Raw genomic sequence first — 70,000 nt, 5'->3', positions numbered from 1 at the left:
CAGATTTTAGCGACAAGAAGACTTTACATTGATGATGTGTATATGGTGGTGTAGTGGTGTTATAATGTTGTTGTTAGGGTGAGGTGTGAGTGTGTGTGTGTGTGTGTACGTGTGTGCATGTAAGAGTGTGTGTGTGTGCATGTAAGAGTGTGCGTGTGTGTGGAGGGGGGGTCCGGGGGGGTGGGGGGGGATAGTTGGAAAGTTCCTTTGTGGTCAGATTTTAGAGATGACGTGCACAATAGCCGAATAGTTAAAGCGTTGGACTTTCAATCTGAGGGTCCCAGGATCAAATCTTGGTAACGGCGCCTGGTGGGTAAAGGGTGGAGATTTTTCTGATCTCCCAGGTCAACATATGTGCAGACCTGCTTGTGCCTGAACCCCCTTCATGTGTATACGCAAGCAGAAGATCAAATACGCATATTAAAGATCCTGTAATCTATGTCAGCATTTGGTGGGTTATGGAAACAAGAACATACCCTGCATGCACACCTCCGAAAATGGAGTATGGCTGCCTCCATGGTGGGATTAAAAACGGACATACATGTAAAAGCCCACTTGTATACATACGAGTGAACGTGGAAGTTGCACCCCACGAACGAAGAAGAAGAAGATTTTAGAGACGAGATTTTAGAGTCGTGTTCTAACGTTAGGGTGAGGTGTGTGTGTATATGTGTGCGTGTTTGTGTGTGTGGATGGGTGGAAAAAGTTAGGGTGAGGTGTGTGCATGTGTGTGTGGATGGCCATTGGGTGGGAAAAAGGTCCTTTGCTGTCGAATCCCTGTGACAAGGAGACTTTCCATTGATGCATTAATATGTATGTGGTGGTTTAGTGTTGTTGTAATGTTAGGTATTTGTATTTGTATTTCTTTTTATCACAACAGATTTCTCTGTGTGAAATTCGGGCTGCTCTCTCCAGGGAGAGCACGTCGCTATACTACAGCGCCACTCATTTTTTTTGTATTTTTTTCCTGCATGCACTTTTATTTGTTTTTCCTATCGAAGTGGATTTTCCTACAGAATTTTGCTAGGAACAACCCCTTTGTTGCCGTGGGTTCTTTTACATGCGCTAAGTGCATGCTGCACACAGGACCTCGGTTTATCGTCTCATCTGAATGACTAGCGTCCAGACCACCACTCAAGGTCTAGTGGAGGTCTAGGGCGGCTGAGCTGTGATTCGAACCAGCGCGCTCAAATTCTCTCGCTCCTAGGCGGACGCGTTACCTCTAGGCCATCACTGATTGTATGCACGTGTGGATGAGGATGGGTTGGTTGAGTGACTGTGGGTGGGTGGATGTTGCGGGTGTTTGTATATATACATGTATACATGCATGTGTGTGGATGGGTGGAAAGTCTTGGTTCTGTCGGATCCCAGTGAGGAGACTTTCCGTTGATACATGTATGTGGGTGGTTTAGTTGGGTTGGGTGCTAGGGTGGCATGTAGGTGATGGTTGGGTGAATGTGTGTGTGTGTGGGTGGGTGTTAGAGTGTGTGGGCAGGTGTGTGTGGATGGGTGGAAAGTACCTTTTTTTTTTTGTCAAAAATGCACATTTGTGCTTAAGTGTGTACATGTGTTTGTTCAGATTCTGTTTAACTCTCTCTGGACGAAGGTATGCTCACGCATTCCTACACAAAACGTATTCGGATTCGGACGAAGGAATGGAATAGCATTCTCCGAAAGTAAAATTCCATCACGCGCTGTACACGTGATTTTGTGGTTAGCCAAGCAGAGTGCGCTATTCTGGGTCACTCCACAATCAAACAGTATGATTGGTCAGTCTGGCATGTGTGGCCTGTCTTGCACACACGTTGACAAAGTCACTGACCGGTCGTCTGCTCACGTGCCAGCCTGTTAGCAAAGCGGGCTCTTCTCAGAATGTTGTGAAGCGAACAAGGCAGTGACGGCAACGTTTTAGGGTTGCCGAAGTACTTGAAATGCTATAAACTGAAGGGTCGGACATTGAAGAGGTGGATGATGACAAAGAAGAAAGCGAATTTAATGCAGAAAGCGAGCATGGGTATGGTGATTCGGGGTGAAAAATTGGCAGTATTTTCTACATATGGCAAAACCATAAAAATAAGATGAGAAACTTGATTTTTTTTCATATGTAATAGCTCAACAAGTAATAAACCAGTTCTGAAAGTTTCATTTTCTTACTCTGTATTTTGTATTTTTTGTAATTTTTTTCCAAACCCTTACAAATGGACCGTCTGTGGGGAAAAGCAAGGGAGAAAACTTGTAGTCCTGAGCGAGTTAACATCTACACTGGAAGTGATATGAGACACAAAAGTGAGATAATGTGTGTGACTGTTCAGTCAAAAACCTGTGAGTGTGTATGAGCAGAAGAAGTAAACATTTTGTGTATGTTAATGTAAGTGTGCATGTGCATGTGTGTTTGTTTATGTGTGCGGTGTGTGCACATGCTCTTGCATGTGGGTGTGTGGTTGAATATAATATGTATGCTGATACAGAGATTTCAGCATACTTTTTTTTTTGCAATTTTGCTTGCTTTGAGTATGTATCTAAATATTTGCTTTTCTGGAGCTTTGGGCCAACGGTTTGCATTCAAAGTCACTTGTGATCAATGTTTGTTGTGAATTATTATTCATTCCATGTATACTGTATATAATAAACAAGTATTGTGCTTGCTTAGTTGAAATGAATGGTGACAAAGCAGTGTCTTTAAGAATATGATGGTGTATTTGTTGCTCAGAATTTGTTGTTTTTTTGTGGTTTTTGTGTGTGTTAAACTATAATGGTCAGGTATGATCTTCAAAATATGGTATGGTATGGTGTGATGTTTGTGCCAGGATAATACCCAACCCACATTTTGATTGTTTACGGTTATTGAACAGCTCTTGATGATGATGATGATTGTTCGTTGTTGGCCGGGGCTGTGATTTGTACAGTTTGCGAACACGAGGAGAGACGTTTTACCTGTATATTAATGGTATGCAAAAAACACACACATATCATTTGTACACCCTCAAACTAAAGGTCAAATCTTAAGTTGTCATTGAAATGAACTGATGATAAAAGATGTTTTGTGAGCCATAGTGTGATTGTCTCAGGTGATCTGAACAGAAGAGGATTTTTTTTTGATGGTGAAGAACCCCCCGCCCGCCCCCCCCTCCCCCGCTCCCTCCCCCCTTAAAAAAAGCAGTTGTGCTGTTGCCTTGGATGGCTTTTGAAAGAAGAATGAAAGTTTTTGTTTTAGTATGCTAGTGTGTGATGTTTGTGCGTGTGTTATGGTATGTGGGTGTGTGTGGGTAGAACAGTGGGCGTTGGTGGTGAGTTATTCGTCAGTTGTGCAAGTCTTGAGAGTAGTGATGTTGTAAAAAAAAACCAACAAAACAAAAGCAGAATAAGATGTTTGTTGAATTGTTGGTGTTCTTTTTTTTTTTTTTTTAAAGAAAGAGGGGGGACGGGGCTGGCAGGTTTGGGGTTGGAAGGGTGGGGGTGGGGGTGACAAGGGAAGCAAATCCTAGCCCAGACTGATTGTCAGAAATGCTAATATGAATTTATCTAGTCTGAAATTGCAATATGACCAGGAGAAACAAGGGGTTTATATATATATATATATATATATGATATAGTCAGTGCGTTTGTACCCATGCTTTGTTGCTGTCAAAAGGTTATGATTTTATCAAAGAATGAATACATGAATGAACCATTTACTGTTCCATTCAGCATTGTGAAGTCTAATCTTCCCCCCCCCCCCTTTTTTTTTTTAGTGATTAATAATAATATTGCCAGTAACTTAAAAACAACAATGAAACAACACATTTATTTTGTTGAATTTTGTTTTTCATTTTTTTGTCTCAACAGATAGAACTGTGTGTGAAATTTGGACTGCTCTCCCTTGGGAGACCGCGCCACTACAGTGCAGTGACAACCATGTTTTTAAAAGATCTTTTGTGTCTGTCTGTGAGTGTAATTTTGCTTGACTATGATAGTGGATATTTGTGCAGAATTTTGCCTTGGGCAACCCTTTTCTAGCCGTGGATTCTTTCACATGCGCTAAGTGCATATCACACACGGGAACTTGGTTTTATCTTTTTATCCAAACGACTGGTACCTAGCTCACCGCTAAAGATATAGGGGAGGGAGTGGGGGAGTTAAAAAAAAATCCCAGTCCTTATATGGGATTTGATCCTCTGGACACTCATTTCCTAGTCAGACACATTACCACGAGGCAGAGAATTCATGTTCCTGGTAGATTTTTCCATGGATGATGACGTTCATTTTGTGTCCTGTTTTTACCTTGAAAAGAAAGAAAGAAAGAAGAAAGACAGCTAAAACCCCCCCAAACTTTTTATTAGATTGACTATAGATTTCCTGAATGCCTCAATTTCTTTATATGAACTGTCTTTTGTTGTTGCTTATTTTCTTTTGCCTCTGTTAATTAGTAAATTAATTTTTAAAAACAATGTGTGTCACACACGATATATAGGTATGGGATCAATGCTGAATCGACTCTGTTGATTGGGTCTGTCACACCCATGACGGACAGATAAGGTGAATTAAAAAGCAACGTAGGATTACTCGGAATAACTGAGTAACTCACATGGGTATGATGAAGATTCAGTGATATTCAGCATCACTAGACATGTTTGAGTTGAGTTGACAAAGCAGATTGTTGGGATGCACTCCCTCTTTGGCCAGTATGCGCCCCATTTTGTCAGCCACAGGGCAGAGACAAACAGGGAGGTGGCCTCATATTTAGCCCACACCTCCCAGGGGCTCCAGGGTTCTATGCCATTGAAGAGACCGGTCACCAGGGCCCCTCCATATACCATGCCACCTAAGTCAAAGCGGCGTGCGCAGAATCAGCAGAGCAAACCGATAAGCCTAGTTTGCATCAGTTTGACATGGTAAGTATATGTAACACCAAACATGGAGTATAATACAAACTCCTCCTTTTGGACAGATATAATTATTGTAAATGTCTTAATAAACAGCATGGTTGTGAAATTGGGAGTTGTTTGTAGGTGGGAGCGGGGAAGTTAAATACAGATCCATACATCAAATTCACTGTGTACCAGAAACAGACAAAATCGTTTCAGGTTGAAGGACTTCTTGGTAACGGTATTACGGTAGAAGCCTTGAGCATGCACACATATGCAAGCGCACACTTACACACACACACACACACACACACACACATGCATGCACGCACCCACACACACATGTATGGTGGATATTCCAGTGTATGGACAATGTTTTTAAGGGCATAGATTTGTTAACCATTGAACCTGAATGTTTTATGCTGGCATGTAGAAGAAATAACTTGGTAAAAAAAAAAAGTTTAAATTCACTGACGCAAGCACATTAAGGGAGGAATTTTGTGTTGATTGCAACACAAACCTTTCCTAACAATAGCACAGCTGAGTTTTTTTTTTTTTTTTTTTAAAGTGGAAACGCATTATTCTACTTTAGCATTCCCAAGGGGAGATATAAATAATGGTTGTCAGTAAAACAAAAATTGAGAGAGAGAAAGGAAGACTTGGAGAAGCAGACAGAGAAAGAAGGATCCAGGAAGGAAAGGGCCGAGACAGTACTGACAACCGTATGTCCGTCATGTCACGGTCGTTTTTCTCGCTCCTGAGGGAAATTATTTTTTGACTCACTTGTGTAAACAAAGTGAGTCTGTGTGTTAACCCTGTGTTCGGTTGTCTGTGTGTGTGTGTGTGTGTGTGTCCGTGGTAAACTTTAACATTGACATTTTCTCTGCAAATTAGGCATAAAAATAGGAAAAATTCAGTTCTTTCCAGTCATCTTGTTTAAAACAATATTGCACCTCTGGGATGGGCACAAAAAAAATAAAAAAAAAGACGCCTAATTATATGCAAACTGAGATTACTGTTATATTTATATTTTTTGTATTGTCAAAACCTGGCACTTTGACCTCATATTCTGACACAACAACAAGAGCAGTCATTATTATCATTTTTTGTTCAAACAGGAACTTCTTTTGCTAAGCATGGAATTTTTATTTATTTTGCAAACGTTTTGGTGCAGATAGTAAAAAAAGGGAAATTACTCTGTAATTAATGCTAGGGGACTTAATTTATCACAAGTGAGTCTTGTTTTTTAATGTGATTAAAAATTTTACCTTGACTATGGCCTTGGTGGTCAGTGAGGCTCTAAGCGCCATAATTTGATTTGATTTACCTGGACTGAAACAGGTGGGTAAATGTATGTATTTATTTTAATTTTATGTTTTTACATTGTTTTCAGTGTTTAAAACTTCTTTTTTTTTATGAGGACTGAGCAAAAGGTGGGTGTGTTAGTCTTTTTTTAAAATATTGTTTTAATTGATAGCAAAATGTTGGCGTGTTAGTCTTTTTTAAAAATATTGTTTTAATTGACCTTTTCACATTATTTTGGATTCTGTTCAGCTAGTTTTAATAACTGATGTGTGATCATCCCTGAAACGGCCCCTTACAGTATGTGTGATCATCCCTGAAACGGTCCCTTACAGTCTGCCGGGCTGTAAGTAACATTAATAATCATTCAAGCAACATGGTTTGGTGGTCCCAAACTTTTTGTGCCTCTTGTAGATCACTGACATGTTGCACTCATCTTGCACTCTTGACAGGGATTCTTGTGAAATATAATTTTCAGGATTAAAAAGATTACTTTTCACTGTCTTGAAGCAGTGAATGAATGTTTTGCAGGGCCGAGACTTTGTACCCATGGTCAAGAACATGGACTTAAGAAAAGTACTCTCTCTCTGAAGGCCCGATGAAGCGCGTTGGGTTACGCTGCTGGTCAGGCATCTGCTTGGCAGGTGTGGTGTAGCGTATATTGATTTGTCCGAACTTAGCGACGCCTCCTTCAGCTACTGATACTGATACTCTCTCTCTGTCATCTCATGTCATGAAGTAGAATTGCTGTGAAAAGTTCATGCTTTTTATGATTGGTTGTTTATTATTAATTTAAGATAATTTTCCTGAGAATTTGCGATAGGAGATAGGAGCTAACTCATACCCATTTCACTTGGTCTGTTTACGAAATGAGGATTTTTTTTTTTTTATAGATAATGGTGGTGTGTGTGTGTTTGCATGTGTTTGTGTGCATGTGTGTATATGTGCATATGTGTGTGTGTGTGTGTGTGTGTGTGTGTGTGTAGATGTGTGCACATTCACGAACGCTTACGTGCTTGGGGGAGGGAGGGAGAGAGAGCGGGAGTGTAGACATGCTCATGATACTGCTGACCACACTGTCAGCAACCAGTGTGTATGCGCATGGGCAGGTCTTCATGCATAGTTAGCCACATTCAGATCTAGCATCCATGACACTCACCTCAGGTGGTGATGAAACGCTTAGGATGGGCAGCAGAAAATGCCAGGTTTTATTATATTGGGAGGCTGCGATGGGAAACCACAACCTTCTGGACTGCGATCTCCTCACACTCAACCAGCAAGACAGCCAGGCACCTGAACCTGTGTGTGTTTTATATACATGTGTAAACTGCTTGTGTTAATTTTGAGTGACATTTTTTTCCCCCTCCTTTTTGAAAAGTTTTATTCAATAGTCAACATGCAGAGCATGCAGCGTTTTGACTGCCTCATGTGTCCAAACGACACGGGAGTATCTAGGTAATGCATGCTTGATGTATCAGAATTGTATTCCTTTTATTTTACCACATTATTTGGTCCGTTTAAGTGACTGTAAATAATTTTTATTCAAAGTGTGAGCTTGCTTCTCTGTTGTTTTTTTTTGTTTCCTTTATATACATGGTGTGTTGTGTTTGAGGAAAAGTGACAGGGTTTTGTCCTTGATGGTTTAAGGTTTGCATTCCACTGGGTGTCAGGAAATGTGAATTCTCTCCCCCCCCCCCCCCCCCCCCGCCCCCCAAAACCCCCACGTTTAAAGAAAAAAATTTTTTAATGTAAAATAATGGTTAATATATGTATTGTTTGGGTGAATATTTTCAGGAATAATCTGTAACGTTCTTTATTTGCGTGTTCTTATTTGGGTATATTTCATTTTGTTTTTGGCAAGTATATCAGCTAATTTTCTCATTTAAGAAATTATATGTAACACAGCTGAAGCTTAAAAAAAAAAGTGTTGGTATGTTGTAGCTATGCATGTTCATTTTCAGTGGTACAGACACACAGACAGTTGATGAGAATTGAAGCAATAAACAGTTGAAAGTGTCATCCTGCACAGCACAACCCATATTTTCAAGCTTTTGATGTTTTTACACACACACACACACACACACACATACACACGCACACACATACACATGAACACACACACACACACACACGAACACACACACACACACACACACACACACGAATACACACACACACACACACACACACACACACACACGAATACACACACACACATATATATACACCCACACGAATACACACACACACACACACACACAAGAATACACACACACACACACACACACACACACACGAACACACACACACACACACACACACACACACACGAACACACACATACACTAACATACACACACACACACACACACACACACACACACACACAGTCTGTGGGAATGGGTGACAGAAAGGTGCAAGAAAGAAGAAGGATTATTGTCGGGATACATGTAAGAGCTAATACTGATGTGTGTTCTTTCTAGTGTCCCCCATACCATCACGGTGTGTTAGTGTATAACTACAAACCTTCCCTTCACTTTGGTAGCTTTTAACCCTTTCACCGCCAAGCTCGCATTTATGCACAGGCGTAGTAGAGGACCCACGTCACGGAAAGGTGACCATTCATTGGTCTGTTATCCATGAACCTACCTGCTCTTAATGTTCGGTGGTTGGATCGGCCATATTTTCTGTACTCCGCAGGGGGGGATTCCCCAGCTATTCTTAGCCACTGTCTTTTCTGTGTTTATACCACAAGGGAATTTTGTACTCTAAATCGACTGGCGGTGAAAGGGTTAAAACCCCCCATCATTCAGATCAAACAGAATGGCACATTTAACGCTGAAGTGTAAACGCTGTGTATTCACCCACTTCCCTTTATATTCATTGGATGATATCATAAAATGCTTCTTGTAATTATATGGAAGAGATGATCTACAATTTTTTTTTTTCAATTTTATGATTTTTAAACTGTGGTATAAAACAGAGACTTTTTAAAAAATGTTATTTTTAATTCATATAATTTGGAAATCAAACTATCTTGCATGTACTGAGAGAGAATTGGCAGTTTAATATTTTGTTCAGCAGATAAGTTTCGGTAGGTGTCAGCGTTGGTTGATAGATCTGATCATTGTTTTAGTGTTGACACCGTGAAGAGAGCAGTCGATAAAAAACAAAAACAAAACAAAAAAACTTATGTTGCAACCGGTTCCACTTCCTTGTTTTTTTTCTGTTCGCGTTTCAGTTAGCAGCAGAATTCCATTGCTTATGCAGAACAAGACAAAGGCAAAACAAGATGATGAATGATATGTGGTTCGTCCGTCGGGATCGACGAGGACCATCTAGTCATCCTGGGGGTGGGTGGGTTGGGCTCTGTGGGTGCGCAGATAACTGGTCAGGCCAATTCGCGCCCAGAAGGTTCTGACGCAGTGTGGACAGGGGATGGTGGCGGCTGTCGGGGACTTGCTGGCCCTGCTTTTCCTGGCCTGTCTGCGTTGCTCTGTTGCAGCGATTCTGTTGGCCTCACAGGATTTGGCGCCTTTGTGGACAGCTGAACGCCACTTTGGTCTGTCCATTGCATTCAGCTCCCATGTGTCGTGGCTGATGTTGAAGGCCTTCAGAGAAGCTTTCAGAGTGTCTTTGAAGCGCTTCTTTTGGCCTCCATGGGAGCGCTTGCCATGTTGGAGTTCGCCGTGAATGATATATATAATATATATGTAATTTTTTTTTTTTTTTTTGATATGTATTTTTCGTTGCTGTATCTGACACATAGCTGGAAAAGCCAATGTAAACAGTATATTGTTCTCTGTTGTTGTTTTTTTTTTGTGTGTTTTTTCTCTCATAATTATGCACAGTTCTAATCTTTGTATACTTTGTCATTTATTCATTCATTCTTTTCAGTCGGATCCAATCTACAGTAACCACCACCCACCATTTGTGCGCCTTCTTGCTGCAAACACATTTGGCATAATAATATGGTAATGTGTGATTTTTGTAAAATTTCTGTTCAGAAAAAACAGCATCAACAACCCATAAACAAACCATGAAGCGCATTCTAAATAAGAAATATTTTATTTGAATTTGATTTTAAAAGCTTCACTTTTTTTCCCCGTTGTAGATGTATAAGGAAGTTTTTGGTTTAAAGACCAGTGATAAATTTGGTAGCGAAAAATTATGGAGTCTGTGAAGGTTATAACCAGGCAAAGAATGACAGGGATATCAAATTTAACCACACCTGAAAAAAAAAGTTCTGCCAGATATGACCTTTCTGTTAACAGGATAATTTGGATTTTCACAAAATTTGTATTTGTTTTTCTTTTTATCACACCAGATTTCTCTGTGTGCAATTCGGGCTGCTCTCCCCAGGGAGAGCGCGTCGCTACACTACAGTGCCCCCGATGTTTTTGTATTTTTTCCTGCGTGCAGTTTTATTTGTTTTTCCTATCGAAGTGGATTTTTCTACATAATTTTGCCAGGAACAACACTTTTGTTGCCGTGGGTTCTTTTACATGCGCTAAGTGCATGCTGCACACGAGACCTCGGTTTATCGTCTCATCCGAATGACTAGCGTCCAGACCACCGCTCAAGGTCTAGTGGAGGGGGAGAAAATATCGGCGGCTGAGCCGTGATTCGAACCAGCTCGCTCAGATTCTCTCGCTTCCCAGGCGGACGCGTTACCTCTAGGCCATCACTCCATATGTGGGAATGCACAATACATAAGCTGTGTTTATCCAAACTACGTTTCAGTTAAGGTGTTTTTTGGTGTTAATTTATTTTTGATAGGTTTATAAGACTGTGAGAGGAAAAGTGAGAAGGTCCTTCTTTTCCCAGTCCTTTATGAACCAGTTTTAATTGAAAGAACTAACAAAAATCTTTTATGGGATGATAAATTACTGGCAGTGATTTTTGAGAATTCCATGTTTGAAGGAAAGTCCTGAATGGATAGAGAAGAGCATCTTGTGAAGACATCACTATTTACACTGCTGTTCTTGACAACGATATTTGAATTAAAAGTTCATTGGGAAAAGTATGTTTAGAAGTTTGCAGAGTTTACAGAGAGAGAGAGAGAGAGTGTGTGTGCATGCCTGCATGTTTGTGTTTGTCAAAATGTGTGTGTGTACGCATGCATTGTGTGTGTGCGCGCGTATGTATGTACACACACTGTCTGTATGTATGTATGTATGCGTGAATTTTGATTGTTTATAATTAATCACCCCCCTTTTTTTTCTTTTTTTTTTTGCTGCCCCATCATCTGCAACGTTTCAGTGGCATTACTCCCACGCCGCTCATTTAGATTCCCTCAAAAACGGCCACACCCGGGTTCGTCCGTTGCAGTTCCAGCGTCGGCAGTCCACAGGGAACCATCGATGTTAGGTCGCCAGGAGGCCACACACCAGAGGAGACCCTGCACTGCTGCTGAGTCACTTCGATGGTGTTCAGTGGTGCCTGTTCTGTTTTAACGTACTTAGGACACCACCTACTAAGCCCCTTACTAACGACAATAATGGCTTAGTCGCGGAGCCAGACTGAGTGAGCGTCCCCCCCAGAGTGGAGACCGCCACCACGTCCCTCAAACAACAGCCCCCCATGAATCTGCCGACACTGACGACATTGACAGGACTCGCCCCAAGCACGGAAGTGGAGAGGTATCGAAACTGAGGTCACCATGAGAGCAGGGCATGAAAGGCAACAGACTTTGAGACTATTTTGTTTTATATTGAGGAGGATGACGATGATGATGACGATGTTGGTATGGAGGTCCATTTTGGTTTGGGACTACGTGACAAGGCTGTACTCTACGCTTCCTGTCATAATGATATCCCGGGGTTAACCAGGCCCGAGAGATACAGACACTTGCAGTGTTGGTCAGGTAATTAGAGCAACACACCCAGAGACGCATCCTTGAAGTGGATGACACTCGACTGTGTGGTCCCAGTCTCCCCATTTAAGCCCACAGCACACTCAACTCTGGGTAGGAGCCGGCCACGGGCCGAAAAAAACACCTCCGCTCGGATTCGAACCCGCGTCCTCCCAGCCGTCAGTCACCCCCCCCCCCTTTTTTTTTGCCAAATAATAAATCTCCTGGGTTTTTTTTTCTTCTTTCTTTCCATTCTTTCTCAACATCTCTGCGTCTTTTTGCAGGGCAGGGCAAGCAAGAAATACATTGTTACTGACATGTAAACCTTTACACTTTTGTTTTTTTATGCTCAGCTGTAGAGCGAAATAAAGTAGCAGCTGTTGTATTAATTTTAGCAAGAGTCCTCAACACAGTAACAGTAAACACCTTCCCTGTTCTGTAACTGCTCAACAAAAAGACGAGGAAATAAAACACACACACACACACACACACACACACACACAATGGGGGCCATTTATTTCCCAGGCTTTATTTCCTCGGCTTTTCTGGTGAGCAACTACAGATCAGGGAAGGTGTTTTCTGCTAGACTGGGCGCGAAAAGGTCTGTTATTATTGTGTGTCATAGTGAGGGATAGTTGTGTTTTTTTTCCGCAAGCGTTTTGAGTGATGCGTTATGATATATAAGACGTCGGATAGTTTGCAACCATTCTTATATGAGCATGATGTAAGGAGTTGGCACAGATTTGTTTGAAATGAAAGAATACAGTCACGCAAAAACGCACACCGCACACATAGTAGATACATATGCGAGCGAACACACTGTCCGGCTTTACTTACACACACACACACACACACACACACACACGCATGCATGGCACAAGCACGCACGCACGCACGCACACCGTGGCACACACACACGCACTTCAGCCTGCACTGCTGTCTTTAAGGAACGCACACGTTTGTGTGTGTGCGCCCATGCGTAGTACGCGCGCGCGTGTGTGTTTGTGGGTGAGAGACTGTGCATGCGTACGCGTCTGTGAGACAATAAGCGCACATGCGTACGTGCATGCATGCAAACGTGTGTGTATGAAGAACAAGGATTCTGAGGAAGACTGCAACTGTACGTACCCCCCACCCCCGCCCCCAGCCCCCTCACCGCACCCCTTCCCGGCACATTTTTTTCTGTGCAATTTGACCTGCGAGAAAACCCACGCCACATAACTAGTTTGTCTCCTTTGGTTGAATGTCAGTTCTGCAATCCTATTTTTCCCTCTTGCTGCTGTGGACCTACTCAGTCTGAAGCGGAAGGAGAACACTACAATGCGATCATGTCGTCCTTTTCCCAGCCGCTCTTTCCGATCTTACCGATATTGCTTCAGTTTGCAGGTCAGTATATTTCTCTGAAGCCTTTAGTAAGGCTAGCTACGGAGTCGGTTTTCTGTTTACACGATTGCAAGTCAAGGACACAATTAGGAAGGCAAAACAACAACAACAACAAAAACAATGATTTAAACATACACACAGAGAGACAAACACACACACCAACGCGCGCGCGTGTACACACACACACACACACATACATATATATGCACACACGCACACGCGCTCAATCAGGAGCCTCGGCGTTGTCCGGCCTTGACAACACACTGTCCATGCAAATGGTTATCAGTCAGACATGCCAATCCTGCTACTGTCAATTGTGACGCATCATTTCCATTCGGAAATATTTGTCCACCGGCGCAACATCTCGACTTGTCGTTTCTCTCATTCTCTCTCGCCTTGGCAACTGTAACTCTTTAACGTCTGGTTTGACTGCTTCATCTAATCAGTCCCTCAGTCAGCGCATACAAAACTCTGCTGCCCGACTCGTCCTCAGAAAGAAAAGATCTGAGCACATCACTCCTCTTCAGTTTGCAACATTTCCAACTGGCTCCATGTCTCACACAGAATAAAGTATACGATCAGCACTCTATGTTATAAATGTACTCATAAATCTGCCCCTTCCTATCTTTATGACTGCCTTCACCACTACACCCCATCTCGCACTATATGATCAGCTTCGGATCCACTACTCTGTTTACGCATATCTAGATTCAAACACTCAACTGTTAGACGCCGTCTTTTCTCTGTCTCCGGACATTGCACTGATTTAGAATGAACTTCCTCTTTCGCATCGTCAAGTTTCCGCACGCAGCTCTTTTCAGTTCTGGCCTTAAAACCCACCTCGTCCCAAAGTAAACTCCCTTCCCTGCCCCCTCCTTGTCTTCAGTTTCTCCAGTTTTAGAGTTTCGCATGCGTGTGAATGACTGGGGTGAAAGCGCTTAGATTTGTCTCTTCACAAGATTCAGTGCGATATATATTATTATTATTATTTTCATTATAATAATAATAATAATAATATCCACATACACAAACGGGCGCGCATACATACATACATACGCACGCACGCACCACGCACAACCACAGACCCCCCCTCTCCCCCCGCCACACACACACACACACACACATCATCATCACCACCACCATAGTTTATCTCCAATTCAAATAGATTTTAGCTTAGAAAGTATTGTGAAGAAAGGGTACAACATGATTCTATTCGTAAAATATATGTTGAATTTATTTGACTGACCAAATATTCAAAGTGAATGGATTGGCCAATGATCTGTTAGAATTTCTCCTCTTCCCTCTGTTCCCCCTCCTCCACCACCTTACCCTCCATTCTTCTAAATTTTCTTCTTCTTCTTCGTGTTTTTCTTCTATTAGGCCAATTACTTTGGTGATAATAAATTTAATCTCATGTTAATATTGATATTAGCATTATTTTACTATAGTATGTACTGTTTGTTTATTTGTTTTATTTCATTATTTCATTACTTACTGTATATGAATGTTATTTGATACAAGTCATAATATGGTTCACCAGCCGTCATGATAAAATTGAAGTGCAACGTTGTGAGCACAGTATAAGCTTTAAGCTTGTTGATGCTCTTTTGTTATTCATTGCATTGTAATCATGTGTATTGTTGAATAATTAAAGATTATTTAAACCATCACCACCACCATGGCCGGACCAGTGCTGTCACTCTGATGCGCTGTCCCAACAACAGGCAGACGACAGTTCGTTCCCCTTGGACCTCCACAGTGCCTTCAGTTCAGCAGTCGTACCGACATCCGGGCACTTTGCACGTGAGGCGCGCGCGCGCGCTGGGCGTGCAGTACATTGGCCTGTGCTCAGTGCGGCAGTTCAGCTCATCTCACTGTGCGCGAGATCGCCTTGGAGTACAGTGCAGGCGTTGTCCTCCGACTGTGAAGTACTCTCCCAGCACGGACAAAATTTATGCGCCGTGCGTATGTGAGTTCTTTGTCTAGCTTGCATACCACAACAAGGTATAATCGCACTTTAGCATCCTAAATTAAACTCCAGGAATTTAGGATGCTAAAGAAGGGTATTACCCCTCACAACAAACTACATGTAGACCCGTAACACACATTTATTCAGTACTTCTTTTAAGCAGAACGTTTCATTTACACTCAGTGAGTACAACGCCATTTGTAAAGCCAGTCATGTCAGTTCCGTTCAGGAAAAGATAACTATCAACAACAGTTTCGGTTAACCCTGACATATTTCCTGTTGATTCCTAAACATCGTGCTCAACAACGTGCACAAAAGCACCGCCCTGGTGATCCCAGTGTGTCGCTTTGATTTTAATAGTCTAACCGGGGTCTGTTAACTTCTCCCCCCACCACACGTTTATTCTTTGTTTCGTTGTGATTACATCCCCGGAGCTTAGTTTTGTAGAAGTTCATGTATGATCACGTTTAAACTTCTAGCCATGTTGACAACTGTCACATACTTGGCATGTACATCAGTGTATCAGACAGGGCTTTATATAAGATCTTGTTGTCATGTTTATCTATAACTGTGCTGTATTGTGACAGTGTTGCCAATAAAATGACGTCTAAACCAACTGGGGTTGGAGATTGGTAGGGGAGCTGGGGAACGGGTTTGTAGAGGGTGTGTGTGGTTGTTGTGGGTAGTATAGTGTTATATTGTATTGCATGGTTAGGCCCAACACTCGGCTTATATCACAGATTGACATAAGTTTACATTTGGGCCAACAGCAAAGTGAGAGCTGTATCAATGGTTTCTCCAGTCAATGGGAAACCATTCACAGCTTAGTCTTTTGTGAAGGACTATGACTCTCAAACTAGGAGGCAAAATTGCACTGGCTCTTTGTGCTGCAGCCTTGTGGGCTAGTTGGCCTTTGGGAACCATCCCAACGCCGACTGTCCTAAAACCCTCTTGGCCGAGAGAGTGGGAATATACTCTCCACTATGCAACGATTCGCTTAAATGTCAGTTTGATGCTGTATGGCATTATTTCTAAGGGTTTGAGTTTTTTTTTTCAAGAAACTAAAAGGGAGGAAGAAAAAACTGGTCTGCTTGTTGATATTAGTATTTTTCCTATTTATTCTTACTGACACGCAGTCTTACTGTGCTACAAGTATTGTTTTGTAATTAGAATCATTAGTATTCATGTTTGTATGAAAGAATGCCACAGGTTATTATGTCCACCGTGTATTCAAGTTTGTTTGAAAGAATGTCACGGTTTACAACCACCATATTTGAAAGACTTCTTCCAGATCTCTCTCTCTCTCTCTCTCTCTCTCTGTGTGTGCGCGCGCGCGCGAGCGTGCGCACATACGCATACCGAAACGTGATGTCAATCAGAATTCACTACCGAAAAAAATCATGCCGAATGTCCTTCGGACATTAATTTGTAAGGTAGAAAAAGGAGCACCAATTATATGTGAATGTATCCTACAGACTTTGTAATTTGGAAGAAGCTACTCAAGCTTTCAGGAAACCAGCCAATCATCTCAGGGAGATAAGGACTCGTCTACAACACCACTTCCGTTCACTGTACCGCTGCTTCGAATAGGCTGAAGGCTTCCGGTTTGCGATCTTTTAGATGTGAACGTGGATATAAGTGTGTGTGTGTGTGTGTGTGTGTGTGTGTGTGTGTGTGTGTGTGTGTGTGTGTGTGTGCGTATGTGTGCGTGCGTGCGTGTATGTGTGTGTGTTGTGGTGTGGGTGTGCGTGCGTGCGTGCGTGCGTGTGTGTGTGTGTGTGTGTGTGTGTGTGTGTGTGTGTGTGTGTTTAAGAAGGAGAGAAAGAGAGAGAGAGAGAGAGAGAGAGATGTAGGTGAACAGGTATCCTTTTTACAAACACGCAGAGAATTAGAGAGAGAGAGGGACAAGAAAGAGAGAGAGAGAGAGAGAGAGAGAGAGAGAGAGGGGGGGGGGGGAGGGGGAGTGAAGGAGAAGGACTGCAAGAGATATAGAGACAGAGAGAAAGAGTGCGGAGACGAAGACAGAAACTCATATTTTTAGCACTATGAAGCATAAAAAGGATCTTCGTCAACTGCATATTTTATATATGATAGTCAGTCGTGTCCGACTATGACCATCAGAACAGCAGAGGAGGCAACTGCTGTTCCGACTATTTGGGCTAGAATTTGATTATAGTGGAGAGTGTCTTGCCCAAGTTACATCCCCACTCTCTCGGCCAAGAGGGTTTTAGGACAGTCGGCGTTGGGATGGTTCCCAAAGGCCAACTAGCCCAGAAGGCTGCAGCACTAAGAGCCAGTGCAATTTTGCCTCCTAGTTTGAGAGTCATAGTCCTTCACAAAAGACTAAGCTGTAAATGATTTCCCATTGACTGGAGAAACCATTGATAACACAGCTCTCACTTTGCTGTTGGCTCAAATGTAAACTTATGTCAATCTGTGATATAAGCCGAGTGTTGGGCATTTTTGGAGCAGGTTTATCCTTCACTGTTGCACCAAGACCTTGCCAAAATTTTGGACTTTATCCGCAATGCCAAAAGTACATGACCAGTGCCATTTTTTTTACAGAGTGGCAGAAATGTGTTTGCCACAAATCCAGAAACCCCCGGTTTCCTTAATTTAGAATTATATGATTATGTCGTTTGCATCTTTGGTTAATTCAGTCGTGTTTGAAACTATTCAGTATTGACATCAGAAAATATATTGCCGCAGAAGGCGAATTTTCGATTTTTTTTTTTTGGATTAAAAATGTTCCTCTCAGTTTGCTAGAGCATGGTACTGTATTACTTTTGTTTCTTTTTTTTTTTTTTTTTTTACAAGTTTCTGTGAAATTCGGGATAATGTCCCCTTGGACATCGTGTCGCCACAGCCGTGCAGAGCCAGCCATATAATTTTCTTTTTTTTTCCCTGTCTCCAAGTGTGGGTGTGTGTGTTTTTTTTTGTGTGTGTGTATTTCTTTTTATTTGTGTTTTTTTCTTTGATATATCAAACTGGATTATTCTACGAGGACAAGCCTTTCCCTTGCATGCCGTGTGTTCCTTTGCTGTACGTGCGCCAAGTGACTGAATGCTGAACACTGGACCTCGGTTTATCATCTCCACTGAAAGACGATATGATTTATTATACTCTGATGATGGAGTCAGCACCCACAGTCTGGATCCTTTTACCATGGACATTACATCAGCAAAGTAATGCCATGCATTTATTGATATCCAAGCTAATCCTAGTCACTTCAAATAGGCTACTCTAACATTGTGGAGCCGCTCTTACAAAAAAACCCAAAAACCAACCAAACAACAGCAAAAAAAACAAAAAAACACACACAAAAAAATAACCAACAAAAACCAAACAGCACCATGGGCTATCATGTCATGTTTGTCTATTTCAGTTATGATTTTATAAAGAGACCCTTTTTCTAGAATAAGCAATGTGCAGTTTCCCCCTTTATTCCCGAACGCCCCACAGCAAATGATCTTTACCTCATTTGATTTATTTTGTCGAAAAAGACACTGGTTCACGCGGCAAAGCGAAACAGCAAGTCAGTTATGTAATGATGTGTGTGCATGTGTGTGTGCATGTGTGTGTGCCACTGTGTGTGTGTGTGTGTGTGTGTGTGTGTGTGTGTGTGTGTTTGTGTGTGTGTGTGTGTGAGAGAGAGAGAGAGAGAGAGAGAGAGAGAGAGAGCGCTAATGTGTGTGTGTGTGTGTGTGTGTGTGTGTGCACGTGCTCGCGCGCCCCCTCTTACGTATGCAGTTAAAAACAAACAAACAAACAAACAAACACTGTTTGCTCAGACATGCAAGTGCGCACCCAAGCATTTAGAGCAAGCCCTGAATGCTGTAATTTAATGACTGAGGAAAAAAAACAATTTAACCCAGCTTCAACATAAAAAAAACTACCGAAACCTTTTCCTCAATCACAACCCGGCCACTCCAAAACCCCAAACATCAACAACAACGGCAGCTACCAGACTACCGTCACATCGCACTTTCCGCTTCTGACATTGAGGTCAGTTCCTTCCTCATTAACTTCGGCTTCACCGCTTTCTCCAGAAAGTCCGTCTGCATCATGTCGATGCACTGATAGATATACAACGAAGTGGTTTCTCAGGAAGGTTAAGCTAGGCCGCAGCCCCAGTTTGCACCATGTCGATATAGGCCACATACAACAAAGTGATTTCTCACACAGCCAGCTGCAATGGCAAGTATGAAACACATCTCAAGTCAGCATCCCGTCGCTATGACGACGGCGTGGTTTTTCAGGAAGTTGAAGGAAGTCAGTCAGTCGGTCGGTCACGATTAATCACTTACCATTTTTTGATAATTATGCTTCCCTTGGGTTCGTCGTCGGTGCAGAAGTATCATAACCCAAACCAGTCGTTTCGCCATTGGGATTCTTTCCCCTAAAGCACTGAGTCAGTGCCGTGTCTTTTTGAACCAACGCAAAGTGAAGAAAAGAGAATTGTAGTACTGCTAGCGACCGTGTAATTTTATTCATCAGCCCGGCCATGTGAAATGTGTTACTTGTGGCGTAGGTCTATAATCAAACGCGTTGATACGCTGTGTGTGTGTGTGTGTGTGTGTGTGTGTGTGTGTGTGTGTGTGTGTGTGTGTGTGCATGCGTGCATGTTTGCGCGCGCGCGTGTGTGTAGCAGAGAGAGAGAGAGGCAGACAGACAGACAGAGTCTGCGGCTGTGTAGCAGTCTTGTGAAAGGAACTGTCTTAAAAAAAAAATGTTTGACTCTTTGCTGTATGTTAGTTGTGTTTTCATTTGCCATGTGAATTTTGTAATAGCAACTCAGGGCTCTTAGAGGATAAGTTCTCTATGTGATCTTCATGCTTGACGCCCCGTGTGTGATGGGCCTTAGTAGGGTTTTTGTTGTTTTGGACGAGTTGTTTTGTCACACCAAGTGTGCAGCCGTTGTCAGGATGTTGCCAAATCGGTAATCAATCTCTCCATGTAGAAGAAATACCCTCTCTTTTACTATCTGCCCCCCACACCCCCTGACCCCCAACCCTCCCCCCAACACACACACACACACACACGCACAACACACACATGCAGACATGTCGTGAGTTCTGTCCACGGACGTGAAAAGACAAGTCCGTGGTTCTCTCTCTTTGTCACTTGTTTTCCTACCAGCCCTTGACGCTCTTGTAAATCAGGAGGTCAGTTTGCTCCTCCCCTTAATTACCTTACACACACACACACATCAGCCATGACCTTGACTAAAATATGCAAATAAGTGTTTATTTTTGTATCGTCGCGCACACCCATTGCAAGCAGCGAAACGAAGAAAAGCTTGCACCTTATTTAGTTTCGGCTTCGGTCCCGGCTTGTCCTACATTGATGCACACTTTTCTGCTGTCAGTCAATTGCTTGCGAAACCTCCAAGCTGGTTGCCTATTAAGTGGGCTGTCAAAAAAAGGAATGTTTTCTTTCCTTGTCCAGTGACTAGGCACAACAATTTGTGCTTCAGGTTTTGAAACAACTCAGAACACGCATCTTTGTCAGTCGACATGAAAGTGTGTGCATTGTTGGTTGTGGATAACAGGTGATAGAGCAGAGATTATTTCAGTGCTGTTGTCGAAAGCTACGTGCATTTCATTTTACGGCAGAATGGTAAGTGGGACAGAGACGTTTAAGTGTTGTTATCGTGGTGACTTTGCTCTGTCTATCTGTCTGTCGATGTCTGTCTGTCCATGCCTCTCTCCCCGAATCTCTCTCTCTCTCTCGGACTCTCTCTTTCCTTCTTTCTCGCTGACCTATGTGTGTATGGAGTTTGTGCGCACATGCATAGCTATAAACGTGATTGCATTTATACGTGTCTGTCTACATGAGCACACACACATGCATGCACGTTTGAGCACATGCATCAGTCAGAGCCCGTCAGGCTCTGTCTCTCTCTCTCTCCCTCTCTCTTTCTCTCACACGCGCACGCATACACACACACATACACACACACGCTTAACAAACGCCGAGGAATAAAACTCCACTCAAACAACAACAACAACAAAAACACAAAAAACAAAAACAAAACAGACTAAACAAAGGTAGAAGCAAAACAAGACTGAGAAATGTAATGATTGAGTCCACATCTCGGTCTAACCAACAAGTCAGCTTGCAGTGCCAATTAGCCTGGTGCAAGGACAGTGGAGAGAGAGAGGTGGTGGCCTTGTCAGTAGGTAACGCGCCCGCCAAGGAAGCAGAGAGAATCTGAGCGCACGTGATCAAATGCCCATATTTGGCAGTCCTTTTCCTCCCCCTTCACTAGACTTTGAGTGGTTATCTGGACGCTAGTCATTAGGATGAAACGAAGGTCGCGCGTGCAAGGAGGACTGAGGAATTTTGTTTAATGTCCCGTCACACATATCGGTGATTGAAGACATTTTGTTAAAGTATTTATGAATACATTTGAATATTATCGGTTAGAAGGGGTGGGAAATGTGAATGAATGGAGGGTTGGGGGAAACTGGGCAAATGAGGGTGAAATGAGGGTGAAATTTGAAAAAAACAACAACCTCTAAATACAATTACAGGAAATTACTTATAGGACTTCGGAAAAGAGAAGTCGTTAAACTGACAAGCGAAACAACTGATAATGAATGCAAAAAGTCAAAAACATCAACGTTCTCAGTCATTTGTGAAGACACACTTTCGTGTACATAAGGCTTCATCAAGCTACAGTAAAAAAATATATGCTTAATTGTCAGGTTACTAAAGCATATGCACGTGACATTAGAACAATACTTGCTTCATAATGAATTTGATAATAGTCTGAGAGCTAAACTCAGAATTGGTCTGTGAATCGGATCAAAGTCTGAGAGAGTCAATTGACGAGGTTTTAAACTTGAATTCAAGCACCTATAAAAGTCTCTTTCTAGTATATTGCTTATTTCCATGTATGACAATGGGCAATCTACTATTATATTATCTGTATGATTCTTTGCTCCCCTTTTTGCTGCCCTGTCTGCTTGGTCGTTATAAAGGTATCCAACAAAAATCAGCATTTGTACCCTTCACAAATAGGGAGTACAATAAATACCTAATTTCAAACAATAAATCTTCTCTTTGATTATTCTCAAAAAAGGAGCAAACTTTTTAAAACCGATTGAGAATCAAACCGCGTGTAGGCATTCACTTACCGCACGTAAACGAACCCACGGCAACTAGAGGTTGTCCCAGGCGATTTTCTGTTGAAAGTTTACACTTTGATAGCGAGACAAACACACTTGCAGACAGAAAAAAAGAAGAAAAAAAAGAAAAAAAGAAAAAAAAAAGGTGGCGCTGTACTGTGGCGACCTGCGCGCTCACCCTGTGGAGACCTGACTGCTCGAATCTCACACATAGAAATATGTTGTGACAAAAAGTGACACAACACAATACAATATAATACATTACAACATAACACAACACAACACAGCACAATACAACACAGAACACAATACAATACAATAATGATAATAATAATAAAAGGATATTTGGTACGCCCAGTCTAATGATGCAAAAGCCCTGGGTGTTTACAATATTAAAAAAAAAATGCAATGACGCGTTCATACTAAAAACACACAAATACACCCGCAAGCACACACCATCCCGTTCCAACTCCATCCCACAAAAATGTGCAGCAGAGCAAGCAGTACAAAGACCACTAAATTGTACTGCAAATCAAAGACCTTCATCAGTGAGGTTAGGTTAAACAAAAATCCAAAATTAATGAAATTAAAAAAGAACAAGAGAGGCAAGGCCTTCAAGACTCGCTTTTGATACACTTAAAAAAAATCCAAGCTTTTTATGTACTGAGTATAATTTCAAAATGTAATGTTTAAGATGAGAAAGATCAGTTTAAAGCAAATTAAGTCCCCTAGCATTAATTACAGAGTAATTTCCCTTTTTTACTATCTGCACCAAAACGTTTGCAAAATAAATAAAACTTCCATGCTTAGCAAAAGAAGTTCCTGTTTGAACAAAAAATGATAATAATGACTGCTCTTGTTGTTGGGTCAGAATATCAGATCAAAGTGCCAAGTTTAGAGAATACAAAAAATATAAATATAACAGTAAATGCAGTTTGCATATAATTAGGCTTCATTTTTTTTGTGCCCATCCCAGAGGTGCAATATTGTTTTAAACAAGATGACTGGAAAGAACTGAATTTTCCCTATTTTTATGCCTAATTTGGTGTCAACTGACAAAGTCTTTGCAGAGAAAATGTCAATGTTAAAGTTTACCATGGACACACAGATACACAGACACAGACACACACACACACACACACAGACAACCGAACACCGGGTTGAAACATAGACTCACTTTGTTTACACAAGTGAGTCAAAAAAGGCACTTGAACAACATATATATATATATATATATATATATATATATAAAGGTTGGAAGACGGTGCTTCAATCTGGAGAACAGAAGTAAAAACGAAAAGCTCATACGGAAAATGAGTTGCTTTTACCTTTTTCACATGGATAGCAAACTACCATCCTAGTTGCTGCAGGCAGTACCTGAGAGATTCAGTACTGTCGGAGAAGTACTGACGAAGAATCTGAACAAGAAGAAGAGGAGCTACAGGAGTCACACAGGCTTGCTTTCGAGCAAGTATGCGAGGTGATTGACGAAGAAATCATCAGCAAACAGATGATCGGAGCTGTGCAACGTACGCATAAGCGGTTTAGCCGAGAAAGCATCCAGATCCCAGTTACAGAGCATAGAAGCGGAAAAGAAAATTAGACAAGAGTTGAAGTTGTAGGCAGAAAGGGTAGTTTTCTTTCTATCTAAATCAGGGAGGAAAGCTTCCAGTGCACAGTTCCCGAAGTTAGTTCGAACTGACTGTTCAGGAATCTGCAGAAGAAAATCACAAGGGAGCCAAGAGAGTTTCAGAAAAAAACACACCGTTATCATGTTTCTTGAGTAGAATACAACTTCTCTGCGTTTTGTCGGCCGAGCCAGATGGATCACAGCTGAGTCAGACAATCATTACTTTTAAGACTGGCCTGTATCATTTCTTGAGGGGAGAGAGGGAGGGTGCACAGTAGGTCCCTTGGCCTTGCGGACTACCACCATCACCACCACCACCAACCACGCCCCTTCCCCTTCCAACGCCCTGTCGCACAAGGCTTTTGCTTGTGAACTGGTTGCAGTGTGTGTGTGTGTGTGTGTGTGTGTGTGTGTGTGTGTGTGTGTGTGTGTGTGATGGAGAAAGAGAGAGAGAGAGAGAGGGAGAGTCCTTGTTATTCTTTTTCCTGGTGACATTATTGTGTTACCGTTAGAAGGAAATGTTTCCTGTTAAAGCACACGGATGCCTGCCTGTGCACACTAATGCGCTTGTTCTGTCCCAGGAAATAATTACCCAGCGACAGTCGAACAGTCACCCCCCCGGTCCCAGTCATCCCCCCCCCCCCCCAAATCACGCATGCACACGAATACGTACGCACGCACACACACACACACACACACACACACACACACACATGTATGAGCCCCCCCACCCCACCCCTCCTCCACACACACATAGTTATGTTGTCAAGGACATTTCAAGCGCATTTCCGTTTGACAAAAGCATTTTCTATCCCTCACAGAGCCCCTCTCCTCTCCGCTCGCATAAGATGGATTAGTCAGCAACAGGTGAAAGAACAACAACAATGACAATAGGAAGCTGTCAGCTGGTTCACACGCACAATGTTGACGTAGGATTTTTGCACTCAAGATTCTGCATTGTGCAATGTGGAATCGCCCATGGTGTTTGGAAAAACAACAATTACAACAAAACAACAACAGCAACAACAAACCAACTAAATTCTGAAGGCAAAGAGTAGAACAACATCGTCGTGTTTGCGTTGTTGTCAATGTCATTGACATCTGCCCAGCTGAATTCCAAAGGCACGGGTAGAACAAAATCGTCGTGTTTGAAATGTGTCATTGACAGGCGTTCATTTTGACAATGAAGGTCTTGTAACAGTTTCCAATTCAGTTTGAGAAAACTGAGCCTTTGCAGAATGGTCCTTGCAAGCAGTTAGCAATGTACGCGCTTGTTCATGAGTGCAAGTGCATTGGCGGTAGCCGCCACGCGGATGTTCAGTGCGCCTTCAGACAGATGTCAGGAAACAGATAGGTAGAATGGAGAGAGCAATGAATGTTCTAATGTCTGGTATATGTTCAGCCATTCAGGGGCAATAATACCTGATTTCAATTACTCTCTCTCTCTCTCTCAAAAAAGATTCGTTCGTTCGTTCGTTCGTTCTCTCTCTCTCTCCCCCCCCCCTCTCTCTCCCTCCTCTCTTTCTTTCCCTGTGTGTGTGTGTGTGTGTGTGTGTGTGTGTGTGTACTAGCTCCCTCCCTCCCTCCGTCTCTCTCTGTGTCTCACTCACACACGCACTCCCCCCCCCCCCACACACACACAAACACGCACACATATAAACGCACATGTACACGGCACGCGCACACACATACATTCACACACACACTCACGCACACACACACACACACACACACACACACACACACACGGACACAGACACGAGCGCGCGCGCGCACATGCACACACACACGAACACAAGTAGAAAGCGTTTAGGGTTAGCCCAAAATAACTCAATGGGGAATCATTCTGGGGGCAGTACTACTGGCCCCTAAGTATTTCCTTCAAGTCTTTTTGTGACATGGGATAGAGTGATAGATTCCAGTTCTGCCTCCACAACGAACCCCCCCCCCCCCCCCCCCGCCCCCCACTTGGTGGTAAAGGGCTGTGGTTTATTCAAATTTGGAATGGCGTCGTGCTTTATGCCCGAGTCATTGAAAGACAGCAGGTACGCTGTGACTACAAAAATGGCGTCTGCTACACTCAGCTTTCGGCTTGCGCTGTGAATTGAACTAAGGTTATTTGTAGCCAGTTAAGTAGTAAGGTTATTTGTAGCCAGTTAAGCGCTTGGCTACATTTGTTTTCTCAGTCTATTCACTGTTGTTCAGTCTGATGTTTTTTTTTCTTCCCTTCACTTCCTTTCTCAGTTCACCCATTCACCAAGTTCCTTTCCGCTGTTTTGGAATTGAATCAGGAGCTGAAGACGCACAAGGATTTTCCGACCGTGCCTTTACGAAAAATCATGGCGCGCGCGCGCGTGTGTGTGTGTGTGCATGTGTGTGTGTGTGTGTGTGTGTGTGTGCTTACGTGCATGTGTGCATGTGCCTCTTCCTGCTCATAACTGTCACTGACGTGAAACCAGACAGTTCCCAGCAAAGCGTGTGTGTGTGTGCATGTGTGTGTGTGTGTGTGTGTGTGTATGTATGTGTGTGTGTGTGCTTACGTGCATGTGTGCATGTGCCTCTTCCTGGTCATAACTGTCACTGACGTGAAACCAGACGGTTCCCAGCAAAGCTGACAGATCTATAAATAATTACAAAGGCCGTCTCGCCCCGATGGGGCTGAAGCGGTTCGCACGGTGCAACACTTTTTGAATAGGATCACAGCACACACACTGACACACGTACACACATACACACACACACACATTGCGTGTCAGTGTCTACAATACAACAATTAATGCAGGCAAGTCTTCAGATTAGGAAACAGTAATTTCTCTGTAAGGCTGTATAAAGATACATGACATAATTTCTAACTCATTATCGTCAGAAGGAACACACACACACACACACACAAAAAAAAGAAGAAGAAGAAGAAGAAGAAGAAGAAGAAAAAAGTCTGTCTATAGAGGCAAGGGTGTCGATGACATTTCAGCCGAATATAATTTTCTCTACCATTGAGTGCTTCAAGCGCAACTAAGAACAAAATGTACTTAATTTTCCTTCGAATATTTTGTAAAATACGGAAAATCACATTCTTTCCATCTACACACAGTTAGCCTTTATATATATATAACACAACAACAAAAAAACCCTCCTTAGTCCCATCAACACCCTGATAAAGCCATACACAACCAAATCTAAACATGCACAACTTTGAACGTGTTCCTGTAGCCCAGTTTCGTTTACTGCTTGCATCGAGATCATATAACATTCTATAGACTGTGAGGGAACGCATTCTGAATAGTTTAGCCGTCATTAAGTGCACTTTATAACTGAATTTATATAATTATATAGGACATAGTATACTCAAAATTATGAAGAGAGAGAGACAGGTAGCATTGAAGGGACAAACTGTTACTTTTTTGTTTATGCCCTTTCACCGTGATTTTAAACAACAACAATAACAACAGAGGAATCACTAAAACGCAATGCCACAGAAGAAAAACTCATTTTGACCAAAAAAATATTTCATTCCCCTCTTGTCATGTGACGTCACTGCGACTGCTTGTCTGCTTAAAGGGACGCAACTTGTGTACGATTTTTTTCCCTGGTCGTTGTTACCTACCTTCCTTTTATCAAGCTTTATTTTATTCAGTTTTTGTTATTATTATTTTAATTGTTTTTTTTTTTTCAATTTTGTTTTAATTTTTTTTTTCAGTTTTGTTTTTCAGTTGACGTCGAATCGCTCGCGATAACTGCTAAAGCTATGTCGGCTATATGCGATAAATGTGACAAAAATAGTAATTTGTGATATAATCAACAGGGTTTTGGAAGAAGAATGAGGGAAAAACAATGACAACAAGAAAACAACAACAAACAAACAAACACAAAAAAAACCCAACCTCCCACAGCACCCTGCCTTCACGCACAAATTGATTTTTTTTTTTAAAACACAAAATATTCCAGAGCCACTTATTGGATTCCCTGTTAAAAACAACAACAACAACAACAAAAACAAGAAAAAAAATATTTTTGGTTATGGAGTTGTTGTTGTTGTTGTTGTTGCTCTTGTTGTTGTTGTTGTTGTTATTGTTATTACTGTTAGGCTGACTTTGCCAGACTATGTGCTGACTGAACGATTTTGCTGAGATTGGTTGAGAGCATCTCTGTGTGTGTGTGTGTGTGTGTGTGTGTGTGTGTGTGTGTGTGTGTGTGTTGAACACACCCTTTGAATACTGCGACAAATGCTACGATCTTGCTGCCTCAGTGTACTGTGTACTTTACGAAAACTTTGGGGCCAGATCATCAAATGTTGTTGTGGAAAACAACTATAAAATAAACAACAGTCTGCTTAAAAAAAAAAAAAAAAAAAAAAAAATCAGAGATGATTTAAATGGTTGTCCATAGTCTGTCATTGTTTTGAATTGAACTGAGTAGCAGTATCAGTAGCTCAAGGAGGCGTCACTACGTTCCAACAAATCCATATACGCTACACCACATCTGCCAAGCAGGTGCCTAACCTGAGCAGCGTAACCCAACGCTCCTAGTCAGGCCTTGAGAAAAATAAGAAAAAAAAGGAAAAAAGAAAGGTAAATGAATATCTGAAAAAAAAGAAAAAAGAAAAGAAAAATAAAATAAAATAATAATGATGATGATAATAATAATAATAATAATGATAACAATAATAGATGAAAATAAGATAAAAGACAATAATGATGATGAATAAACAAATAAATAAATGTAAAAGATACAGCCCCGCTCGTTGTTGTTGCGTTACCAGCAAGTGTGTCAGCTCGCTCATTTCCCTTAACACCTGCATGCCCCGGGCAGTTGAATCTGAAAGTTGCGCATTGCCTCATGCCACTCCGGGCTTCCCATTCCACTTTCAATTTTCTGTATGAGGTTCACAGAGTCCGCTAGAATCACGACATGTTGGTTTCCGTGCATATGGATAAACGATAGCCACTGGAGAGCATGTGTCACAGCTTTAACTTCCATCGTTAGGCTGGAGGTTGTGACTTTGTAGGCAGCATTCTCTTCCCTAAATGAACTGAACTGAACTGTTTCTCACCCGCAGGACCTGCAGGCTCTGGAACTGCAGGTGGACGGCGTAACCCGCACCTTCGCCCAGTGGACCAAGGACTTCGTGGACAGCTACTACCCAAACATCGGGGTGGACTGCTATCGGGTGCCCGCGCAGCACTTCAACCGCCAGAAACTGTGCAAGCCTGCCGGGGAACAGTGCGGAACAGTTCGAGGTGCTATGTCCCACGGTGAGACGCCAGTTTATAGATTGGTGCAGGACGCACAAACACAGACACACACGCACGCAAGCACGCGCGCGCACGAACACCACAGAAAGGCAAAAAAGAGGAGAAGAAGAAGTAGTAGTTGTAGCAGTAGTGGAAGAAAAAGAAGTAGAAGTAGTGGTAGTAGGAGGAGTGGAAGAAGAAGAAAAGGAAGAAGAGGAGGAGGAGTGGAAGAAGAAGAAAAGGAAGAATTGGAGGAGGAGGAGGAAGAAGAATAACAAGAAGAAGTGGAATAAGAATTGGTGGAGGAGGAGGAGGAAGAAGATGAGGAGGAGGGGGAGGAAGAAGAAGAAGAAGAATCGGAGGAAGAAGATGAGGAGGAGGAGGAAGAAGAAGAGAAGAAGGGATGAGAGCACTGGACAATGAAATGTTTATTGTAGCCCACATCGTCTGCAGACCTTTTACACAAACAATGGAGGGCGTGTGGTTGGGAGTCGAGGAATTGGATTCAGTGACATAGTAAAAAATAATAAAGTTATAAATAGCTTCAGATGCTATCTAAGAAACGTTTCCTTCTGTTCATTGCACGAAAGATAGACTGCAAGATTTCAATAAATTCTCGTGATATTTCTCGTTTTGGGACTTGGAGTGGATTTCCGATATTAATTCTTTTAAAGCCTTTCAGGAATATTTCTCTGAGGTCCCTGTGCAATTCACATTCGAACAGTTTATGCTTTTAACGCTTTCAAGCTCAGTGGGAGATTTACAGCACAAACACATATTAAGAGAGAGAGAGAGAGAGAGAGAGAGAGAGAGAGAGAGAGAGAGAGAGAGAGACTGTGTATCCATTTGGAATGGGTACAGTTAGATGGACGGATATGGGTATTATTCATCTTTGATCTTTGATCCATGCATATGTTATGGTATGTTTTTATCATATTACAAACTTTAATATCGTTGAGTCAGCAATTTAGCCTTAGCAAAGGTATCTTAAACACTTTTAATTCCTATATTTTCTTCATCATCGCCATCACCTTATATATTGACAGTTCTCAGATACGTATTTCACTATTGTGCAGTATGGATCGGTGCATAGTTTACGAACCTTTGTCATTGATTGCGGAGGCAATGTGTGTCATTATGTTACTTCCATTAATCATTGCATTGTACTAAATTTACAACTGGTGTGTTGAGTATTATGTATTCATACTCACTGATTATGATTTTACTTTTATTCAGACATATCTGACTTAAAATCAAAAGAGAGTGTGTCATTAATGTATTACCTGTGTGTACCAGTTTCGTTAATCATAACATATTATCCTTGAAAGTCATACTGATTCAGTGATTGTGATTGTTAGCTGAAGATTATTGCACAATGAATCGGCAGACTTATTACGTCTGTCGACAAAAAACGTCATCAGTTGTCTGTTTGACGTAGACTTTTTGACGTTGAGCAACTGTGGAGTTGGAAATGTGGAAAAATACGTTTTTTTTTTGGTGGCGGTCCGAGCATTGAAACTTCCAGATTTTGCTGTGGAATTTTTATATGAACTATCTGTAATTGTAACACACGCTCGCGTTAGCTACGTTACATTTAGAGGAAGGTGGTTCCGTTGACTCCTTTTAATGATGTGACAATCGTAGTGTTGGCAGGCTACATCTTTGAAAAAATAGAACGTGTGTTGGAGGAGAGTTTTCCATATTATTTTCAACAGTAGTTCATCTATCTTGGGACTGTGTCTTTGTTTTTTTCGAGTTGTATTTGTCCTCATGTTGCTCCAGTGTTGATGGTTCTTTATATTGCAGTGTGCGCGGCCATCTCCATTATTCCAATGTGGATGAATTGAAAGAATAGTATTTTCTACGGTATGATGAGACACCTGTGAATATTCAATATCTTTTTGTTATATAATCATGTGTAGTTTGATAATTGGTTCAGTGTGTGATTGAGTGAATTTATTGATAACAAAGACAAAGACTGACTTTAAGAATAGTAGTCCGCTTGAATCTTCCGAGAACAGAGAACACATAACTTGATTAAAACAATAACAAAACAACTTTGTTATAAAACTATGGTGGCAACCTTCAAATTGTTCAGTACACACTTCAGTTCCCACAAAAAAGAGAAGATTTATTATAATTGTAGCCTAATGGAAATGATGATGATTGTAGAATCAGCCGTGTGAGTAGTGGTTTATGGATAGGCAGAGCAGACAGTTGACAGCATTGAAACAGATGCTAAGTCCAGTCGCAGACGACCGTCTTCCTCAATTCTCATTGGTTGATATTATCGAAACCGGAGCGAGGCTTGATCACTGAAACTAACAACTATTACTCCACATCCCCCTTACTGAAGCTTAAATGTCAACAAGTTGAACGTCAGTAATCAGACCAATGAAGTGAACACAACTTGCAGACACTCCTGTTGTCTCTGTTCAAATATTGAATAATGAATCCGCAAATGACCAACAGATTAAGTTTTTGTGGGATTTTAACATGTCGACCACTTCCTGTGACAACAGCGGACGTTGACTTGAGTATTTCCATAATACTGTAGATCTTCACGATTGTCTGGAAAATCAGTGTCATTCCGGGCTGAAGTAGGCATGCGATTTTCCCTTCATTGACTCTGTTCGTTTGGCACCGTTGATGTTTCTCTGGGTGGAATAAACGTCTTCAACTGCTTGTCACTGTTTCTGCGTCGAAGATGACAGCGATTTCTTTGCATCCTCCTTTTGGTTTGTACAGTATATGACCTACTGCACTGAGGTGGTGGAGATGATGACTGACTCACTACCACAGCTTCAGCATCTGTTGCAGTTTTGATCCAGATTGTCCTGACAGTCGTGGCAGTGGTCTTGCTCAGTGTCACCTGTCAAAGTGTTCTTTTTGTCTTTGTTTCAATTTTGCATCAGTCTCCAGAAATTTCTTTGCTGAGTTTCCTTCAGGTACATGCTTCGGAAGTCTTGGGACTCTGGTTCTTAATTTTCTTCCCATTAGCAGAACGATAATACAGAAGAGCTATATATGCATTATTTGCCTTGTTCAAGAGCATTTTGATTGTTTTGACAGATCTTTCAGCTTCTCCGTTTCTTTGTGGATGTAGCGGACTGCTTTTCAGGTGAGTGAAGCAGTATGATTTTGCAAACTGAACAAAATCCCAAGAGCTGAACTGCGGTCCATTGTCTGAGACTACAATCTCAGGAATTTCATGATGGGCAAATATTGACTTTATGTGATCAGTGACAGCAGATGAAGTAGTTTGCCTCAAATGTGCAATTTCAGTCCACCAAGAATAGTAATCTACTATCAGCACATATGGGTGATTTTTTCATTAAAAAAGACCAATACTAACTCTCTGCCATGGATAATCTGGAGTTGTTGTAGGCTGTAGTGGTTCTGGATGAACTTTTCTTTCTTTTTCACAAATTGGGCAGTCTGAAATCTTCTTTTCAATTTACTGGAAAAGTTTCGGTCACCAGTGTCACACACTCCAGAAATCTGGGCAAGCCCAAAAGTCAGGAGACGTGGACTTTTAGGGTCGACATCGCGCAACACACACTCCCAAGAAGGACGCAGAAATCCGTGTACGATTTTACAACTTTTATTCACACAATCACACACATATGGGTACAGGACCTACTTCCTAAGCTATCCCCAAACCCAAACCCTCGCCCCCGCCTAACTCTAAACCACCCCTCCTTAACCCACCTTTAACCCCCACCGGGACAAAATCAAGAAACGAAAGAAAAACGAACCAAACACATACACACTCGCACATTCACTGCACAACCGACAACGTTCATTTAAACTCATCTGTCACTCGTTGACGGACTGAAAAATCCCAGCTCCAGGCTGAGAGTCGAACGCTAACTACAATCTCTCCCTCGACGTCCAGCTCACCCACAGAGCACCCCACCAGATGAGTCCGGGAGGTCGCGGCAAGCAGGGCAGGCTGCGGTCGAAGGTCGACGCCGAGGGACGATCTGGATCCCCAGGGTGCGACCCCAGGGTTTCGTGTCAGCGCTCGGCTCCTCAGGTGGAAGACCCCGAGGGGCGACCTCGGAGCTGGGACAGCAGAGCAGTCGATTTGCCGCTACTTGCGTCGGGGAACGCAGAACAACGCCCTGGAACCACCAGTCAACCTTGGGACAGCAGGGCCGTCGGACGTCGTCGCCTGAGTCGAGGAACGCGGAACCACATTGCCATGAGACCTCAATAAACAACAAACAAGCAAGCTCACGACAGCTTGTGATGGGCGAAGGTGGTGACTTGGGTGGGACCTTCAGCCGGGCACTGCAGCCTCTGCTCACCGGCTTGCTAAAGATCAGGCAGAGGTTCTGGCTGGCCAAGAATTCCTCTCCATCAGCCTTCCGGGCCTCTGCCACAAGGTCCGCCCTCTCTGACGTCTCAGAGTCAAGTCACACCTAATCACAGTCAGCTGCAGCCAGGTAAACGGCAGGTGAGCGCAAGTTCTGCACTTGGCACGCTAACCGGCCAAAACACACATTGCACGCACTGCACTGCAGTTGCAGTCATGCCAATGTGACAAGAGCCCTCTCGCTCCTACAGAGCGGTGTGTGCACGTGCACAACTCTTACACAGGTAAAACGAGTGTGCAGACACACGCTTTTACCAAACCAAGAACATGTCAGAAAACATGATCTAGAGAAACTGGGATTCGAACTCCCAACCATCGGAACTAACACCACTTTCACCGGCCACTGAGCCATACTAAATCGCTCGCACTTCCGCCTATACTTCCGCAGCAACGAAAGGTTGGGCTGATCCGTGACAACCAGACACATCTTCTGGCAAACGTTCTGCATTTCACTATGCCTTTGTGTCCTTCATGGAAGCGTTGCAGAATACCCTCTTGTAGATCAGCAGGAATGACCAGGCGAGTTAGAAGTAGTAGAAGTCCCTCTTCTACTGTGAGATAGTTTCACACTGTCCAGTATGGTTTCAGTGCAGGATCAGATTTTGCTTTCTATGATCACCTTGACTGGCAGTAGTTCTTGACTTGGCTGCAAACAGCATCTCGATCTTGTTTCTCCCTGATCTCCTGTACATTTAGTCACTTGTAGGAAATCCCTCAATAACTGCTTTGACACACCTATCAGACTCAAACTCCATAAAGCGATCTTGTTCAGCAGGAACACAGACAGGAGCCCGAGATAGTGCAACGGCGGTTACAAGGCTCTTCCCCGCAACGTGAACTATCTTCTTTGAGAAGTGCACTATTCTCATTCTGAATCTTTTTATGGGTGGAATCAACTCATCCAAACGTTTTGTCTTCATCAAAGCAAGAAGAGGCTTATGGTCTGTTTCAGTCGTGAAACTGGGCAGTCCAACAAGAAAGACAGCAAAGTTTTCACAGCACCATGTATATGCAAGAGCCCCTTTTCAGCTTGAGCATATCTTTGCTCTGTGGTAGTGAGTGACCTTGAAGAGTAGAAGACTGGTTTCCAGTTGGTGCCAATGTGGTTGACCATGCCTGGAAGTCTGTGCACTTCAGCCACATTCTGTTGTGTTGGCAGCTTGTTTATCACCATCACTTTCTCTGAGTCGATCTGCATTCCATCTTTGGAGATGATAAGCCCAAGAAATTTCATGCTCTCAACAGAAAAGATACACTTTTCATTGAGAGTCACTCCTTGCACTTTTCATTCATTGAAGAAATGTTCGGAGTCGGCCATCATGTTCTTCCCTGTCTTTTCCACTTCTCAGCACATCATCTGAAAATGAAAACCATCCCAAATGTCCATCGCTTCTTCGCCCACAGTCGCGAGAAAAACGGCACACTGGAACTCTCCTTCTTTGTTCAACCTGGTTGCTATTGCGTTGCTTTCGAACTGTCGTCTAAATTTCTTCCAAGCCTGCGCAAGATTACTACTTTCAGTGTTTAATTTTGACGGTAAGGGAACGTTTGCTGTATATTGCCGTGGATTTGCCATGATCAAATGTTAGTTTATAACTTCAAAAACGAAAGATCGATTCGTCACCAACGAACGTTACAAGTAAACTAATGGCAGCCACTATTCTTTATCAACAATTGGCGTGTAAAAAATGGAAGAAAAAAATCCACTTGCAGTTTATTTGTAACGTTCCACATCTGTGTGCGTGCGTGGTCGCTTCTTTTTGCTCATGGAAAATCTCGCTTCTGACACCATGTAGAATCAGCCGTGCGCGTATAGTCTTTTATGGATAGGCAGAGCAGACAGTTAGCTGACAGCCTTGAAGCAGACGTTAAGTCGAGTCGCAGATAACCGTCTTCCTCAATTCTCATTGGCTGATATTATCGAAACTGGAGTGAGACTTGATTACTAAAACTAAGAATGATGACGATGGTCATCATCATCATCATCATCATCATCATTTTTCACGGCAATCAGGTGCAGGTTTCCGTATCATTCACCTGCTCCTTGGTGCAGATGCCGTGCATAGCGGCCGGAGATCTTGCCCACACCCATGTTCTGGACAGCATGGAGGAGCTGAGTCGCCAGCTGAAGCTGTTGGAGGAGGGACCGCTCTTCGTCATCAGCTCCGTCACCTACGACAACTACCTGGCGAAGCTCCAGCAGTCCCATCGAAGAAAGAGACGCAAAAAGAAGAAAAATACTGACGGAGGCGGCGGATGCGCTCAGATGGCATTCGAGTTCAAACGCATACGTACAACTTCGGTCGGTGACGATGTTCCGCCGCCAAGCACCGACGATTCGGATCCCAAGGACAGTGGACAGGAACACGGCCAAGGGAAGCAACTGTTGCCCCCCAGACCGGCCGACAGGGGAGCTCAGCGTGGGGAGATTGACGTGGTGGTGTTGCACGAGCGACGTGGGATGATGCTGATTGAGGTAAGTGTATAGCAACCTGATTGTTAGATTAAATCACTTTGGAAGCTAGATATTCTTCTTCTTCTTCTGCGTTCGTGGGCTTCAACTCCCACGTTCACTCGTATACACGCGAGTGGGCTTTTTACGTGTATGACCGTTTTTACCCCGCCATGTAGGCAGCCATGCTCCGCTTTCGGGGGTGTGCATGCTGGGTATGTTCTTGTTTCCATAACCCACCGAACGCTGACATGGATTACAGGATCTTTAACGTGCGTATTTGATCTTATGCTTGTGTATACACACGAAGGAGGTTCAGGCACTGGCAGGTCTGCACATATGTTGACCTTGGAGATCGTAAAAATCTCCACCCTTTACCCACCAGGCGCCGTCACCGTGATTCGAACCCGGGACCCTCAGATCGAAAGTCCAACGATTTAACCATTCGGCTATGGCGCCCGTCTGGAAGCTAGATCAACATCTTTACAAAGAAGACGAACCGAAGGTTGTTGACTCGTTGGTGGGAGGTCTTCTCCTATTTCATTCCCTATGTGCATGTCCAGAAAATCGCAGTTAAGTCCCTTTTCATGAATCATCGATTGCTGTCGCATTCCGCTAAGATGATATCGTCACAGTAAGCAATTTTCTCTCTGTGTATCTCTCTGTCTCTGTCTGTGTCTCTCTCTGTCTGTGTCTCTTACATGCATTCCTACATACAGTCCGAGGCAGATTTTTACATACGTCATATGGCCAACTAGTTTGAGCCTGGCATTCAGGCAGCAGCACACCGTTTGCAGGGATGATGCACGCAGAGCATGTTCATACATTATCAGTTAACCCATGGAACGCAGAAAAGGGCGACGCTCAGCGTATAGTCTATTGCATGTGAATATACATCAGTGAAGCAACAGTGTCTGCACGAGTCATGACAAACTGAGGAGACTGGAAAACAGCCTTCACTCTTGACCCATCGGGATTCGAACCATGTACCTGCAGGACTAACTGAAGCAGAGGGGAACCTTGTCACAGAACAACCAAGGTGCAGCAGAGCAAGCAGTACAAAGACCACTAAATTGTACTGCAAATCAAAGACCTTCATCAGTGAGGTTAGGTTAAACAAAAATCCAAAATTAATGAAATTAAAAAAGAACAAGAGAGGCAAGGACTTCAAGACTCACTTGTGATACACTTAAAAAAAAAATCCAAGCTTTTTATGTATTGAGTATAATTTCAAAATGTAATGTTTAAGATGAGAAAGATCAGTTTAAAGCAAATTAAGTCCCCTAGCATTAATTACAAAGTAATTTCCCTTTTTTTACTATCTGCACCAAAACGTTTGCAAAATAAATAAAAATTCCATGCTTAGCAAAAGAAGTTCCTGTTTGAACAAAAAATGATAATAATGGCTGCTTTTGTTGTTGGGTCAGAATATCAGATCAAAGTGCCATGTTTAGAGAATACAAAAAAATATAAATATAACAGTAAATGCAGTTTGCATGTAATTAGGCTTCATTTTTTAAATTTTTTTGTGCCCATCCCAGAGGTGCAATATTGTTTTAAACAAGATGACTGGAAAGAACTGAATTTTTCCTATTTTTATGCCTAATTTGGTGTCAACTGACAAAGTATTTGCAGAGAAAATGTCAGTGTTAAAGTTTACCACGGACACACAGACACAGACACACACACACACACACAGACGACCGAACACCGGGTTAAAACATAGACTCACTTTGTTTACACAAGTGAGTCAATAAAAAGAAATTGAATTGCACCAGGTCCTCAAGGTCTTTGAGAAACCCCGCCGAACCCTGCCCCCGCCCTTTGAAAAAAAGAAAAAAAAAGAAAAAAACCAAAAACAAAAACAAAAACAAAACAAAAACATACAAAAAAACAAACAAACAACAACAACAAAAAACAAAACAAAACAAACAACAAACAAACAAACAAACAAACGCAGCAGCATCTACAGAACCCAAAGCGAAACAAAACCAAACCAAAAAACCAAAAAACTGTCCACAAGGTCAAATCCACGGGGTATCCAGACCCTACCTGGTCACCGACGGAAGAGGAACGCCAGTCTGCCATCGCCCGCAGCCTGAAGAGAGCCGTGGAGCAGTTGGAAAGCGCGCGTGACGTGCTGCACTACATCATGCCTGACCTGACCTTGACCCCTGTCACCCTCGTTGTGGCCCTGCCCTTCCTGACGCGGCAGCAAGTGGAACAGGTGAGATGTCTTGTCTGTCTGTCTGTCAGTCAGGGAAGTTGACGGAAATTGGGGGTCAGATAAAGTAGGATGGGGACAAGAAGTATAATATACTGCTTTTGCTACTGCTACAGTATCAGTATCAGTAGCTCAAGGAGACGTCACTGCGTTCGGACAAATCCATATACGCTGCACCAAGCAGGTGCCTGACCAGCAGCGTAACCCAACGCGCTTTGTCAGACCTTGAGTACAATGAGGAGGAACAGAAAGAAGAAGGAACACTTCTTCTTCTTCTGCGTTCACTCGTATGCACACGAGTGGGCTTTTACGTGTATGATCGTTTTTACCCCGCCATGTAGGCAGCCATACTCCGTTTTCGGGGGTGTGCATGCTGGGTATGTTCTTGTTTCCATAACCCACCGAACGCTGACATGGATTACAGGATCTTTGACGTGCGTATTTGATCTTCTGCTTGCAGATACACACGAAGGGGGTTCAGGCACTAGCAGGCCTGGACATATGTTGACTTGGGAGATCGTAAAAATCTCCACCCTTTACCCACCAGGCGCCGTCACCGTGATTCGAACCCGGGACCCTCAGATTGACAGTCCAACGCTTTAACCACTCGGGTATTGCGCCCGAGTAACACAAAAACGACGATTAAAAAAGACAGAAAGATGGTCGGGGAAAAAAAAAAAAAGGGAACAAAAATGATGAATACCTAAATGAGAAATGTTGGATCAAGTGTGTGTGTGTGTGATAGTAGTGTCCGGCGATGACCATCAGAACAGTAGTGGTGACAGCTGCTGTCCCGACTGCATGGGCCTGAAATCGATTACAGTGCGACCGTCTTGTCCGAGTTAATCCCAGCTCGCTCGACCAAGAGGGCTTTAGGACAGTCGGTTTTGGAGAAACAGACAGGAAAGGAAGACGAGGAGGGAGGGGGGGGGGGGGGGGGGGTAGTGGAGGGGTAAAGTAAACAGAGAAAGGAGAGAAGAAGAAGAAGCAGAAGATGTAGGAGGTGAACTTGAGAAAAAGAATTGATATAAGAGGGGAAGAATACTATAAGAAAAAAAGAAAAGAAAAAGAGGAGCAAGCAAGGATGAGGAGAAGGAAGAATAACAAAGTATTATGAAGATGAGGAGCGTGTGTGTCAGTGTCAGTGGGTGTTCTTGAGTGCGTGTTTCTGCGTTAATCTACTTTTATCGCCGATTTCATGTCCTGTGATTGATGCTTACGTTTAATACGTATAATACCGATGATGTTACTTCGTGTCCGCCATACCCAACAGAGGCCAAACAGTGCAGTGTTCCCAAGTCTTGATTCTTGCCTGCACCCAATGTGTGCGCGTGTGTGTGTGTGAGTGAGTGAGTTTGTGTGTGTGTGTGTGTGTGTGTGTGTGTGTGTGTGTGTGTGCGCGCGTGCTTACTTTTGTATAGGGTCTGCGTGCGAAAAATACGCATAACCATTCGCCGAATCATACATCCGCCGACCCAAAGAAAAAAGAAAAAAAAAGTCCCATTGCTTCTGTTGAACAGGCCATGGCAGGCCATTCACTTGACCCATGCCTGCGGTTCTTGTGCAAAGAAGATCTTGTGACTTCCGAGGACCCCCCAGCATCCCAAGCATCACCACCACCACCATCCTCTTCCTCATCCTCTGCAGCGGCAGCTGACAGTGGCAGATGCTGTGCCCAACAAGTGCCCGCTTTGCTGGCATGGTGGCGGAGGAACGTAGGCTTGGGAAGCGCAGATGGCATGGCTTTGGACACCATGCGCACCATAGTTGGCAGGTAGGTAGACTGTCTGGGTTCTCGACGGACGTTTGGGAACTGTGTGGGTCTGAGAAGTGGATGGTGGTTGTGGTGGTGATTGTGTGTGCGCATATGTGTATATATATATATATATGTGTGTGTGTGTGTGTGTCTGTGTGTGCGTGCAGCTTATAAGTCTTTTATGTCCAATGACATCATCGGTGGGGGGCAGGGAGGAGAGGTTGGTATTAATTAGGCTCGTACATGTCACAAAGTGTACACCCAGTGACATTCAGTGACAAAACGAGTCTGCACACGATAAATCAGATTTTGCCAATATTAGAAAATGTTAAAAAATTGATTGTTTTGTAATTTTAATGTACAGGAGGTTAAAACAGCGAAAATGTTCATCGCCCATTTAAATACACCCATATCCATAATCACTTTTGTTTTTTAATCACAATTCCTCCCATAGTTGGGGAATACCAGACCTAAATAGATATGTTAACACCCATCTCTCTCTTTGGAGGGTGCAACAGTGTCATGATCGTATCCCGGTTACATGGCACAGCCTGGTGGAATTTATTTATTTATTTTTTTTTACCGATCTCCCATGTCAAAAGATGTGCAAACCTCAGTGACTGAAGCCCCTTCGTGTGTACTTACATGCGAAAGATCATATGTGCACGTTAAAGATCTGACAGGCTTGCTTTCGTGGTGGACTTTTCGTCGTCGTTCGCAGAGCGAGAGGTAGTTCATATGACGTCTTGGGCAGCCCACCATCGTAAAGTTCTGGCTTCTCTGAGTTTGCACTGCCTTTGTTCAGACAACTTTTTGGCAGAGTTTATAAATGGATCAGTTCGGATACGTAATGGCAGATATATGGCAAGAAACATGCCCAAAGTAAACATGGAAGAGTAAAGCAAATAATGGGCGTAATATAATGCCCAATATATTTTGTAAAATTTGCAAAAATAGTCACAGAAAATGTTCAAAATCCTTTCGTCAGAACAGCGATTTCCACGACGAAATTTTAGCCTTTCGGTGACATGGGAAAAAAGGAAATGGAGGCGTGCATGTGCACGCGGTTCTCACTAAAAATAACCAGGAACCTTCACGAAAATCAGACGAAAGTGGGTCTGCACACCGTACCTAATGAGCCGAGTTACTAGCAAATTTGAAAGATTCAACACAACACAGATTGGAATACAGTCTGATTATGAGTTCTTTAGATATTTATCTTTAATATATTTTTCAGTCATTACAAAGTATCAGCACAACACATGGTAACACATAGTCATTATTGAATAATGGGTAACATGAGTTGATGTTGGATCAGTTAGTCCTATGTTTGCTGCATAGGGTTTACTAAATGTTAACATATATATATATATTTAAAGTAGTAATTATGATTCCCATTTAATTGAGCCAGTGAGATACTTTGTGGTGACAAAGATGGGAGTCTTTGGTCAAATGGAAACACACAGTTATTGTTGTATGGTATTAACAGGACTTGATAAGCACGAAGTTGTATTGGTCAGTCACATGTTTGGTGCACAGTATTGTATGCCACTGTCGGTGGCAAGTAAGCGAAATGAAGGTTGCTTTACCCCAAATAGGTGTATATGTGAGAGGAGTTCATATTGTTGGACATGTGGTGAAAGGTGTAGATTGTTATTGTTTTATCAGCCTTTCATGAAAGTAATGTCCAGGATGTTTTTGACATTGTATCCGACCTGGGTTTTGATTTTCTGTTTGTGTTCCAGGTGTGTTGCTTTGTAGGTGCTGCTTTGTCTTGGGTGTGCTGAGCTGCTTATGCTTAATGTGTGCTGCTAAGTAAGATGAACTGCTAAGCATGAAATGTGTGCTGCTTACCAGGAACTGTTTAGGTGGCTATGTGCTGCTTATGCTTAGTGTGTGCTGCTTACCAATGCTTGAAGATGTTTAGTGCTTTGCAGGAATTTGTGGTGAATGGATCTGTTTGAGTTAGTGCTTCTATGTGCCGTTTACTTCTGCTTATTCTAAGGTTATAGTAAAGACTCTATAAAAATGACTCCGTGTGACCCTGTTATTGGTATGAGAAGAGAATGTGAGTGCAAGTGCATGCATCATCCATCAATCCTCCTGTCTGTCCCTCTCTCTCCAGAACCCTCTTTGTACACAGTCAGTGTTTTTCTGCATTAATTGTGATACCCATTCACCTTCATCTCAGTCAGCACTGTCTTCAATCTTGTCTAATGATCTCTTTAGAGATCTTAGGTTCTTTGTGTCTTAGGTTATTTGTGCCACAGAAAACAACAATTGATTTCTGTTCTTGTTCTTTTGCTTTGTGACATTGCAAGAGTGGCAAGAAGAATTTTGAATTCTTCAGCAATCAGTATTTTTTTTTCTGATCTCTCTCATTTTTGTGTGTGTATCAGTTATAGATTTCAATGCATGGTCCCTGCATGTGGCTTGTTTCTTGTTGCAGTCACACACGCACACGCAAACACACGCACACACACGTACAGATGCACACACACATGCACACACACGCGCACATACACACACAAGACACACTCTCACATTTATGAAGGTGAACTCAAACAGTCGAATGCATGTGGACATACGCAGAAATAAGTGATCTGAACAGATTTTTGACAACACAAATGAAATGCAGTCTGATGATGAGTTATTTTTTATACCAATCAGGATCTGTGGCCTGATGTCAGTGGTGTCCGTGTGGACCAGCAACAAACCCCGTGTGGAAGTTCGAACCCTGGCCCAGGCCATAGGGGAGGCAGGTCGCCGGGTTTCTGACATTGTCCTGCTGCCCCGCCAGGCAGACCTCCTGGCCCAGCAGTCCTTGCACCGTGTGTGGCTGACTGGCCCCATGGGCTCTGGGAAGACTTTGATGCTGCAGCTCAAAGGGCAGCAGTGGCTGAGGGAGGGCAATAGGGTGGTGGTCATCAATGTTAGGAGAATCGCTAGGGGGCGCCCCAATGGTCACGTGCTGGAAGAAGGGATCCGGCAAGGTGGTGAAGGGCAACCTGGGGCAGGGACTGTGGACCGGTATGACGTAGCTCTGGATGACTACAGCACTGATGATCTGGACAGAAAACTGGCTGAAAGAGGGTCCACAGATAAGGTTTGTTTCGTGGTGGATGAAATCCTGGGTTTGATGTCTGTTACCGAGCACCTGGCTTTGCACTATCCTACTAGTCCCATATGGTGTGTAGCCTCTTACATCACTCCTGTCCCCAGCACCTTTCAGGTATACCGGCTGGGAGCTGTCCTGAGGAACCCACCCTCTGTGCAGCTGATACTGAAGGAATTGGATCTGAATCCTAGACACAAAGAGGTTTACACGACTCGAAGTGCTGCTCGGGGTTTACCTTGTGATGGACCACCCATCATCTTCATTGAACACGCCAAGCACGACACTGGTGTTCGCCACCTAGACTGCCTGCAGTGTGCCCATGAACTGGCCGATATCTTTGAAACCAAGCTTGGTCTTTTGCTGCATCCCCCAGCAGCACCAGATTCAGCTGTCCCTGGCTCTAGCCATACACCATTGGAAACATCTGCTCTGAATTCACATAAACCATGTAAAACCATTGAGGCAGCTCCTTTGTCTTTTCGAGATATTCTCATCCTTGCTAATCTTCCTTTCTCCACTTTCAAACGTACCACTGGCTGTCACTGGGATCCAGTCATACCAGCCGTCCTTCAGTACCTGATTTACATGGGTAAAAGTCGTTTCTTCTCAGGTCTCAGACAACGTGGCGTTCCTCTAAAAGTGGTTGTGGACAACACCATTAAAGAGGTTGCCTTCCCACCCGAAGATGAGGTCATTATCACTGATGTCATGGCTGCACACAGCTTGGAAAGAAAAGTGGTGGTCTTTGTGCGTGGGGGAGGGCCACTGACTGAGGCAGAGGTGTCAGAGCACTTGTCTCGCTACCAGACAGTCCCAGCTGCCTCAAGTCCAATTCATCATCCACAGTCTTGTAAACCTGACTCCACAGCAGGTATATGCTGCCTCGAGCAGGACCAGAAATCTGGGCAAGAAGCAGATACCTTGAGCAAAGAACTTGTCTTCTTCGCTTCTTTGATGTATGAGGTAAGAGATCTCCTTTACCCACAGTTGCCTACGTTTGTGTCCCCTGCCCCCTATCACGCAAAGAGAATAATCCATGCCTTGCTGGGCAACGTAATCGTGACAGGAACTGAGTCCTTTGTTGAGGGCAAAGAGGAACGTCAGCGAGAAGACCCTGAAGTATCTCAAACACTTCCAACAGAGCTGCGTCTTGGATCAGAAATTAGAGGGGATCCTTCATTGCTGAGAAACGTGTCCCAAACAGTCCTCGAGGAAAGTTCTGGTGGAAATCAGATGAAGAGCAGTGAAAAGGAAGCAAACTCTGTGTTCCTGGTACCAGACCTGCTAGAGGATGCTGTGAAGAAGGAAGGTGAAATTAAACGTGTGCAGCGAGCGGTGGAAGTATTGTCAGAGGATGATAAGGACTGGGAGTTATTTGCTGCCTCCAGATGTTTGTCTCAGTACATCTCCATCCTGCCTTGATCAGTGTCTGTCTCCCTGCCACTTTGTGTGAATCACAGCTAATCTCACTTTTAAATGGATGTCAGTTCGTTATCATTCCATACTGATTTTTGTTTCCTTTTATTCCCCACTTCTCCCATTGTCCTCATACTACGTGGTGTGGATGTGTCAGCTTTTATATCCTGCCACAATTCTTGATGAAAGTTCTGGTGGAAACCAGATGGACAGCAGTAGAAGTGTGGTGGAAGCAAATTCTGTGTTCCTGGTACCAGGCATGCTGGAGGATGCTGCAAAGAAGGAAGGTGAAATTAAACGTGTGCAGCGAGCGATGGAAGAACAATCAGAGGATGACAAGGACTGGGAGTTATTTGCTGCCTCCCGATGTTTGTCTCAGTACATCTCCATCCTGCCTTGATCATCATCCATCTGTCTGATTGCTGATAACGGGGCCCATTCCGCTTTTCAAATTCAACTCAGTCCATTCTCATGTGATCCTGATTCAGTCTTGTATCACCCTTGTCCTGTTGAATGTGTGACTTTTCTGCTTTTTCGTTTTCATCTTAACATTATCTTTCATATCAGAGTGCTGTGTTATTTGTCATTTTTTAAGGGGAAAATGTTTTCAAACTATTTTCAAGGATAGAAGTAAGTACGCATTACGTATAAATGATGTAAAAAGAAAGAAAGTAAGAACCTTGTATCTGTATGTATGTATTTGTTACACATGTATTTGTGCAAGTATCTTCTTGCAACTTGGTACCCTCCAAAGGTCACATTTCTCTTGACAATCTGGTGCATTCCTGGTGAAGATGAATTGGATCACAAGTGTAAGAAACAAGTATTTATAAATAACAAATAGATCAGTCAATCAATCAATCAAGTCACCATTGAATCAACCAGCAAAATATGAACCAGATGATTAATGGACAAGCTAACAACGTGTACTTTATTCCTTTACCTCGCCCCCCCTCCCCCCCTCCCACACACACCCTTCTCTTTTCGTTTTTCCTCTTCCCCACCCCCTTTTATCCTTTTATTTATCTATTTCTTCCATCCACCCCCCCCCCCTCCTATCCCTCCCCCATTTTTCATAAAGCAGTGACGTGTTGCACATCAGTGGGAACAGGGAGGGCTGTGGGGTGGTGGGGAGTGGGGCGGGGGTGGGGGGAGGGGAACGAGTAGACACATTTCTTTTAACAAAACAGCCATTCTTACTTCAGTTGGAACAGAGTCGACCCTGTGTGTGTGTGTGTGTGTGTGTGTGTGTGTTTCAGACTGTGTCTTCGTGTGCGCAAAAGATTGTGTTGAGTTATTCAAACGAAACAAATAATCATTATGATACTAATAATGATAATAATAGATAACTAAATAAAACAATGCATGTTTTATGCACTTGAACCAGCCAATCAGTGATCAGTCAAACGTTCAGTGTGTAAATCGACAGGTTGATACTCACGAATGCAAAATAACGAGACGTATGGCATTTGTTTTTGAACACACCATTCCAGCCATAGGCGTACAGTTTCAAATGTATTATAATTTCCATACACAATCAGTGTGTGGTGGGAGGGGGTTGGGGGGGGGGGGGAAGATATGGAAAAAAAAGACGATATACGTGTTCCATTTGGCAACAACAGTTGTCAAGATTAATCAATTAAAAACAACAACAACAAAACAACTAAAGATAAAAAAAAATGAATAGATAATAAACAACAAATATAGATAATAAACAACAAATAAAAAGTATGAGTGAATTGCCGTGATCAAAACAGCGGCATACACAATGAAGATTCCAAAAGGGATATGATTCATGAATCGTTGGAGAACATAGTAAAACGTTAGCTTCCTTTGAACGTCTGAATATGAAAGCGTGTGTATGTGTGTGAGCGTGCGCACGTGTGTGTATGTGTTGGTGGGCGGATGGGTGAGTAGGTGTTTTGGTTTGCCCTCCGTCCAAGCATGTGTATGGACGTATGATTGTGTGTACATCCATTTTTCACAATTACACACATTTACAAAGTAGTACATCTTGGTATCAAATCCTTTATCAGTTCAAAGTGACACAAATGGTAGTAAAACATTAGTAAATAACAAGTAGATCAATCAATTAATCAGTCAAGACAACAGTAAATCAACCAGCAAAATATGACGCTGTCGAATACTGGACAAGCTAACACACGTGCTTTATTCCTTCACTTCCTCACACAACCTTCCTTTCTCTTTCCCTCTTCCCTCTCCCCCCCCCCCCCACACCCCCTCTCTTTTTCTCTCTCCCCCATTTTTCATAAGGCAGTGACATGTTGCACGTCAGTGGGAAGGGGGAGAGGGATGCGAGGAGGGGGGCAGAGGGGAACGAATGGACAGTTAGTTAACAAAACAATAATTCGTAACTTCCGTGGAACAGAATCGACCCCTCTGTCCTCTCTCTCTCTCTCTCTCTCCCCCTCTCACTTTTTTCCTCTCCCTCTTGTGTGTTATCTGTTTTGTCATGTAATGTCGTAGTTAGTTTGCATTATTTAATTGTTGATCTGTGTTCGTGCATGCGTGCATGCGCGCGCGCGCGTGTGTGTTTTTGTATGTATGTATGTATGTATGTATGTATGCGCATACGTGCCTGTGTGCGTCTTTCAGTTTCAATTGTCTACATTTTGGTTGTTATGATTATTTCGTTTTTTATCTTTTTTTTCCTGATACATTTCTTGATTTAATCAGTTACATGACCTCTTTTGATTGTTCTCTCTTACCTGTGTTTCAAATTATATGCATATGTTTGTGTGGGGATGTTTGAAGGAATGTTTTTAGTGCTATTGTAAAGCACATGGAGCTTTAACAATATGCGCTATAGCAAGATGTCTTAATATATAAATAAATAAACAAAATAAGCAAATAACAACTTTTCTGTTTTTTCGTTATTGTACCATTATCATTTATATTAAAGTGTTATGTTTGTATTTATTTTAGGTGGAAAACGTAGTCACACTACTTTCAAGTATAGAAGCATGCATATATATATATATATATATATATATATATATATATATATATATATATATATATATATATATATAACCAATGTAAAATCAACCAAGTAAGAACGTTGTATCTATGTAATTAATTCCCATGTGGATTAATAAAGTGTTTTTGATTGATTGATTGATTGATTGTATATGTTATACATGTATTTATGCAAGTATCTTCTTGCAACTCCGTTTCCTCCAAAGGTCACATTTCTTTTGACAATCTGATGCATTCCTAGTGAAGATGAATTGGATCACAAAACTTCATTTTCTGTTTAGACACTTTATCCCTTGTCCATCTTTCATTAACACATGGATCTCAGCATGCCAGCATGAAATGTATCTTTCTCTACCTATAGATTCCAAGAAAATGTTGATATCTTATTCAGACCTGTGGTTTTCCCCTTGTTTTCTGGTCATGTTGGTTTTTGTGAGACGCAGTTGTTTCAAAAGAGAATGATGTCCCTGCCAAACTTATTATATGGGAAGGTTCTCTTTGTTTTAGTGAGAATGTTTCTCTGTTACCTATTCAACTGTCGCCTCCACTGAATTGTTGCCAACAGCAATTTGGCGGAGCTCAGTTAACCACTGATTTTTCGCTTCAGTGAAGGCTTTAACTGTACGGAGGACTAGATTTTAAATAAGAGAAAGTGAAATTCACGAAAATGGGTTTAATGTACTTCACGAAAGAATTGACTGGAAATTTCGGACGTGGAACAAACATATGAAGAGCATTCCTGTTTTTGGCATCAAAGTACGACACATGCTGTTGGGTGGCTGGAACAATCGGGTGCTCATATTTCCAGTCATATTACCTGCACTTCCCCTATTCATTCCCTGGCATCTTCTCCATGATGTCAGGTAGAGTGCCATAATCAACTTTGAGTTAGACACGTGTTTGTGGGTGTAGAGTTAGTGTACATATACACTGAAGCATTCATTCACTTTGTTTTTCTTACATACACAGACACACACACACACACACACACACACACACACACACACACACACACATTTATCCTGGTGAACTCATACAGCCAAATATATATTATGCTTTTACAAAGGTATAGGAAGTGATCTGAACAGATTTGTGACAACACAAAATGAAATGCAGTTTATTGATGAGTTGTTTTTATACCAATCAGGATCTGTGGCCTGATGTCAGTGGTATCCGTGTGGACCAACAGCAAACCGCGGGTGGAAGTTCGGACCCTGGCCCAGGCCATAGGGGAGGCCGGTCGACGGGTTTCTGACATTGTCCTGCTGCCCCGCCAGGCAGACCTCCTGGCCCAGCAGTCCCTGCACCGTGTGTGGCTGACTGGCCCCATGGGCTCTGGGAAGACCCTGATGCTGCAGCTCAAAGGGCGGCAGTGGCTGAGGGAGGGCAATAGGGTGGTGGTCATCAATGCTAGGACCATCGCTAGAGGGCGCCCCAATGGTCACGTGCTGGAAGAAGGGATCCGGCAAGGTGGTGAGGGTTATCCTGGGGCAGGGGCTGTGGACCGGTATGACGTAGCTCTGGATGACTACAGCACTGATGATCTGGACAGAAAACTGGCTGAAAGAGGGTCCAAGGAAAACCTTTGTTTCGTGATGGATGAAGTCCTGAGTGACATGTCAGCTATTCCCAAGCACCTGGCTTTGCACTATCCTGCTAGTCCCATATGGTGTGTAGCCTCCTATTTCACTCCTGTCCCCAGCACCTTTCAGGTATACCAGCTGGGAGCTGTCCTAAGGAACCCACCCTCTGTGCAGCTGATGCTGAAGGAATTGGATCTGAATCCCAGACACAAAGAGGTTTACACGACTCGAAGTGCTGCTCGGGGTTTACCTTGTGATGGACCACCCATCATCTTCATTGAACACGCCAAGCATGACACTGGTGTTCGCCACCTAGACTGCCTGCAGTGTGCCCATGAACTGGCGGATATCTTTGAAACCAAGCTTGGTCTTCAGCTACGTCCACCAACCACATCAGAATTGTCTGACCCTGGCTCTGATACGGTGACACATCAGGAAACATCTCGCCCAAAATCAAATAAACCCTGTGAAACCATTGAGGCTGCTGCTTTATCTTTTCGAGATATTCTTATCCTTCTTAATCTGCCTTTGTCAACGTTCAAATATGCCACTGGCTATCACTGGGATCCAGTTATGCCAGCTGTCCTTCAGTACATGAGTTACATGGGTAAGAGTCGTTTCTTCTCAGGTCTCAGGCAACGTGGCGTTCCTCTTAAAGTGGTTGTGGACAACACTATTAAAGAGGTTGCCTTTCCTCCTGAAGATGAGGTCATCATCTGCGACATCATGGGGGCACACAGTCTGGAAAGAAAAGTGGTGGTCTTTGTGCGTGGAGGAGGGCCACTGACTGAGGCAGAGGTGTCAGAGCAACTGTCTCGCTACCAGACAGTTCAGGCTGCAAGCACAGACCATAAACCAGAGACCTCGAAACCAGATTCCACAGCAGGCATAAGGAGCCACGAGCAGGACCTAGGACCTGGGCAAGAAGATGAGACCTTGAGCAAAGAACTGGTCATCTTTGCTTCAATGATGTACGAGATAAGAGATTACATTTACCCACAGCTGCCCACTTTTGTGTCCCCTGCCCCTGAACAGGCCAAGACAATCATTCACGCTTTGCTGGGCAACATAATCGTAACAGGAACTCAGACCTTTGTTGAGGGCAAAGATGAACGTCAGCGAGAAGAAGACCCTGAAGTATCTCAAACACTTCCAACAGAGCTGCGTCTTGGATCAGAAATTAGAGGGGATCCTTCATTGCTGAGAAAGGTGTCCCAAACAGTCCTCGAGGAAAGTTCTGGTGGAAACCAGATGGACAGCAGTAGAAGTGTGGTGGAAGCAAACTCTGTGTTCCTGGTACCAGGCATGCTGGGGGATGCTGCAAAGAAGGAAGGTGAAATTAAACGTGTGCAGCGAGCGATGGAAGAACAATCAGAGGATGACAAGGACTGGGAGTTATTTGCTGCCTCCAGATGTTTGTCTCAGTACATCTCCATCCTGCCTTGATCAGTGTCTGTCTCCCTGCCACTTTGAGGGAATCACAGCTAATCTAGCTTTTAAATGGATATCAGTTCGTTATCATTCCATACTGATTTTTGTTTCCTTTTATTCCCCACTTCTCCCATTGTCCTCATACTACGTGTGGATGTGTCAGCTTTTATATCCTACCACACTCTTCCACCTTAATTGCTATATGACATGTGCACTGTTTTAGGCATAGTTGTCAAACATCTTTAGAGGACATAAACAGTGAAAATTTATCAACGGAACGTTATTGGTCAGTTGGCAAGAGCATAACTGTGCATTAATGTGCTCCACCAGGATTTGTGCAAGTCTCCACAAGCCGATTAGTTTGATATGCGCGTATCAATCACGAGAAGACCAAATGTCTGGTCAGGATATCACAGTGCTTTCTGTTGAAGCCGAATCAGATCCCAAAATTTCCACTCTCACAGTCTCAGTCTATTTGGCTATCTTGAGAGGACAAATTTATCAGTCGAATACTGCAGACAGTTTCAGTTTCAGTAGCTCAAGGAGGCGTCACTGCGTTCGGACAAAACCATATACGCTACACCACATCTGCCAAGCAGATGCTTGACCAGCAGCGTAACCCAACGCGCTTAGTCAGGCCTTGAAAAAAAAAAGAAAAAAAAGGGGGAATAAATAATAGATAAGCTTACATAAATAAATAAATAATAATTATAATATAGAAAAAGGTAGTAGTAATAATACTACTACTACTAATAAAATGATAATAAATAAATAAATAAATAAATAAATAAGACAACAATGGTGATAAATAAGCAAATAAATGTAAAACATGAAGACACACATTCACACATACACCCACACATGCATAACAGATATGCACCAAACATGCAGTTTCACAGATATGAAAGCACAGTCAAATACATATAAACGTACATGAGCTCCAACACACGCACACACACACACACACACACACACACACACACACACACATTACCTTGCATCCCCTCTACCCCCCTCCTCCACATACTCATTTCTAGTCTACACACTAGACGCCACGCTCTTGGCATCAGAGATCTTTTCCCATCCCTCTTGCGGCCAGTCAGTGGCAGCCTCTGTGCGTGTGTGTTTGTGTGTATGTGTGGGTCTGTGCTTTTGAGTGCGTTTGTGAATGCGGGAGAGTGTAAGTGTACACAAGTGTCAGGAGAGTTCTGTGTACGTGTGTGTGTGAGGGGAGGTAGAGGATGAGGTATGTGAGTGTATGCATGCCTACACTGTGGGAGCAACAGGATATTGGAACGTATGTATATATATATATATCTTTGTATATATGTGTGTGGGGTTGGGGGTGGGAGATATGGGCGTATGTGTGTGTGCTTGTACATGTAAGTGTTCATCTCTGTGAGTGTGTGTTTGTGTGTGTGTGTGTGTGTGTGTGTGTGTGTGCCGTGGAAGCTGCGATACGTAGACTGCAGACAATCAGACATGACCAGCTGTTGGTTGAAGACGTACACAACAAATCCATCATTTTTATGTGGAATAGATAGTGAACGTCTATTGATAGGGGAAAAAAGTCAAGTACCTTGGAACATTTACATGTTCTAATGTTGATTTGTATGTGTTCGTTTGCTTCATTATTCAATTACTAAGGAAATTTGATTGACTTGATTAGTATTTGCTTGTTGGCTTGAGTTGGCTTTTTGTTTTGGACATCACTTTTTTTATATTAGTATGGTGTGTGTAAAAGATTTAGGTGTGTATTGTTTTAATGCCCCTAGGGGGCACGTGAAATAAACCTTTTGCCTACCCTGCCTTGCCAGCTAGTTGTTTATGTATAGCATGCACACCTAGCGTTTTGCTTTCTTGTTAAGGGGACTGAATTGGTGTGTGATATTTGATAGCTATCACCATTCTTTTCTGTCAATAAAAGAAGAAGAAAATAAAGAAAAAACCTGAACAATAAAAATGAAATAAGTGCTGTTCAGAGCAGCAGAACTGCAAGTTACAGAAATAATGTCACATCAGATCTAACAATAACATCAAGTTGATTGGCGATCTCTTTTCATTAACGCACATTCCAGGCCTGATCAGCATGTTGTGTCTGTGCGAAGTTCAGGCATCCACTTATTTTATTTTATTTTATTTTATTATTCTTGAATGATTTAGGATAGTTGTAATGAAGGTTATGAGGGTAAGTCTTCACACTTTGACACCGCCTTGAAACTGAAACATGAAACAGAGCACATTCCAGATCCAGATGAACTTCTGCTGGAAGAAAGACTTTGACTTTTTATCAGAATCGATGTGTGCTGGGTGTGATTCACAGAGGGGTTAAACCCTCTCTTTCCCTCATTTCAGTCACGTTCTACATCCACATGAGTGTTTTTAAAGGAAAGGAGTCTTTATATTTGTAACAGATGAACTGCTTCAAATGCTGCCATAGCTTCATAATTATATAACCCCTCTGCTTCTTTTTTAAGTGCCTGACGTCATTCATGCTACAGAAAAAAATTGAATTATGTACTTGTCATTTTGCTTTCTGACACTGCAAGGCTTTGCAAGAGGAATTTAGAACTTCTACGGTGAGTGTTTTTATTATGATTATTCTTTCTTTCTTTCTATTTAAAAAAAAATTATATATCCCTTTGGAAGGCCTAGATTATTTCTCTTTTTTTCAAGCTCTGTACACGTGGCTTGATGCACGTTGCAGTTTTTCTTCCATAATACCATTAAAACTTTAATTTGTTGGTGTTACTTCAACAGGCAGCCCGCAGTCGTTTTACAGATTCCAATCTCTAATGCAAATCTGCTCTTTTAAAAAAGGCAACAGACTTTATCCTGTCATTGCAAAACCAGGTCTACCTCAGACTGAAAGCATAATCGTGCTGACAATTGTTCAGTGAAGTGCTGCCACTGCAAACGTTTCATCCCTGCTACGGTTTCCCAAAAGACCTGACCGCAATCTTACACTCAAATTAACGAGAAAAAGTAAGTGAAGAAAAACACAGTATTTTGTTTCATTTTAAAAAAAAACGTGAAGGTTATAGAAGTAAGAATATCCAGAAATATTCACGCTCACAGATTTATTCAAGAGAACTTACACAGCCAAATAATTTGCTCATACCCAGAGACGTGAAATATGATCTGAACAGATTTGTGGCAACAAAAACTTGAAGTGCAGTTTATTAATGAGTTGTTTTTATACCATTCAGGATCTGTGGCCTGATGTCGGTGGTGTCCGTGTGGACCAACAGCAAACCCCGTGTGGAAGTTCGAACCCTGGCCCAGGCCATAGGGGAGGCCGGTCGACGGGTTTCTGACATTGTCCTGCTGCCCCGCCAGGCAGACCTCCTGGCCCAGCAGTCCCTGCACCGTGTGTGGCTGACCGGCCCCATGGGCTCTGGGAAGACCCTGATGCTGCAGCTCAAAGGGCGGCAGTGGCTGAGGGAGGGCAAGAGGGTGGTGGTCATCAATGCTAGGACCATCGCTAGGGGGCGTCCCAATGGTCACGTGCTGGAAGAAGGGATCCGGCAAGGTGGTGAAGGTTATCCTGGGGCGGGGAGTGTGGAACGGTATGACATAGCCCTAGATGACTGCAGCACTGATGATCTGGACAAGGAAATGGCTGAAAGAGGGTCCATAGAAAACCTTTGTTTTGTGGTGGACGAAGTACTGAGTGGAATGTCTGTTATTGCCAAGCACCTGGCCTCGCACTATCCGGCCAGTCCGATATGGTGTGTAGCCTCCTATGTCACTCCTGTCCCCAGCACCTTTCAGGTATACCGGCTAGGAGCTGTCCTAAGGAACCCACCCTCTGTGCAGCTGATACTGAAGGAATTGGATCTGAATCCCAGACACAAAGAGGTTTACACGACTCGAAGTGCTGCTCGGGGTTTACCTTGTGATGGACCACCCATCATCTTCATTGAACACGCCAAGCACGACACTGGTGTTCGCCACCTAGATTGCCTGCAGTGTGCCCATGAACTGGCTGATATCTTTGAAACCAAGCTTGGTCTACAGCTACACCCCCCAACAGCACAAGATTCGGCTGACCCTGGCTTTAACCCAACTACACCTGGACCAAATTCAGATGAACACAGTGAAATAATGAAGGCAGGTGCTTTGTCTTTTCGAGACATTCTCATCCTTCTTAATCTGCCTTTATCTGCGTTCAGATATGCCACTGGCTATCACTGGGAACCAAGATTACCAGTTGTTCTCCAGTACATGATTTACATGGGCACGAGTCGTTTTTTGTCAGGTCTCAGACAACGTGGCGTGCCTCTGAAAGTGGTTGTGGACAACACCAGGAAAGAAGTTGCCTTCCCTCCCAATGATGAGGTCATCATCTCCGATATCATGGGAGCACACAGCTTGGAAAGAAAAGTGGTGGTCTTTGTGCGTGGGGGAGGGCCACTGACTGAGGCAGAGGTGTCAGAGCACTTGTCTCGCTACCAGACAGTCCCAGCTGCCTCAAGTCCAATTCATCATCCAGAGTCTTGTAAACCTGACTCCACAGCAGGTTTTAGCTGCCTCGAGCAGGACCAGAGATCTGGGCGAGAAGCAGATACCTTGAGCAAAGAACTGGTCTTCTTCGCTTCTTTGATGTACGAGATTAGAGATTTCCTTTACCCACAGCTGCCTATTTTTGTGTCTCCTGACCCTGATCACGCCAAGAGAATTATCCATGCTTTGCTGGGTAACATGTTGGTGGCAGGAACTCAGTCCTTTGTCGAGGGCAAAGAGGAATGTCAGCAAAAAGATAACCCAGAAGGATCTCAAACACTTCCATCGGAGCTGCGTGTTGGTTCAGAGGTCAGGGGGGATCATCCCTTGCTAACTAACGTGTATCAGACAGTCCTGGAGGAGAGTTCTGGTGGAAACCAGATGAAGAGCAGTGAAAAGGAAGCAAACTCTGTGTTCCTGGTACCAGACCTGCTGGAGGATGCTGTGAAGAAGGAGGGTGAAATTAAACGTGTGCAGCGAGCGGTGGAAGTATTGTCAGAGGATGACAAGGACTGGGAGTTATTTGCTGCCTCCAGATGTTTGTCTCAGTACATCTCCATCCTGCCTTGATCAGTGTCTGTCTCCCTGCCACTTTGAGGGAATCACAGCTAATCTCACTTTTAAATGGATGTCAGTTCGTTATCATTCCATACTGATTTTTGTTTCCTTTTATTCCCCACTTCTCCCATTGTCCTCATACTACGTGGTGTGGATGTGTCAGCTTTTATATCCTACCACAATCTTCCACCTTAGTTGCTATATGACATGTGCACTGTTTTTGGCATAGTTGTGGAACATCTTTAGAGGACATAAACGGTGAAAATTTATCGACGAAACGTTATTGGTCAGTTGGCAAGAACATAACTATGCATTAATGTGCTCCACCAGGATTTATGCAAGTCTCCACAAGCTGATTATTTTCATATTCACGTATTCAATCACGAGAAGACCAAATGTCTGGTCAGGATATCACAGTGCTTTCTGTTGAAGCCGAATCAGATCCCAAAATTTCCACTCTCACAGTCTCAGTCTATTTGGCTATCTTGAGAGGACAAATTTATCAGTCGAATACTGCAGACAGTCAGACACGGCCAGCTGTTGGTTGAAGACGTACACAACAAATCCATCATTTTTGTGTGGAATAGATAGTGAACGTCTATTGATAGGGGAAAAATGTCAAGTACCTTGGAACATTTACATGTTCTAATGTTGATTTGTATGTGTTTGTTTGCTTCATAATTCAATTACTAAGGAAATTTGATTGACTTGATTAGTATTTGCTTGTTGGCTTGAGTTGGCTTTTTGTTTTGGACATCACCTTTTTTTTAGTATGGTGTGTGTAAAAGATTTAGGTGTGTATTGTTTTAATGCCCCTAGGGTGCACGTGAAATAAACCTTTTGCCTACCCTGCCTTGCCAGCTAGTTGTTTATGTATAGCATGCACACCTAGCGTTTTGCTTTCTTGTTAAGGGGACTGAATTGGTGTTTGGTGTGTGATATTTGATAGCTATTACCATTCTTTTCTGTCAATAAAAGAAGAAGAAAATAAAGAAAAAACCTGAACAATAAAAATGAAATAAGTGCTGTTCAGAGCAGCAGAACTGCAAGGTACAGAAATAATGTCACATCAGATCTAACAATAATATCAAGTTGATTGGCGATCTCTTTTCATTAACGCACATTCCAGGCCTGATCAGCATGTTGTGTCTGTGCGAAGTTCAGGCATCCACTTATTTTGTTTTATTTTATTATTCTTGAATGATTTAGGATAGTTGTAATGAAGGGTATGAGGGTAAGTCTTCACACTTTGACACCGCCTTGAAACTGAAACATGAAACAGAGCACATTCCAGATCCAGATGAACTTCTGCTGGAAGAAAGACTTTGACTTTTTATCAGAATCGATGTGTGCTGGGTGTGATTCACAGAGGGGTTAAACCCTCTCTTTCCCTCATTTCAGTCACGTTCTACATCCACATGAGTGTTTTTAAAGGAAAGGAGTCTTTATATTTATAACAGATGAACTGCTTCAAATGCTGCCATAGCTTCATAATTATATAACCCCTCTGCTTCTTTTTTAAGTGCCTGACGTCATTCATGCTACAGAAAAATTGAATTATGTACTTGTCATTTTGCTTTCTGACACTGCAAGGCTTTGCAAGAGGAATTTAGAACTTCTACAGTCAGTGTTTTTATTATGATTATTCTTTCTTTCTTTCTATTTAAAAAAAAAAAAAAATTATATATCCCTTTGGAAGGCCTAGATTATTTCTTTTTTTTTTTTCAAGCTCTGTACACGTGGCTTGATGCACGTTGCACTTTTTCTTCCACAGTACCATTAAAATTTTAATTTTTTGATGTTACTTCAACAGGCAGCCTGCAGTCGTTTTACAGATTCCAATCTCTAATGCCAATCTGCTCTTTTAAAAACGCAAAACCAGGTCTACCTCAGACTGAAAGCATAATCGTGTTGACAATTGTTTAGTGAAGAGCTGCCACTGCAAAAGTTTCATCCCTTCTGTTCCAACGGTTTCACAAAAGACCTGACCGCAATCTTACACTCAAATTGACGAGAAAAAGTAAGTGAAGAAGAACACAGTGTTTTGTTTCATTTTCGTAAAAATACGTGAAGGTTATAGAAGTAAGAATATCCAGAAATATTCACGCTCACATTTATTCAAGAGAACTCGCACAGCCAAATACATTTACTCATACCCAGGGACGTGAAATACGATCTGAACGGATTTGTGGCAGCAAAAACGTGAAGTGCAGTTTATTTATGAGTTGTTTTTATACCATTCAGGATCTGTGGCCTGATGTCAGTGGTGTCCGTGTGGACCAACAGCAAACCCCGTGTGGAAGTTCGAACCCTGGCCCAGGCCATAGGGGAGGCAGGTCGCCGGGTTTCTGACATTGTTCTGCTGCCCCGCCAGGCAGACCTCCTGGCCCAGCAGTCCCTGCACCGTGTGTGGCTGACCGGCCCCATGGGCTCTGGGAAGACCCTGATGCTGCAGCTCAAAGGGCGGCAGTGGCTGAGGGAGGGCAATAGGGTGGTGGTCATCAATGTTAGGACCATTGCTAGGGGGCGCCCCAATGGTCACGTGCTGGAAGAAGGGATCCGGCAAGGTGGTGAAGGTTATCCTGGGGCAGGGACTGTGGACCGATATGACGTAGCTCTGGATGACTACAGCACTGATGATCTGGACAGAAAACTGGCTGAAAGAGGGTCCATGGAAAACGTTTGTTTCGTGGTGGACGAAGTCCTGAGTGACATGTCAGCTATTCCCAAGCACCTGGCTGTGCACTATCCTGCTAGTCCCATATGGTGTGTAGCCTCCTATGTCACTCCTGTCCCCAGCACCTTTCAGGTATACCGGCTGGGAGCTGTCCTAAGGAACCCACCCTCTGTGCAGCTGATGCTGAAGGAATTGGATCTGAATCCCAGACACAAAGAAATTTACACGACTCGAAGTGCTGCTCGGGGGTTGCCTTGTGATGGACCACCCATCATCTTCATTGAACACGCCAAGCACACCACTGGCGTTCGCCACCTAGACTGCCTGCAGTGTGCCCATGAGCTGGCCGATATCTTTGAAACCAAGCTTGGTCTACAGCTACATCCTCCAACAGCAGAAGATTCGGCTGACCCTGGGTTTAACCCGACTACACCACGGGACACACCTGGACCAAGATCAGATGAACACCATAAAACCGTTGAGGCAGATCCTTTGTCTTTTCGAGATATTCTTATCCTTCTTAATCCACCTGTATCAACGTTCAGATATGCTACTGGCTATCATTGGGATCCAGTCATGCCAGCCCTTCTTCGGTACATGATTTACATGGGTAAGAGTCGTTTCTTGTCAGGTCTCAGACAACGGGGTGTGCCTCTTAAAGTGATTGTGGACAGCACCAGAAAAGAAGTTGCCTTCCCTCCCAATGACGAGGTCATCGGCACTGACGTCATGGGTGTACACAGTTTGGAAAGAAAAGTGGTGGTCTTTGTGCGTGGAGGAGAGCCACTGACGGACGCAGAAGTGTCAGAACACCTATCTCGCTACCAGACGGTTCAAGCTTCTTCAAGCACAGTCCACCATCCAGAGTCTACAGCAACATTAAGCAGCCACAATTTCGATCTAAAAACAAGGCAAGAAACAGATTCCTTGAGCAACGAATTGGTTTTCTTTGCTTCACTGATGTATGAGATAAGAGATTTGCTTTACCCTCAGCTGCCCACTTTTGTGCCCCCTGACTCTGACCACGCCAAAACAATTATCCACGCCTTGCTGGGCAACATGATAGTGGCAGGAACTCAGTCCTTAGTTGAGGGCAAAGAAGAACGGCAGCGAGAAGACCCAGAAGGATCTCAAACACTTCCAACGGAGCTACGTGTTGGTTCAGAGATCAGGGGGGATCATCCCTTGCTAACTAACTTGTATCAGACAGTCCTGGAGGAGAGTTCTGGTGGAAACCAGATGAAGAGCAGTGAAAAGGAAGCAAACTCTGTGTTCCTGGTACCAGACCTGCTGGAAGATGCTGCAAAGAAGGAAGGTGAAATTAAACGTGTGCAGCGAGCGGTGGAAGTATTGTCAGAGGATGACAAGGACTGGGAGTTATTTGCTGCCTCCAGATGTTTGTCTCAGTACATCTCCATCCTGCCCTGACCAGTGTCTGTCTCCCTGCCACTTTGTGGGAATCACAGCTAATCTCGCTTTTAAACAGATATCAGTTCGTTCCATTCCATTCTGATTTTTGTTTCCTTTTATTCCCCACTTCTCCCATTGTCCTCATACTACGTGGTGTGGATGTGTCGGCTTTTATATCCTACCTGTGTTTTTATTATGATTATTCTTTTTTTTATTTTCTATCCCTTTAGAAGGCTTAGATTATTTCTGATTTTTTTTCAAGCTGTGTACACGTGGTTTGATGCACGTTGCAGTTTTTCTTCCACAATTTCAGTAAAACTTTATTTTTTTGGTGTTTTTCAGCCTGCTCTCGTTTTACTGATTCCAATCTCTAATGCCAGTCTGTTCTTTTAAAAAGTACAGTTGTGTTGTGTCAGTGTTCTGGCAACAGACTTTTATCCTGTCATCGCAAAACCAGGTCTACCTCAGACTGAAAGCATAATTGTGCTGACAGTTGTTAAGTGAAGAGCTGCCACTGCAGACGTCTCATCCGTTCTGTTGCTAAGGTTTTCCAAAAGACCTAAACGCAATCTTACACTCAAATTGACGAGAAAAAGTAAGTGAAGAAGAACACAGTGTTTTGTTTCATTTTCCAAAAAAACCGTGGAGGTTATAGAAGTAAGAATATCCAGAAATATTCACGCTCACACATTTATTCAAGAGAACTCACACAGCCAAATAGATTTACTCATACCCACAGAAGTGAGATATGATCTGAACAGATTTGTGACAACAAAAACTAGAAATGCAGTTTATTTATGAGTTGTTTTTATACCATTCAGGATCTGTGGCCTGATGTCAGTTGTATCCGTGTGGACCAACAGCAAACCGCGGGTGGAAGTTCGGACCCTGGCCCAGGCCATAGGGGAGGCAGGTCGCCGGGTTTCTGACATTGTCCTGCTGCCCCGCCAGGCAGACCTCCTGGCCCAGCAGTCCCTGCACCGTGTGTGGCTGACTGGCCCCATGGGCTCTGGGAAGACCCTGATGCTGCAGCTCAAAGGGCGGCAGTGGCTGAGGGAGGGCAATAGGGTTGTGGTCATCAATGCTAGGACCATCGCTAGGGGGCGTCCCAATGGTCACGTGCTGGAAGAAGGGATCCGGCAAGGTGGTGAAGGTTATCCTGGGGCGGGGAGTGTGGACCGGTATGACGTGGCCCTGGATGACTACAGCACTGATGATCTGCACAGAAAACTGGCTGAAAGAGGGTCCATGGAACATGTTTGTTTCGTGGTGGATGAAGTACTGAGTGCAATGTCAGTTATTCCCAAGCACCTGGCTTCGCACTATCCTGCACGTCCCATATGGTGTGTAGCCTCCTATGTCACTCCTGTCCCCAGCACCTTTCAGGTATACCGGCTGGGAGCTGTCCTAAGGAACCCACCCTCTGTGCAGCTGATGCTGAAGGAATTGGATCTGAATCCCAGACACAAAGAAATTTACACGACTCGAAGTGCTGCTCGGGGGTTGCCTTGTGATGGACCACCCATCATCTTCATTGAACACGCCAAGCACAACACTGGCGTTCGCCACCTAGACTGCCTGCAGTGTGCCCATGAGCTGGCCGATATCTTTGAAACCAAGCTTGGTCTACAGCTACATCCTCCAACAGCAGAAGATTCGGCTGACCCTGGGTTTAACCCGACTACACCACGGGACACACCTGGACCAAGATCAGATGAACACCATAAACCCGTTGAGGCAGATCCTTTGTCTTTTCGAGATATTCTTATCCTTCTTAACCCGCCTGTATCAACGTTCAGATATGCTACTGGCTATCATTGGGATCCAGTTATGCCTGCCCTTCTTCAGTACATGATTTACATGGGTAAGAGTCGTTTCTTGTCAGGTCTCAGACAACGGGGTGTGCCTCTTAAAGTGATTGTGGACAGCACCAGAAAAGAAGTTGCCTTCCCTCCCAATGACGAGGTCATCGGCACTGACGTCATGGGTGTACACAGTTTGGAAAGAAAAGTGGTGGTCTTTGTGCGTGGAGGAGGGCCACTGACGGACGCAGAAGTGTCAGAACACCTATCTCGCTACCAGACGGTTCAAGCTTCTTCAAGCACAATCCATCTTCCAGAGTTCTGTAAACTCGATTCCACAGCAAATTTGAGCAGCCATAATCTCGACCTAAAAACTGGGCAAGAAGGTGATACCTTGAGCAAAGAACTTGTCTTCTTTGCTTCAATGATGTACGAGATAAGAGATTACATTTACCCTCAGCTGCCCACTTTTGTGCCCCCTGACTCTGACCACGCCAAAACAATTATCCACGCCTTGCTGGGCAACATGATAGTGGCAGGAACTGAGTTCTTTGTCGAGGGCAAAGAAGAACGGCATCGAGAAGAAAATCCAGAAGGATCTCAAACACTTCCAACGGAGCTGCGTGTTGGTTCAGAGATCAGGGGGCGTCATCTGGTGCAGAGTTACGTAAACCAGACAGTCCTGGAAGAGAGTTCTGGTGGAAACCAGATGGTGGGTAGTAGAATGGAAGCGGACTCTGTGTTCCTGGTACCGGACCTGTCGGAAGATGTCATGAAGCGTGAGGGGGAAGTGGGGCGTGTGCAGGCAGCCTTGGGGGTTCTGTCAGAGGATGACAAGGACTGGGAGTTATTTGCTGCCTCCCGATGTTTGTCTCAGTACATCTCCATCCTGCCTTGATCATCACCCGTCTGTCTGATTGCCGATATGTTGAAAACGTTGTTCACTGCACTTTTTCACATTTGACTCTGTTCCTTTTCATGTAATTCTGAATCGGTCTTCTATCTCCATCCTTGTCCTGATAGACACGTGACTGTGTTTGTTATATCTTTCTGTTGTTCCTTTATCTTCCATGTCATAGTGCTGTGTATGCATTTGTGTGTTGTTGTTATTTTGAAAATAGTTGTTGAACTAAGTTCAAGAACACAGGCGGGATTAAATAGGACTTTAAAAAATCTAACTTGGTAAGAACACAGCATCTGTGTATAATTTTGCTGTGTGTGGATTTATGCAAGTTTTATCTTACAATTCATTTTTTTCTATATCTTTTCCCTCAAGAGAAGGCCATTTTTTGTGACGTGCTTGTGCATTACCGGTGAAGGTGAATTCGATCACAAAATTTCCATTACCTGTTTAGATATTTCAGTTCAGCTCCCTCTTTGAAGAGCACTTGGATCTCAGGATGCCGTCACACACACACACACACACACACACACACACACACACACACACACACACACACACACACACACAGATCTTTCTCTTTCCAAGTTCAAAATTATCTTTTTGTAAACAAATTCCTCCAGACGCCTCTTCATTATTGGCGTAAACAATTTCATATGACTCGTTTCATTAAACTGACTCCGGAATTCTTCCAAAGTTTGTGTGTGTGTTTTTGTTTTGTTTTTATTAACAATCTGAATCTATATCCGAGCTATTCATTAGTCACTCAGTCTTAGCCTTCCTCGGGTTTCTTTGGATTCTCTGCTGTCTTACAGATTTTCCTGTTTTAGAAAAGTGGCGATCGTGAATTGAACAGTTTTTTCAAGGAGTTTCGGATATTGTCAGTCTAACAGGTCCCATGGCAGAGAACAAAGACGAACTAATTGGAAAATATCAGCGAAACTTTCGTTCTTTTTATGTACGGGGTACTGTCGCTTTGGCAAACTTTCGAAAATACTCGTTTTTATGAGTTTCAGTCATGTTTAAAAACACACCATAGTTTCAGTTTCAGTTTGTTTCAGTAGCTCAAGGAGGCGTCACTGCGTTCGGACAAATCCATATACGCTACACCACATCTGCCAAGCAGATGCCTGACCAGCAGCTAACCCAACGCGTCTAGTCACACACACCATTAAAACGTAATGGTCATTGACTTGTTACAGCCTTCCATGACGGCAATTTCGTACGCGTTGTTTTGACCGTCGATTGTAACAAATATGGTCCTTCGTGTTCTAACGGGCCAGAACACGCTGTCATCGTTTGGGCTTGTATCCAGGAATGTTCCAGCACAATGTATTCAGATTCGCACTGAAACGCGTTCATTTTATTTGACCAGTGGAGCATGGTTTTCCTGAATGCTCTGTTCGTGCGTTGATCTCTCTGTGTCTGTCTGTCTGTCTCTCTCTAGCAAATTCAAGTTGAGTTTGTTGATGTCTTCAAAAGGGCAAAATGATGTGTGGAATTTGTCCATCTTCTTGCACAAAGCATTTAAATTTAGAGAAATTGCAACTTTATAATATGTTTTGCTATTATAAATGTTGTCTCATGGGTTTTTTCTTTGCGCCTGTCCAAACAAATGCGAGGCAACATATGATGTCTGTGTACCCCATCATAGGGGCTATGACATAATGAATAAACTATACATATCCGTGTCTCTCTCCCTCTCTCTTTCTAGTTATGCAGTTCCAAAGATTTACGGATATAATCCGACCTCGGCAAGCAGTAATCATGATTCGAGGCCCCGTTTCGGCGTGGTGTTATGTCCTTGGGAAAGGCACTTTACTCCAGTTTCCCTCACTCCAGAAGTGAATGGGTACTCGCCTTTGATTGGGGAAAGTTAGACCTACACATAGACACAATGAATATGAATTCACAGCCCCAATGGCCGTAAATGGCTGTACGATATGTGAAATGTTAACCCTTTTTTTTTCTTTTTTTTTTTAAACCAACGGCAAAGCTAAAGCTAGACATGTGAGACACAGGGCCGGATAGTGCGCTTTGCATGCGCGTTCAGTTTTCGGTCATGAAATAGCCGCTCAGTTCAAAAGTAGAACACCACAAAGCTGTTGGAAAATCCGACCGATGTTGCATGCAGGTGTGCCAGAACTCTGTGTATTGTGTAACACGTCTGTGTGTCCTTCTTCACACGCCCAGTCACTGTGGTCCATTTCCAGGACGTCCCTCCAGATATCAAGGGTGTGGTGGTTTAATGGTTAGAGCAATGGATTCTCGCCCGAGTTTCCAGAGTTCACCTGGTGGGTTAATTAAGGGTGGAGATTTTCCCGATCTCCCAAATCAACATAATTGTTTGTGCAGACCTGCACGCACGCAGAAGATAAAATTCGTACGTAAAAGATCCTGTAATCCATATCAGCGTTCAGTGGGTTATGGAAACAAGAACATACCCAGCAATATACACCCTCTAAAAATGTAGCTGTCAATGCCATCCGTCAGTCGGCTCTATCCAGGTAAGCAGCCTGTTGTGCAAATGTCTCCGTGTTTGTAAAGCGCTTTGAGTTTGGTCTCTGACCGAGGATAGGTGCTATGTAAGTATCCATATCACATCGCATACCTTTTAAGTTTCTGAAGGAGATCGATGTTTTTAACTATGTTTAAATTTTACATGGACGGGGCGAGACGTGAGTGAATTGGCTTGTAATTTTTTTTTTTTTTTTTTTTTTTTTGCGTCGTTTGGATGAACCCTCTTACCATTATTTTGGGTTATCTCCAACTGACGCGTGATCGGCCCTGAAACAGTTCCCCCTTTGAAGTCGGATGGGCTAAAAACGACATGAATTTGGTTTGATCTTCGTGATCCATGCGTGCAGGCGGGATCTGAGTTGCGGCGAACTCCAGTTTGCTAGTTAACAGGCTGTCAGACACAAACACTTTGTTCACATCACGAGTACTGTCATGATCACAACCAGTATTTATGTCCTTTTCTGGTCTCGTCGGTGTATCATATAACTCGAAACGTTCCCAGAGTTCTGTTATTGTTGTGTTTTAATCTGTTGTAACACCGTTGATGCAACCTGTCCACCTACGTTCTCTTAACTCATAATGTTAACATACAAGGAGAGCATCATTTTCTGCCCCTCGCACAATTCACCAAACCAAAGTGGAAACAAACAACAACCACCCACCCTGAATATTGAAACGATACCTGATGTTTGACAACCGCACGAATTGATGGTAATTGAGGGATATGTAAGTGTGAATTAAAATTCAATGATAAGAGGATGATAAAACAAATGTTGTTCAGGTGATCATATAGTTTTAAGCCGTCTAGAGTCCATCAAACACCATAATCTGTGTATTTTATCAGCTAGTTTCGTTTGTGGATGAATTCAGCTGAAAGTCTGGAACAAGATCGGAATTTCTCATTCATCTTGAAAGCATTTTATTGTGCACGAGAATGGTCTAAAAAGAAAGAGGCTGCTGTTAGGGTGAAGTGTGTGTGTCTGATAAACATTGCAGAAAGCAAGTCTACATAATTTTATTGTTGTTTTTATACATGTACATTTTTTTTTGTTTTGTGAAAATACTTAGATGTGATTTTGGCATTCATATATCTTAAACTTGTGATGATTTGGTTTATTTATCTTTACGAAGTATCTATTTATACCTTCTTTTGTCCGCAGCTTGTGAGTCTTGCTCATTGCTTCTTTTCAAATGATTGATAAATGTTTTATCATCTTTATTTTGTTTTTAATTTCAGTTCAATTTTATTCTATTTTACGTTTCTCCGTGGTGTTCTCACATAAATTTTGTGCTTTGAAAATATTGAATTAGATGAAAATGCTCCATTATCGCCGCATGTGAGAGAGGGGAGGGGAGGGGAGGAGGGTTGGGGTGGTGGTGGGGGGCTAGCAGACGGCTAGCTTGTTGAGTGATGGAGGTGGAATAAGAAAAGAGATGGGGCTATTCCAGTTTGGTATTGTTATGCATATTTGGTATTTTTATGCATATATATGATATGTGTAAATGTGTTTATGTTGTTCATGCAGCTGAAAGCCACTTTTCCATGTTTTACGGACAGTTAAAAAGTCGTATCTTGTTGGTAGTGTTGTATGTATAAACACAAGGACATTTTATATTTTGAAAGTATGTGTTCGCTTGCACATGATATTATAGTTGTTTGTTTTTTTTACTGTTACCAGATGTATTGATTTACTGCATTGTGTCACGCTCACTGCACATCGGGCTTAGTTTCTTTCTGTGTGCCTTGAAAAGATTTTGAAAGCTGAGCGAGCTTTTTGAGCCGACTGTTGTGTGTTTTTTTTTAAAATCTTTTTAATCTGTGTGATGTTGCATCTTTGCAATAATGTTTCAAAATTTCATTCCCGTAAATTCGTAAAGAGATGAGTCCTGTTAAAACCAGTCCCAGTGCTCTTGTTTTTGACACTGTGAACTAGGTTTAAGTGCTGTAGTGCCATGATCAGAGTGGGTACCTTACAATATGAATTACAATGTTTAAAGTGAATGTGTGCAATGCTTTTATGTTCATGTCTTACATACTCATGTCATGGTTGATATTCTTATTGTTTAGTAACTCAGCTACGTGCGTTCTTTTTAAAACCCGGTGTGATTGGTCTTTATCGGATAACAAAGGTGTCCTGTATCGCGGAACACCAATAGTGTTCAAACGGTGCATGTTTCCTAAACGTTTGCTTCGGGCTGAACGCAACCTTGGTTATTTCCGGGTGCAGGTATTGTATTCTCATCTCGTTACAAAATGTATAATCTTATCTTATGACAATTGCTGTTCAGTGTCATTTATATCACCCATGCTTTCCACATGAAAATAAGGCTCCTTCTGTATGAAGATTTTTTTTTTCTTTTCTGAAGGACCGAATACTAACAAAGACCTTTGAGAAAATGTCAGATACCAGGAAGGTATCCGTGTCTTTGTCATTCAATGGAAAGACCAATGAGTCCAACAATCGCTCAGTATGTTTCAGTGAGTCCAACAATTAATCAGTATGTTTTCCCGCCTTTTGCATGTGCTTTGTCGTAAACATGTTTGAATATGATTATGTGACCACAAGTTACACCATTTTTGTTCTTCATTCCATAATTTTGTGTTAATGTTTAAAATGCAGTCTTGGGAAAAATGACGAAGGGAGGAAATTCTTCCTTTCTTGTATATATTTTTCCTATCTGTCTATTTATCTATCTATCTATCTATCTATCTATCTATCTAATGTCTGTCTGTCTGTCTATATATGTCTATCTGTTATTTACTTTTTTCATTGCAAAATGATCATGGTATTCACAATGGATATTATTTTTCGGTTGATGTCATGTCGCATGTGATGCCCCTTGCAAAAGAATGAATATTCTCTCTCTCTCTCTCTCCCCCCCCCTCTCTCTCTATATATATATACATTTAATTTTTTTTTCATTGTCGGTATATATATATTAATCAGTCAACCAGTTAGCCAACCGTCTTCGGTCAGCCAACCAATTAACCACCTAACAACATAGTTTTTAACAATCAGTCAAACCTGAAGAATGCTTTTTTTTTAACTGGAAAAAGAAGGAGACAAATCCCGATAAGAGGGCTTGTCATAATATTGTTTTTGTGTTTTGTTAAGACATGTACAATGCTTTGCTTGTTTTAAACCCGGTTTTGGGTTGTGGATGTAACAAACACACTGTAGGCAGAACACCAAAGTAAATTAAATACTCATGTCTGATACGTAAATGCCCAATGGTCAAGTAAGTCCACAACACAGGGCACTTTTTTTTGTCCGGCGTTTACTCCATCAAAAGTCACCAATTGATCGGATTTCGCGTTGTACTCTTCGGCATTCAAGCTAGGATTTTAGTCCAAGCTTCCATTGTTGAGCCCCTCCCTGAATAAGAGTAATGAATGTTGATAAAGGAACTGATGATCCATTGCACTACTGTCAAATTGATCACAACTTGAAGGACTTCATTCTGATGTCATTTGTTGAAGCCTAGAAAAAGCGTCACATGAATTCCCTCCTCAAAGGCGAAGCTAGTGAAAGCAAGTTCAGTTTAGTCACAAATGACGTATCCATTTTTGCAGATGTCACAATATTCAACGTGAAATATGTATTAGTCGTGACTGCGAAAGAAATGGGTGAGACTGGAGACGAGACTCATTTATTCACAGGAAGTTCCAAATTTGCACGTCTTCGAATTCAGTACATTCCAAATAAATATTTGAATCAAAACCGAGTTGGTTGGTTTTTTTTTTTTTTTGGTTTTTGTTGTTGTTGTTGTTGTTGTTTTTTTAAAGCAGGGAGGTGAATGTGTCTACAGGATTGAATTCATCAAATGGAAATGGTGTCAAAATGATTTGATCGTTTGATTTGATACCTATTTCGTGTGCTGTAATTGTTGCTTAGGTTTAATTTTTTGTGTTAAAAACCAGCAATGTATCTGAATATCCTCTGTGCTAAATAGGGATTAAAAGATTGAATATTCTTGATTCTGTTGATTCTTTACATTGTTTAACAGTAGTGATATATTAAATGGGAAATTGAACCTTTCTGTGCCTTTGATTGTGTGTATATTTTACAATCGGCTTGTGTGTGATTGTTTCTTTTCCCTCTTGCTCTCTCTCTTTCTCTTTGATGTGTGTGCGTGTGTGTGCGTGTCTGTGTATGTGCGTGTGTGTGTGTGTGTGTGTGTGTGTGTGTGTGTGTGTGCGCGCGCGCGTGTGTGTGTGTGTGTGTGTGTAAATGTACTGGGAACCTTCTCAGCAGACTGAAAACTACACATATAGGAACTGAATTTCTGAGTCTCTCATTTTATTTTTAAAAAGTCGGTGTTGTTTCTTAGCCAAGTCACACGTTTATGGACTCCAGATCTCAGAACTACACAGAAGAATTAGGACGACAGTTTCATCAAAGAGTTATATCTGTGCATCAATAGCTAATGACAGTTTTCTTATTTTCCCAGAAACGCACAAATTGTTCAGAAGCCCCGATCTCACATATGTTTCTGGACCAATTTAAAGCTGAACTGAATACCAATGTACTGAAAAACATTTTACTATATATCCTATTTGCACCGTACCGAGGTACAGGCAACTTATAAACCAATTTTCTGGAGAAACGTTTAATCTGAACTCTCTGGTGATGATGAAGCAATGATGTAATGTTCATGAAGAGAAAAGGACCACAGTTCCAACTGTCTGAAACCAGCAAAAACTTCAGAAGTGCGAACAGTGAGACCTGCTCATTTGAGGCCCATGAAAACTCGACAGAAATCTGAAAGAGAAGTCGCCCAGTCATCACTGGCAACCAGAATGTCATCAATAAAGTTCACTGCATTGTCTCAAAGTCTGTGGCCTTTCATGCTGACCTCAGTTTCGATACCCCTCCACTTCCGTGCTTGGGGTGAGTCCTGTCAATGTCGTGTGTGTC

The 70,000-nt window shown here is 42.8% G+C and overlaps 3 protein-coding genes across 3 annotated transcripts in view; all 3 read left to right on the top strand.

Moving 5' to 3' along the window:
• LOC143283016 (ectonucleotide pyrophosphatase/phosphodiesterase family member 5-like) overlaps window positions 1-11,172 on the top strand; it is a 19,225-nt gene extending 8,053 nt beyond the window's left edge. The window contains exon 4 of the mRNA XM_076589005.1: window positions 1-11,172. This exon is cut by the window's left edge and continues 666 nt beyond it. The gene's annotated coding sequence lies outside the window, so the exon portion shown is untranslated.
• Window positions 11,173-29,233: 18,061 nt separating this feature from the next.
• Window positions 29,234-51,925, top strand: LOC143283014 (uncharacterized). Its single transcript, XM_076589003.1, has 5 exons — window positions 29,234-29,367; window positions 35,781-36,203; window positions 38,203-38,406; window positions 39,924-40,177; window positions 48,841-51,925. The coding sequence occupies exons 2-5, from the start codon at window positions 35,781-35,783 to the stop codon at window positions 50,720-50,722; spliced, it is 2,763 nt and encodes a 920-aa protein (XP_076445118.1). The 5' UTR covers window positions 29,234-29,367; the 3' UTR covers window positions 50,723-51,925.
• A 28-nt stretch (window positions 51,926-51,953) lies between these two features.
• On the top strand, window positions 51,954-55,796 carry LOC143283015 (uncharacterized). The gene has a single exon (XM_076589004.1). The coding sequence runs from the start codon at window positions 53,930-53,932 to the stop codon at window positions 55,781-55,783; it is 1,854 nt and encodes a 617-aa protein (XP_076445119.1). The 5' UTR covers window positions 51,954-53,929; the 3' UTR covers window positions 55,784-55,796.
• Window positions 55,797-70,000: the final 14,204 nt, after the last annotated feature.

This window comes from Babylonia areolata, chromosome 6, assembly GCF_041734735.1.
Source record: "Babylonia areolata isolate BAREFJ2019XMU chromosome 6, ASM4173473v1, whole genome shotgun sequence".
Taxonomy (NCBI): domain Eukaryota; kingdom Metazoa; phylum Mollusca; class Gastropoda; order Neogastropoda; family Buccinidae; genus Babylonia; species Babylonia areolata.
The sequence above is the reverse complement of the archived record's forward strand: the minus strand, read 5'-3'. Positions and strand labels throughout refer to the sequence as shown.

Coding starts and splice junctions, on each gene's coding strand:
- LOC143283014 (XM_076589003.1), top strand. CDS start 35,781: ATGCCGTGCATAGCGGCCGGAGATCTTGCCCACACCCATGTTCTGGAC. Junction 36,204..38,202: donor GTGGGATGATGCTGATTGAG/GTAAGTGTATAG, acceptor ACTGTCCACAAG/GTCAAATCCACGGGGTATCC. Junction 38,407..39,923: donor CGCGGCAGCAAGTGGAACAG/GTGAGATGTCTT, acceptor TCTGTTGAACAG/GCCATGGCAGGCCATTCACT.
- LOC143283015 (XM_076589004.1), top strand. CDS start 53,930: ATGTCGGTGGTGTCCGTGTGGACCAACAGCAAACCCCGTGTGGAAGTT.